The 72089-nt window shown below is 42.7% G+C and overlaps 2 protein-coding genes and 1 pseudogene across 3 annotated transcripts in view; all 3 read left to right on the top strand.

Moving 5' to 3' along the window:
- Window positions 1-3311, top strand: part of LOC307155279 — a 12732-nt pseudogene extending 9421 nt beyond the window's left edge. The window contains exon 3 of the transcript XR_013824048.1: window positions 3304-3311. The product of XR_013824048.1 is annotated as an uncharacterized misc_RNA (transcript). The remainder of the gene's footprint in view (window positions 1-3303) is intronic.
- A 33150-nt stretch (window positions 3312-36461) lies between these two features.
- LOC307155278 (polyunsaturated fatty acid 5-lipoxygenase-like) lies at window positions 36462-64971 on the top strand (the record flags this gene model as incomplete). Its single annotated transcript, XM_079865840.1, has 15 exons — window positions 36462-36530; window positions 39638-39836; window positions 40035-40113; window positions 41349-41416; window positions 42257-42407; window positions 44049-44359; window positions 48896-49068; window positions 49229-49363; window positions 49487-49690; window positions 56824-56910; window positions 57349-57518; window positions 57636-57748; window positions 62677-62777; window positions 62886-63056; window positions 64792-64971. 15 exons carry the CDS (start codon window positions 36462-36464, stop codon window positions 64969-64971), a joined length of 2211 nt encoding a protein of 736 aa, XP_079721966.1.
- A 6431-nt stretch (window positions 64972-71402) lies between these two features.
- The window catches only part of snai3 (snail family zinc finger 3), a 7605-nt gene continuing 6918 nt past the window's right edge, over window positions 71403-72089 (top strand). The window contains exon 1 of the mRNA XM_079867963.1: window positions 71403-71664. Within this exon, the coding sequence (XP_079724089.1) occupies window positions 71586-71664 (79 nt within the window). The 5' untranslated portion in view covers window positions 71403-71585. The remainder of the gene's footprint in view (window positions 71665-72089) is intronic.

Here is a 72089-nt window from a genome sequence, read left to right as displayed (position 1 = left end):
AACTCCCAGTACACTATTATATCTACAAGGAAAAGCTTAAAAACATTAATACTGAAACTGGTCAAGCAAGACAGTTGTTCTTTTCTAACATTATCAACCAAAACATAACGCTCGAGTTCTTTTCTCGACAGTGGAAAAACTGACAACCCCCACTCAAAAACTGCCACCTGAATTCATCTCGACCATAAAGTGTAATGAGTTTGCGTTTTTTGGGGGGGGGTTTTATCCAAAATTGATCAAATTAGATTGAACATAATACATCAAAAGCATATTATGCAACCAGAACAAATAACTACAGGAACATTAAACAGGATGGGTAACTTCAGTTTGATCGATACTGAAACACTTAATAAGACAGTACAAAGCCTCACCTCTTTCACTTGTACACTAGATACTCTACCCACCACCTTTTTAAAATCTGTTTTTCATATTCTAGCACCAGAATTGCTTAACATTATAAATTCATCTTTACAAATGGGCACATTTCCTAAATCCCTAAAGACTGCTGTTATAAAACCACTTCTCGAAAATAATAACTTAGACACATCCATATTAAGTAACTATAGGCCCATTTCAAACCTACCGTTCATTGGCAAAATTATTGAAAAAATTGTTTTCAATCAACCTACATCTTTTTTAACACTTAAAGGTCCCGTTCTGCGTGATCCCATGTTTCAAACTTTAGTTAGTGTGTAATGTTGCTGTTAGAGCATAAATAATATCTGTAAAATTATAAAGCTCAAAGTTCAATGCCAAACGAGATATTTTATTTAACAGAAGTTGACTACAAAAAACGGCTCGATTGGACTACATCCCTCTACTTCCTTCTTTAGTGATGTCACTAGAACCGTTTCTTGACTAACCTCCGCCCACAGGAATGCTCCCTCAACTCTACTGGCTACTTGTGCACTTCTTATAACTTAGGCTACTGTGTTTACTCAGCTCTTACGGTGATTTTCTGAAGTAAAACTGACGCTTCATCTTTTGTGTGATGTACAATAAACTTTATTAAACTCATCAGTACATGTTTGATCATCATTCACACAGCAGACTTGTAGGCTATTAATAAATAATGGATACATAGCCTACAAGCAGATGACAAATACGTTATAATAACCGTAATTAAACTACTAAACCATACCTGTTTCATCTCTATACAGCACTCTGACTCTGTAGGCATTATTGTCCGACTCGAAATGAACGCCGTTACTGAGAGTTTCTGATATTATCATCATTCCGTGAGGTGAAATTGTCCTGAGAGACTGAACGCGAGCTCATGAAGCTCCGCCCCCTGTGTCGTCCAGCAGCACCTCATTTGCATTTAAAGGGCACACACTGAAACAGCTCGTTTTTCTGAGCCCCAAAAAATGTCAATTTAAACATGCTGTAAAAAATGATCTGTTGGGTATTTTGAGCTCAAACTTCACATACACACTCTGGGGACATCAGAGACTTATTTTACATCTTGTGAAAAGGGGCATATAGCGGGACCTTTAACAACTGCCTAGACGATTTTCAGTCAGGTTTCCGGACTCACCATAGTACAGAAACAGCTCTTGCTAAAGTCACAAGTGACATCCGGCTAAATACAGATGCAGGCAAGGCATCCATCTTAGTATTATTGGATCTCAGTGCGGCTTTCGACACTGTTGACCATTACATATTGCTTCATCGACTGGAACATTGGGTTGGCTTCACCGGTGTTGTGATCAGCTGGCTAAAATCGTATCTTAGTGACAGGAGTTTTATTGTTAAAATTGGAAATTGTTCCTCAACACTAACATCTTTGACCTGTGGAGTTCCCCAGGGCTCAATTTTAGGTCCACTGTTATTCAATCTTTATATGCTACCACTTGGTAAACTCATAAAAAAAAAATGTAATCTCTTACCACAGTTATGCTGATGACACACAAATTTATTTACCTCTAATGCCTAATGACTATACCCCCATTGAAACTCTTTGTCAGTGCATTGAAGAAATAGATACTTGGATGTCACAGAACTTTCTCCAGCTCAATAAAAATAAAACTGAGGTTATCGTTTTTGGAAGAAATGATGTGAAATCTCTACCCTGCTTGAAACAAAGGGCTTAATAGCAAAGAAAGTGGTAAGAAACCTTGGTGTCCTAATAGATAATAATCTAAATTTTAATAGTCACATAAAAACAATCACAAAATCAGCATATTTTCATCTTAAAAATATGAATAAACTTAAAAGATTCATGTCTAAGGAGGATCTTGAAAAGATCATACATGCTTTTATTTCTAGTAGGATTGATTATTGTAATGTGCTTTTAACAGGTCTCCCCAAAAAGACTTTAAAACCGCTACAAATGGTACAGAATAGTGCAGCCAGGATCCTTACAAAAAAACAAAAGAATAGATCATATCACTCCAATTTTAAAGTCCTTACACTGGCTCCCAATTAGATACAGGATTCATTTTAAGGCACTCTTATTAGTTTTTAAGTCAATAAAGGGGATGGGACCTAAATACCTTCATGATATGTTTCTACAGTATACTCAACCAAGACCCCTTAGATCACAACATAAACAGCTTCTACTAAAACCTATTTTCAGAACAAAACAAGGGGAAGCTGTTTTTAACTACTTTGGCGTCCATCTCTGGAACCAGCTTCCAGAAAACATTTAAAACGCTCCAACAATCACAATTTTTAAAACTAGACTAAAGACCAAGCTTTTTTCAGATGCTTTCTGCAGTTAATGCATAATAAATAAATATATTTATTTTCATTTTGTACTATTATTTTTTTTTCTTTTGTTTTAACAGACTCTTTGTTGGTGTTTTAATATAGAATTTTAATTATTTTTACTATTGCCAAAATTGTATGTAGTTCCATATTTTTATTTTTATTTTTATTTGTATATTTTTGTGTGAAGCGCATTGCATTGCTGGTTCTAAGAAGTAATGGCTGTAAAACCCCGACTCGCTCTCGGCCAAGGGGACGGTTTCCACCACCCCTTTTCTCAGCAAATTCGCTATCTCGGTGCGAAGTAGGTGTGCTACTTCTTGATTCACCGAGGTTTCGACCCGGGCTGTGAAGCGCGGTGGTCTGCAAGCGAATTGTAACGAGTAACCCTGTTTCACTGTCTTTAGAACCCATTTTGAGACTCCCTTGCTTTCGCGTGAATGGCCAGGGGTAGAATGAACACCTCGTGCGGTGGCTCTGTAACTGGCACCCCGGTCGTAGAAACGGGGAGATGTTGTATTACAGACACAGCTGTGTGGGCTCGCGGCTCTAGGCACAGAGTGCTTTTCACAAAGTGTGTGCATTGTGCGGCAGACACGTGATCTGCACTTGAAACACTGCCAGCTTGAGCTGGGTTCATACGCTGAGGCGTTATGTGTGTGCGTAGCGCAGATACAGTCGTTTTCATAGGCAGGGGTGAGGACTGTACAGCGGGCACATTTCCTACACTTAAAACATGAACGGCATGAGCCGTTTTAGTGCAACTGTTGAACTGTTGAACTATCTCTCTCTCCAGTCCAAAAACCACTAATCAAAACAAAAATACTTTCATATGGCACTCCCCAAAACTTATTTTACCCAACCAATAATTTTACCTAAAGGATAAACCAAACTGTAATTCTAAAGAATTACCCAAATCACAATTCTAATTAAAAAATTATCCAAATTCTAATTCTAATTAAAGAATTATCCAAATCATAATTCTAATTAAAGAATTATCCAAATCATAATTCTAATTAAAGAATTTCCCAAATCATAATTCTAATTAAAGAATTACCCAAATCATACAAAAACCCTAAGCCAATTTAGTTCATCCCGGACGAGCCCCCATATGTTACGACCCCTTGGCTCAAGGAGTAGCAACATGAATGGAGAGTCCATACAACATAATCAAATTTGCACAAATTTGCACCGTCAATTTTCCACACCTGCGTAGAAGCATTTAACCTGAAGACACAAAAAGTGTTACCTAGAGACACCTGCTGGACAAAATAAAGTACCACAGCCCCTTGGATCGTCACAGTAAGAAAGCTGGCCACGAGCTCAGCATACATTTTTGTCTGCCGTCAAAGCTGGGATTCGAACACAGGTCTCTGGCGCGAAAGCCTTAGATTTCGCCACTGAGCCACAGGGGGAAATGACATAAGCTTTCAGTTAGCGTGAGCATATAAGAGAGCGTCATGTGAGTCACGCGGGGTAGCACCGGCGTGGGCTCATATGTTTAAAAAACGCTCATAATGCTCGAGCCCCGCCATATGAACGGGAGGGCGGGAGGGCGCGAGGGGCGGGTTCACTTTCTGTACATAAGAAAGCTGGCCGCGAGCTCACGATGCATGCGGGGTGCACTTGGAACGAGGCATTTGAATCAACGCCATGTTTTTGAGGTGGACTCGGTGGAAAACAAAGCCTGTCGAGCCCGCAGGGTCGAGAGAGGTAATGCTTCGCACTCACGGCAGCCGCCGTTGGAGAGCGCGTGGTCCGCATGGTCCTGGCCCAGGCAGGAAGCGCACAGCACGTGGCGGTCCCCGTTAGTGAGAACGTGTGTCGCAGCGGCGAACACACACGGAGCGGTAAAAGGATATGAGCGCCGGATAGCGCAGCAGGTATGGCGAGCGAAGGCGGCGAATATCCAGCCGGTGTCCTTGACTCGAGCTCGTCCCGCTGAGATGCTGTTCCACGGCGTTGCTTCTCTCTCTCGGAGATCCAGCGAAGTGAAGTCCTTCGCTGAAAGGAGACGAAATCATAGTCCAACCTGAGAAATGGATATTTATAAGCTAAGGCCACACCCATTTTGGCGGGCCATGATGTTGCGCGAGGCGAGCCTCTCATTGGCGCTGACGTCATGCCTGACGCACTGATAGGTTGCAGCAGTTGCCGCAGAGCAGCCAATAGGCGCGTGAGATGTCTCGCCTAGGTCTGCCTGCTGCAGCAAATGCGTTTTACATTCTAAAAATTAAGGATAATTTTTTGCTTCAGTATTCTCAAGAAAAGGATTTTTCCCGTAGCGTAAGCTAAACTTACGCAACACGAGAGTACTCTCGTAAGAGAACAATAAACACCATCATGGTAACACGCGAAATTTTAAAATTGCAATAAGCATTAATTTAACAACATTAAATGTAACATGAAATCCTACATAACTGATTAGAAAAAACTAAGAAAAACTATGAAGAAACATCAAATTCAAGCGTCACGCAGGGAATTGTGGGAATGTCAATTTACATTTTTACTTTCTGTTAACCAATTAACAGTTTTTTACTGTTAACATCACAATATGTATATGTATGATCATAAATGACAGAGTATTTTTAGTCTATTTTGCTACTATGTGAGAAAAATCCACCAAAATGTGCCGGTGTGTTTGTCGACCCCAGAGGGTTAAAATCACAATATTTTTATTTTATTTTAATATGCAAAAATATATTTATATAGGCCTCATTCGCAAACACCGGAAGTAGCTAACCGCGGCCATATTGTTGACATGACATCTGTCCTGCCCCTAGCCGCACGCAGATTTGAGTTGAGGGGAGCAGTAGCCTAATGGCTTCATCTCGTCGGTATCAAGAGAAGATAAGCTTGATTGGTGTGGACCCATATCAAATAGACCCAATAGCCTTAAGTAAAGATCCGTCCTTATCGCCAGCCGTAACTTATCCGGATATTTATAACTATCTCGTTCATACAGTATCTGCATACACTTCGCAGGAGCTGAAGGCCTTCAAGTCACTTGAGTCATATAACTACTTCATCTCTGGCAAAGTCATCAACCTTCTTACTTTTGTTCCACCAACGACATCGTCAAACATTGTTGTGATCGCAGAGGTATGTAAATGTTTTTTTGATGCGATGCTTAACGTTAACTTACTTGATGATGATTAGCTAACGTTAGCATACCAGTTCGGGGTTGCATCAGCTGTGTGTAAGTTATATCTTAAAGTCGACACTAGAGGCTTAGTAACTACTACTTAATTTGTAACTACATCAGCTACTAAAATTAGTTACACCATGATGACTTGGGGCATAACTTCAAGTCACAAATAAGGCAATCAATGGTCAAAGATAGAGGTCCATCATCATGGCGTTAGTGTTCTGGCTGGCATAAACCAATTGGCATCGTAGCACACCATAGTAAGCTAGATCGATATTGAAATACCATATCAATAAATGTGGTCTCTACTGGATTACTGACGTGCAAAACAACATGCAGTGATCAAAAAGATGCAGGAAAACGGCTGTTTTAGGATTAGTGAGTATAATTCTGACATTTTATGATTTACACAGACCCTAGTTGTTACTCAGAGTAATGTTGTAACTGATCTCCGTGGTGCAACATTTTATTTTAGTGAAGCATAAATCACAACTTAGTAATAATTGACCGGCACGTTGTAATTAAGCTACCTTTGAACCTACACACAGCTGGTGCAACAGGCTGCAGAATAACATCTGAAGCTATTGCGTTTGTTGTCATTATACTTTCTTTCTGTTTCTGCTTCAGATACTATACCACAATATCTGAAAACCTTTTGAAACTGTGTTTTGTGAAAATAATAACCAAGGCATGTGAATGTTTGAACTGCAATTTGCCATAAGATAAGAATAGAAGCTGCCATACACACAATTACAGAATTAATGTCATGCATGTATCTTGTTTGAAATCTTGAATGCAATTCTGTGTTTTTGTGTTTTCATAGGTTAAACACAGTCAGAAGTTAAGTGCCCCACCTCTGCGCCCATGGGTTACTTACTGCCCAGAAGGATGGCATTATCTTGGCTGCACACTGCACCTGCATGGCGGGATTAGGCGAGACATGTAGCCATGTTGGAGCGGTTCTTTTCGCCATCAAGGCAGCTGTTTTGCTCCGTGAGTCCCAAACTGTGACAGAAAAACCTGCATATTGGTTTCTTCCAAGTGGACAACCAAAGGAAAAGTACCTTGAAGTAGAAAACATTGACTTTCACTCAAAAGCTACAATCAGACACAGACTGGACACAACATTTTCAGAAGGGAAACCAATACAATACAAGGACAAACAAAAGCTACCTGATGTGTCAGAGCCAACAGATGCTGAGATCGCTACTTTTCTGGGAGAGCTGCATGCTACAGTTGATAAACCAGTCTTGCTGTCTGTCATGAAAGACTCTACAGAGTTCTATGCTCCAGTGAGCAACCACTTGGGGGTGTGATCCTGAACAACAGGCACTAACTTGTTATCGTCAGCAAATGCATTTACACACCAATTTCAGATGTAAGACCAGTGGTTTTGTAATAAATCCAGAACTGCCTCACATAGGTGCTACACCAGATGGGATAGTACATTGCGACTGCTGGGGTGATGGTGTAGTGGAGGTTAAATGTCCGTTTTGTGCACATGATAGCATAAGCCTCAAAGAATGTGTTGATGGCAGATTCTGTTTGGAGGAATCTAATGGCAAATTACAGCTCAAACATTCACATGCCTACTATTTTCAGGTCCAGACACAGATGCTTGTATGCAATGAGGAGTTTGCTGATTTTGTTGTATGGTCAGAAAATGATGTACACATAGAGAGGATAGAACCAGATAATGGACTCTGGGAAGTAATCAAGTCAAAATCTAGGAATCTTTTTTCCAAAGCCCTTCTCCCAGAGCTTGTGGGCAAACTTTTCTCAAGGCCATGTCCATCAGCAATGCCGACTGACACAGCTGATGTGACTTAAGTGGATCCCTCTGAAAGCAGAGACAAACCAATCCCATCAGACATCATCTGCATGTGCAAGCAACCATACAAAGTTCGTGACCGTGTGGTGCGTTGTCACAGTGAGGACTGCCTTCATATATGGTTCCATCTCTCATGTATGAACATGAAACGTATGCCTAATAAGGGGAGCAAATGGTACTGTTTGGTGTGTAGAGCTGAAGTGTGATGGTACAGTATGACACATGAAATGAGGATTCTGATGTAACAGGTTTTTATTATAATTTTTTATGTGTATTTGTATTTACACAGTTCATTGTATTTTGTCATTCTATACAAAAAAATATGAAATTCAGTTCCATTTCTAATGACTGCCTTAAATGCTAAAATGTAAGATGACTATTAAAATAACTTTGTCTTATTCCATACTGAACCTGACTTTTGTGATTAAGATGTTAAGGTAAAACTATACATGTATTAACAACCAGTTTTACAACCACACACATCTAATCAAAAGGTACAACTGAGGAGCACATGTTGGTAAGGCAACAACATATTGTAGTTATCTTATCGATAACCGCTATCTCAGATCCTGATGTCACCAGGTAGGAGATGGGTATCTTCTCTGACAGTATCCCATATTTATTGCGCGCCAATCCTATCACTCTTTGTACATGTATGCGGACATGTGCGATTTTGCGGATGGCCTCAACTTCAAGAGCAGACAGCTGTAGCTTTCCTCGAGTATAACTGGGTGTTACAACTTTTGCACATTTTAACCCTACACTCTCTTGTATATTAAAACCTTTGTCTGCCTAGATGAAATCACCGGGGGTAAGTAGCTCGAGTAAGCCTGAGTTTTCTGTGACATGTTTATCGGTAGTACGCCCTCCCCATGCCTTAGAGAGGAAAGAAATGGATCCCTGAGGTGTGATGCCTATAAGGTATTTGATAGTGTTATGGTGTTTATATGAAGACCAAGTGAGACTGCGTGCTGTCAAACTTGAAGGCCTCTCTATAAAAAATTCAAAACAATCAATTATTACTGTCACTCTTGACCCAAAATATTGTTGAAAGGTTACTGGCATAGACTTCCAAAGCTCATCTCTCCTCAGCCAAAAGATAAACTTCTTAAGTTTCACATACAAAACATGTATGACACAAACAAATGTTTTGGACACGGTAGACTGTGAAATGCCAAATCTGTAGGCAAGGTCCTGTTCTGGGAAGTTGTGGCGGAGTCTCATCAGTACCAACACAAGTTTTTGAAACTTGGTTAGTGAAGTTTTAATGCTGTCAGTAAGGGAGCCTTCAACGAAATTATAGAGCACCATTAATGTAGCAAAAATGACTTTTTTCTCATCATCCCTGAGTGTGTCCATGCTTATCTTTTCTGTGGCTAACCGACATTTCAGAGTAATATTGTCAGTAAGCAGTCTCTGGTGATCAGCTTGTATTTTGGAGCACACTTCAGATGTGCACATATCTTCCTCAACAGTCTCAAAATCCATAACCTCATTGTAAGCCTCTGTAGTGTTCATCCCTGGGCTGTCTTGCTCCTGTGCCACACTCCCTGAACTTGATGCCTGTGTTCTTCGCTGCTGCACCGTGTTGTACCTGGCCATTACACATCCTTTTCTTAATGTAAAGTCTGTTGCTCTCTTAGCCTTTCCTGTCTGACCTGTCTCTCCTGCCAGCTTCAATGAGGGGGCCCAATCAGGATGAGTGCTATCATGTAGATATGATGGCTTACCTAAAAGAAATCCACACAAAAGGGACTGTTCACCCTCAACCTAATACAAGTCAGGGCTCCAGACTAACTTTTACTAGGAGTGCTGTAACAAAATAACACAGTATCATACAAGCACTAATTCCCTACCTAGTATCAATGCCAGACCTATATGTTCATAGGTAAGCTACGGTAACTACTAACTGCAAATTAATGCATGATACTGATGTCTGATCATGCCTGAAAACTCTCAGTGTAGCTATAAACTGTGTTTTGGGGATCTGGCTAACTTAAGCCCACAAAGGACAATATCGTATTAATACTAATTTAATAATTGTCTCAATTTATGACACCTTTCCTCAATTTGAAAGAGCAGTTTCAGCCACTGCTTACAGCTAACCATATGTGATAAAATTATGGGGACAGACTTTGCTGTGAGGTAACGTTAAGTTAATGCCTAAATCTAAAAACTGTAACGTTAGCCTACATGTGATAAAATGATAGGAACAGACCTTGCTGTGAGGCATATATCCCTAACGTTACCTGTGGTAAAATGATGGGAACAGACTTTGCTGTGGGGAGTTGGCTGAAAGTTTAGCCTATTTATCCTAGCTAGCCACAAGTCTCTCCTGCGCTGGCTCAACTCCTCTGTCTCCTTCCCTTCACGTTTTCTGACAGTCGGTATCGCATAAAAACTAACTCCGTGGTTCTTATTGCTGTTGTTAGAACAGCCGTGTATTACACAACACACCATTGCGCTGTTTTTAAAAAAAATACAGCGATAATACCATGGATAATACCGACGCTGCCTCGCTTGTCAATTGACAGACTGACAGTTGCCGTGGTAACAACTATATGCATGGAAAAACAAAAAGCTGATAGGAAAAAGCTTAGTATCCGTTATTAATATTTCATGGGTTCTGTCTTAGTTTTGCATGTGTTCATAATTTCTTTGTGTGACAGCCTGGACCAAAGTTATGTTGGACAATTTGGCAGGTGGCATTGCGTTATTATCAAAAATAAAACGAATTTGTTTTTACAAGCTTTTTTTTTTTTAAATGATACATGAAGTCTGTAAAATTATACATCAGTGGAGGAAAATACTGTTCAGAAAGGAATATGTCACTCATATGTCAACAATAAAGGTTCCGAAAGGGATTTTTGAAAAGATTTTGCAACATTTTTATAATCTAAAGCAGGGGTTTTCAAAGTGTGGGGCACGCCTCCCCAGGGGGGTGCCAGAGCATGCCAGGGGCGGCGCGGAGAGTGGTAAAAATGATAGCCTAATAATTAGTTTAAATTAATACATTTAAAAAGTTAAATTGTTATTATTCTGAAAATACACTGCAGTTCTTGATGCCCAATTCTGATTTGTTACCTTTATCCGTTTTTTTTTTTTACCGTCCATTTACACGTTCTTTTAACTGTGACCCATTTCCGATTCATGTGTTTACACTTGCCATACTATCTGAAACATTGCGCATGCTTAAAGGGTTAAATTCAAATGCACAGATGGACGAACGCGAAATATGCTTGATGCTAGCTCTGCGATATATGCAAAGTTCGCCAAACATCACCATGATTTTGTGGCGGAGGAGGAGTAAAAGTGCCATCATTGCAGCCTGCGCATATGCTTCAGTTATTGTGTGTGAGAGAGATCTCAGGACTGGTGGGAGCATACTGTGTTTAAATATTGGCTTTAACGAGGAGCAGTGGGTCCGAAATTTTAGGATGAGCAAGCCAACCTTTGATATGTTGTCAACGTGTGTCCACATTCCTCTCCGACGACGACACAACGTTTCGTCGGGTCATCCGTCCCTTTGCAGATGCGCGATTCACGCGTTTAATGGGGTTTCTCTCGTCATTAAACCGTAGAGACGTCGCCTAATGCCTCAGAAAATCCGATCTGCCTGTTTACATGACAGTCACATTGGAACATATCTGATTTATATCTGATTTATTTCCACATATGAATGAGTCCTGAAACCGATCTCGAAACATCCGAATACACACGTTTTTTTCCTGTTTACACTGTCATAGAACACATCCGATTTGTGTCACATATGAGCGAAGAATCGGAATTGGGTCACATTTCACTGAGAGTGTAAATGAGGCCTAACTGCACTTTTCAGCACTTTTCATGTTAAAACAAACAATGATAAAAGTGAGGCGTTAAGAGTTTGACATTGCTATGTGTGTTTTTTGTTTTTTTTTGTTGCTTTTTTTTTTTGGGAGGGGGCGCCATTGGGTAAATTGTGTCAAAAGGGAGTCTCACTGTCTTCTGGCTCGTTTTCACTGAGCGGTACGGTACGGTACGCATTTATTTCCGTTTCCACTGTCAAAAGTTGGGAATGGTACCAAAATGCCGAACCATACCGTACCACTTTTTGGGTACGTTGGGGTACGGTACTAAAGGGTGGAGCTAGACTCACTAAAGGACGTTGATTGGTTGACAGAGAATCATCACTCACACGTGCTACAAGGGGAATGACAACATAAGAAGCGCCATTTTTTAATATACAGTTTAAATATAATACTACTGTTACTGTGTCACGAAATATAATTTTAAGAGTTTTTCAGGCGAGAATGTAATTGTTTAAAGCTCAAATCTGTGGTTTAGTTATTAAGATTTATGAAAATTTGATCCAGGTTGTGAGATCCAGACGATCACCGGGCGCTCGGTGCTCATGTACCCCGCCTGGAACAGCCTTTCCTCGGCTGGTCCTTCTGACGTTTGCCGCTGACTCTGACGTCTCTGTAGTGGTTAAACATGAGATATAATTCGTCTTGTGTAAACCTAACGGGCGATCTTTGGTCTTGTGAATCTATAATTTGTTCCCTGGCCAAACTGAGGGCTAAGTGAAATTTCATAACTTTATATTTAGGCTATTTAACTTTACCGTTGTAACGTTAGACTAGAGCGCTGACTTAGTTTGTATGTTTGACTGAATTGTTTGCTTTATTTCTTATTGTATAGCTTCTTGTACTTTTTACTTATACTTTTATAATGGCTATTATTGATAAAACTGAAATTGAACAAAAAGAGATAGGGTTTAGTTTTGTATTTTTTTATTTTATTACAGATAGTGAAGATGATCAGAGTACAAATGCACATATTGCCTGAACCATATTAATAAGTTTAATATTTTTAAAATTTAAACGAAAATATATATTTTTTTTTTATAAATAGGCTAACGTTACATGCAGTGAATATAATCAATACGCGTTGCCTGAACCACATTTGTGTGGCTATAATGTTTAAGATTTCTTTAAATGAAAACGTATAGAGGCAGTGTGGTGTTTTGTAACATATTTCGTTTTATTGTTGCCTAAAATGTATACAGAGATAACCGGAGTAGCAGAGCGAGCTGAGTGACGCTTTGAAGAATGCGCTGTTCCATTTGTCTTTCTCCTGAGCTGGACTTGGCAAGTCCGAACTTTGCGTACTTGCTATTGAGAAACGCCTAATGTCGGCGCTTGGCTTCTTGTGACAAACATGCCGAGAAGCAAGAACAAGATCTGCTGTATGTCATCCATTGTTGTTTATGTCGCTTTCTTCTTCACATGAAAATGACGTCGATCGCTTCTTTCCAGCATAGGCTACACCATGCCTATCAAGTAAGGGTACTGTTGGCAGTGGAAACGCTAGCCGATTCATGGTTTACCGACCCGAACCGTACCGTACCGTACTGTACCATACCGTACCGCACCGCTCAGTGGAAACGAGCCATTACACTTTGAAAACCCCTGATCTAAAGAACATTTCCCCCCTATAAACAACCTTTTGTCCAATGGAAAGGTTTCATGGATGTTAAAGGTTATTCATGGAGCCGTCGATGCCAATAAAGAACTTTATTGGTGGCACTTTATTTTAAGGTGATGTAATTACACATTACTACATGTACTTACTATAGTAATAACAGTAAATTATGCGTAATTACAAGTAACTAACCCTAAACCGTAACTATAGTAAGTACATGCAGTTAATTAATATTACTCAGTACTTATTTGAATAAGTACAATGTAACTACATAGTAACCCCTTTATTTTTAAGAGTGTTCTTTTCATATTTTCTGCTTGTGTGAAAAACAAAATGAGAATAGCTGTGTTTCCATCCGAATTTAAATTATGCGTAAAATTGGAATATCGCATAAAACATTTGTGAATAAAGCAGCGTTTCCATCACATGTGTTCAAGAGAACAAAATCATCTCCTCCTGGAAAACTGGCGCAAAATTATCAGTAATAAAACTGTAATTTGCTGTAATCTTTCTCTTTTTTCCTCTATCATAAATGAGTTTGTCTCAGAGTGTCAGATGAAACACAATAAATGCTGTCATGTTTTCTTGCGTTCGGATGCTGGTGTTCGGGAACACAATTGTGTGAGACGCTTCTGGAGGGAATTAAACCAAATCATTCTGATCACAGACTTTGATGACTCTGTTCCCTTTCCGCAACACAATCAGAGTTGAAAAGTCGATTGCTCTGGTCTGCATCGCTTTATTGCTGCCGTGTGGCTTTAACGCGATCCGGCCGCTCACCCGCACAAAACAGTGCCTGGTGGCTCGAGAACGCAAACCATGAAATAGGTTCCAAGGTACAAGCCTTGAAAAATTTATAATACAGAATTTTGGATCGCTTCTGTGTAGCCATGTGAACTGGAATTATCCTGACAACGTTTTATCTGTTAAGAAGTAAAGTGAAGGGAAGGAGGCCTTCACAGGGGAGAGACTAGTTGACACTTCAGGACTGAGTTCTCGTCGTGTCCAGGCGCAGGTCCTTCCTCAGATCTGGATACGGCCTGGAACCGGCGGACTGTGGAAAACCTTGGGATAAACAGAGAGACTAATATTAGCGTAGACGCCATCCTTCTTATGATGTAATAAGTACATCAGGATTTATGGGAAGTGTTCCCGGTTCTGACTGACCTAATCTATGCAGCCTAGCATTGAATTATAAAAGTTTATAATGTGTTATGTGTATGCTAGGTCAAAGAGATGTGTGTTTAGTCTAGATTTGAACTGACAGAGTGTGTCTGCTTCCCAGACAATGTTAGGAAGACTGTTCCAAAGTTTTGGTGCTAAATAGGAAAAGGATCTACTGCCAGCAGTCGATTTTGATATTCTAGGTATTATCAACTGGCCGGAATTTTGAGATTGCAATAGATGTGACGGACTATAATGCGTTATAATGCGACTATAATTTATAATGCGGAAAATAAGCAATTTAAATGCCAATTCCAATCCATCTTTTTCGTTATCTACATGTACTGTATATTAAAATCACCAACAATTAGGACTTTATCTGCAGTCAGTACTAACTCTGATAGAAAATCAGCAAATTCTTTGATAAAGTATGTATGTGTAAAGTTCGAACAGAGGCGGTCAGATCCATGTGCAGCACTTTATTTCAACTTAAACACAAGCAGACATAAACTCTGGCATACAGTTAAACAAGGGGCAATCCAGTAACTCGTGGTGATAACAGGCTTAGGTCGAGGCAGGCAGCACAGGTTCATAAACAGTCCAGAAAGCAGGCAAGGGTCAAGAGTCCAGGGAAACACAGAATACTAAAACAGGGAATAATGCTCAGAGATGTACGCTTAAAGTGTAACAAGACTTCGCAAAGGACACAGGGATCACTCAGGCTTAAATAAGGAACTCAATAACCGGTAATCAAACACAACTGAAACATAATTAAACATAATGGCCCTCATTTATCAAAAGTGCGTACACCAAATTTCCAGCGTACACCTGGCGTACACCCAAAACCACGGTGACTTTGAGATTTATCAAGATGGACGTTGGCGTACGGCACGCTCAAATCCTACGCCAGCTCAGGAGGTGTACGCACATGTACGCACGTTTTGAGTGCGGGAATGCGCAGAAAAACAATTCCTAACACCACAAAACGCACTGACAAACTAAAAGATATGATATATTATGACCCACTGTAAAAAAACAACAACATAGTAATTATAAACTTCAGTGTTTATTTTTGTGCAACATGGACTTCAATGTTTAATTTGTGTGATTTTACCAAAGCATTTGATTTGTAGGCATATGTATTCCTTCAGTTGCGAGCCTGTGCGCTTTACCTGACGTTTCAAGCCTTGAAATACTTTCGCCTGGCTCCGCAGCGCGAGTCTCCACAGACTGCGCGCGCACCTCCCCAAACGGACGAGGCGTTTATACTCGACGCGCTCGCCGTTGTAGCCTACTATTCTTTGAAACGATGGTTAGGCCCAGCAGATGTGCACGGACTGGGTTTAGTAATGAAAGGCTTTCAATGACCAAAAAAATAATTCAGACTGACAAAATAATAAAAATGACATTCTTCTTTTAAATAATAATAATAATGATAATAATAATAATAATACAAATAATAATAATAATAACAACGACATTCTTCTTCTAAATAACAATAAGCGTCATTAATAATAAAAATCTAGAAATCAATTTTGTTTCTTTCCACTTCCCTGGTTTCTCTTTCTCTTTCTCAAAGAAGTTTCTCTTCTTTGCCGTCTTCCGTGTGTCCATGGCGTAAAATGAGGGCGTGGGGGGAGCGGAGACTTGAATATATAGGGGCGTGTTATTCTAATGACGCTCGTTTTCAGCCGCGGCATTTATCAAGGGCAGGTATTGCGTACACCTGGATTTCAAAGGTACGCACAGCTTCATAAATCAGGCGATGAGAGGAGTGTAAGCATAATCTTACGCCAGTATATACGCCCGTTTCTACGCAAGCATGATAAATGAGGGCCAATGAGTCCATGGTGAAACATAATACAGGGAGAGAGTGCCCTCCAGTGGCTCATGCGGGCACTCCACATGACAGTATGATGCCCTGGTGGCCTGTATACAGTAACCAGCACAAATCTCAAATGTGATTTATCATTTACACCAGATAGTGTTACATTAAGCACCAACACTTCAAAAGAGTCATATTTAAAACTAGACTTCTCAGTAATTCTGAAGATATTACTATAAATTACAGAAACACCTCCCCCTTTGCCTCATGCTCATGTTTATAACAGTAATATTGGGGGATGGACTCACCATACATACCTTCTCTTTTCAACAGGTCAGGTCTACCCCAAAAACGTTTCCAATTGTCTATGAGTTCTATATTATTTTGCGGACACCACTTAGACAGCCAGCCATTGAGTGCGGACAGTCCACTAAGTATCTCTTAGAATGGTGGTACATTGGATAATGTGACTTTCTTTGATAGTGTAGAAAGTGGAAGCACAACAACTATCCCTGCTTCAACTAAAAATTGGATTTACTGCACCTTGTCCTGATCTAATTTTTCCTTTCGAGGGAACTCGAGCTGCGTCGATATGACACTTTGGGGAATGCCCCCAGCGTAGTGTGTCTGAAGCATGAATGAGACTATTCCAATCCTGATTGACATTGCGTCATGACGTAACATGTGGTGGCATACACGGAAGCTACAAAGGGACGACCGGCACACAACAGAATTAGCTTTTTGCTCTTCTTTTTAAACGAGCCAATGCACATTGGTGTGCAATCATTTGCAACAGCTGCTCTGCCACGCAGTGCGGGTATGTAATGAGCATCAGATGCGATTGCACTTCAGCTTTTTGCTTCGGAGCCGAGCGTTTCAATGCTGTTTAATCTACTGAAAGGTAATCCAACAACGAGCAAGCTCTTGAGGAGGATATCTCGTGTCTGGTGTCCGCTGCGACCGTTCCCCTGCGTGCTTCAGCACCAAGGAGAGCAGTTCCCTGAAAGATGTTACACGGGTGGAGCATGTCTTTTAAAAGATGTCACTCTACCTATGTGTTTCTGGTTGCGGCCGTTATCTGGGATCGCGGGATGGTCACGAGCGCTGCATTGTGTGTCTGGGCATTGAACACGCTGAGACAGCATTCGTGGATGAGTCATGTACCCATTGTGGGAGGATGACCATCTCGGAGCTACGGTCGAGACTGCAAAGGGGCGGAGTCCCTGCGCCTGTGCCGCGATCTAACCCCCCTCCAAGGGTTACTTCAGGCAGTGGTATGGGTGACCTGAGGATCATGGTGAGCGCGCTTCCTTCGGGGGAACCTACCCCCTAAGAACCCTCATCCCTCCCATGCTCTGCAGCCAGCGGATGGCAATGCTTTCCCGGGCTGCCAACAGGATCGGGCTCGTGTGGAACCCTCCACCGTGTCCCGAGCCCTTGAGGCTGGATGATTGGTTTCTTGGGGTGGTGCGCGCTGGTTCTCAGCAACCCACCACGGTTCCTTTCTTCCCGGAGGTGCATGAGAAGCTCACTGGTTCGTGGACGGCACCTTTCACTGCCAGAAACCGTCCCGGTGGCTCCTCCTCCCTCACCACCTTTGATGGCGGGGGGGGCTAAGGGTTACACGCTCAACCCTCCAGTGGAGCAGGCCGTTGCGATGCTGCTGTGCCCTAACTCCACTTGTCGCGGAGAGCCATGCCTTCCTTCCTGGGCCTGTAAATACTCGTCGGACTTAACCGGCAAGGCTTACAAGGCCTGTAAGGAAGCCGCCTCTGCCATACACACTATAGCGTTGTTGCAGGTCCATCAGGCCAAGGCACTGAAGGACCTGCACGAGGGTGGTCATGATCCCCAAGTTCTTCAGAAACTTCGTGCCATGACGGACCTCGCGCTTCGTGTGACGATTCCTATTGGTCCAGGAACGGCATCTCTGGCTGTGTATGGCTGACATGAGGGAGACCTTAACTCCCCTGTGTCCCAGACCGGCCTCTTTGGCGACGCGGTCGAGAATTTCGCCCAGCAGTTCTCGGCTGTACAAAAGCAGACTGAGGCGATCAAGCATACACTGCCATGGCGGTCAGCTGCTGCCTCCACCCCATCGCCTGCGGCCCCTAAGTTTGACCGAGGGAACACTCAGGACAGACGCACTGGCACACAGCTGGCCCCGGGGCCTCTGCAAATATGCGTTCCCTAGGCGTAGTTTGGGACTCAATGTCAATGCAGGCATACCTCTCACCTGCACGCATAGAGTACATCCTGTCGGCACTGAAAAGAATAAAGCTTGGCCAGTCACTCACTGTGAAACAGTTTCAGAGACTGTGGGGTCTGATGGCAGCAGCGTCCAACGTGATACCTTTTGGCCTGTTGTACATGAGATCCTTGCACTGGTGGCTCAAGACCAAAGGGTTTTCCCCTAGGTTATGGAAGTGTGAGTTTGGCCTCTGAGGGGGCCCAACTCATAGACTCATGTCTCTCAACTGAGGTTGTTGAAGCCACGATCACTCTAGAGCTCCCTGCACAGGAAACAAACCGGTTTCCTCCGTGGTGCGTTGGAGCAAGAGGAGTATGGCGGCTTTGTAGCCTTGTATTAGAGTTATCCTTACAAGAGGTGTGTGATGTGGCGGGCTGTTCCTTTCCGCACATACTCGTCAGGTTTACAACCAAGTTTTGGGCTTCACTCCTGGGTCCCAGGTGGTTCTGTCTTTCTTGTGTTCGCTTGATTTCACACAAGACAGGCACTGGTCACTATGGTGGTGTTGGTAGAGATGTTCCCACAGCATCATCTCGATGCAACGCGAGTTCCCTTGAAAGGGAATGCCTCGTTACGACTGTAACCTCGGTTCCGTGAAACTACATCGACGACTAAACTACATTGGCTCAGTCTCTAGAACTGGCAGTTTAGATGTTGTCCTTAGCCACATTCAAGCTTGGGGTTGAGACTCAAGAATAGAATAGAATAGAATAGAATGAGGCATTTATATAGCGCTTTCATATGTACTACTGTACACCCAAAGCGCTTTACAATCATATCAGGGGTCTCTTCTCAACCACCACCAGTGTGTAGCATCCACTTGGATGATGCGACGGCAGCCACAGTACAACGGCGCCAGTGCGCTCACCACACACCAGCTATAGGTGGAGAGAGGAGAGAGAGTGATAGAGCCAATTCAATGTAAGGGGATTATTAGGAGGCCATGATTGGTAAGGGCCAATGTGTGGAATGTGGCCAGGACACCGGGGTTACACCCCTACTCTTTACGAGAAATGCCATGGGATTTTTAATGACCACAGAGAGTCAGGACCTCGGTTTTACGTCTCATCCGAAGGTTAGATGTTGTCCTTAGCCACATTCAAGCTTGGGGTTGAGACTCAACATGAAAAAGAGCATGTTGACACCCGCCCAGTGGACTACGTTCCTGGGGGTGGGGTGGGACTCCTGGTCATTGTGACCGGGATAAAGCTAGGCTGTGCCATCACTGTAAAACAGTTTCAGAGACTGTTGGGGCTCGTGGCAGCTGCGTCCAATGTGATAGCTTTTGGCCTGCTACACATGAGGGCCCTACAGTGGTGGTTGAAAACCAAGGGGTGGTTGAAAACCAAATCCGTTCCATTTGATCAGGTTTGCACGCAGATGCCTTGGTTCCCTGCCCATATGGAAGAAACCTTGGTTCCTGTCCCAAGCCCCAGCGCTATGCTGCTGGAAAACCATTTCGACATATGCATCCCTCACTGGCTGGGGTGCGGTCATGGATGGCCACTTTTCGAGAGGTCTGTGACATCAGACAGCTCAGGCGGCCAGGGAGGACCAGACAGTTCAGGTGGCCAGGGAGGATTCCATCGTTCCGGGAGCCAGGGCAGAGACGACCCTTCGGGCGACCATGGCGGAGATGACCCTTCGGGCGACCATGGCGGAGACGACAGTTCAGGGAACCATTTAGCCGCGGCTTCCATGGCCCTATCAAGGGACCCACTGCCCCACCCCAAAATTTTCTTGGGGGCAGCTATGGGGTTCGGCTCAGGAACAGACACCGGCTCAGGAACAGACACCGGCTCAGGAACAGATGTGGCGGCGACCATCTTGTCCTGAGACACTGGCTCGGCGGTGGCCATCTTGTCCGGAGACACTGGCTCGGCAGACGTGACATCAACAGTCTCTGGCAGACGTGACGTGAACAGTCTCTGGCTCGGCAGACGTGACGTGAAGAAACTCAGGCTCAGCAGGGCTGACGTGAAGAAACTCAGGCTCGGCAGGGCTGGCGTGAAGAAGCTCAGGCTGAGGGGATGCTGTGAGCTTGTGAAACCCCTCATCCACAAAGCCCACAGTAAAGGACGAGCCACTTATCCGAAGAGTGAGGTCAATATATTGGATTAAAGTCCATTGAGGGGTGTTATCCAGCATGAGGTAATCAAGAATGTCCGTAAGTCCATAGCGGAACATGTCCCTTAAGACACCCTCATTAAAGTCCACCCCATGGCAGAGCTCACAAAATTCCTCCACATACTTCTCAATAGGGCGGTCACCTTGGCTGAGACGGAAGAGACGGATTGCTGGGTCCATATTTTGGTTGAGTATTCTGTTACGAAAGATTCACTGGAGGCAAGCTGGTTGAGAACCCAAACGCAACTTTAATAGTGATGTGACGTTCGGCACCGAGGCTTCGAAGCTTGTATCAAAAAACAAAACATCACACATTGAAGCAGTGTATTGGAGCTTGATTGATTTAGCCATAACCACGTGATTTGTGACGTCCGAAGCTTCGTTTCCACACACAGTCACGTGACTGCTTCGTATTCAGATTTAAAAATTCCTTGAGCAGGTTTCGAGTGTCATGCCCTTCGGTAGTAGTAAATAAAAAAAGAAATAGACTTAGCCCTCACACTGTTGAACAAGTCCTGTTCCTTAATAAAAAACTTTAATTTATTAAATTACCCACAAAATAAAATGTTAGCTCCCCAGTTCACAAGCACTTCACCATTCCACACAATTTTCTTTTGTTTTGATTATATATGCCTACATGAGCCTTGCCTATGAACTCGTAGGATTAGTACTGAGGCTAAAGTTTATGTGAATAAGGCTGCATTTGTAGATCAAAGCAGATTCATAAGAATTGTTTCTGTACAAGTGAATTAGTCCCATTTATTATTATTTTTTTCATAAATTAATTCATACAGTTGTTTGTTCATACATTGCATAAGAACTACATCAACACTAACACATGAATTATGAGGATTAATTGTATTGCTTTGTGGTTTAAAGAGCACAAAGTGATTTATTAAATGAAAAAAAAAATGAAAAAATGAAAAAAAAAAACTGTCTTCTGGGACAGAAAGTTTCCACCTTTTGACCACAAGATGTCGTTAGTGTGCAATGTGTTGAAAAGCTTTGAGTAATGAACCATTTTATCATACAGTCGAGGGGGAAAGCCCCAGTGCTTCACAAAGCTTCATTTCACCATCACTAAACTTTAATAACAAAACAATTCAAAAACAAGATCAAACATAAAACAAAAGCATGGTGTGGCGTGGCATTAAACTAGAAAACAAGAAACTGGATCTGGGACATAAAACAAACAATACTCGACAAGGACACAGGGCAAGCATGAGGGCTTAAATACATAGACAAGACAAGGAACACCTGTGAACAATGATCAGACGATTAACCAATGACAAGACACATGGCAGGATCACATGACAAACAGGGAATCATATGACAAGACACAGAAACATGACAATAGGCTTGTTCGACTTCATGCAGCTCTGCGCAGACCGATCGGCGGCTGACATGAAGCAGTCCATGCCGGTTAGAAATTTTGTCCGACTTGATACAGCGCCGACGCCACGTGACTGTGACGTGTGCCATAAAAGTACCGCGAGAGCGATTGGAGAGTAGCCAGAGAACTCAGCCAGCGCAGCTTCTCAAGAGCGGCTGCACGAGGGCTGATGACGACACAGCTGTTCCACCATTGGCTGATGACGACACAGCTGTTCCACGATTGGCTGGATTCACCGCATGACAACGATCACGTGTGTTTCGTGTTTATTCAAACACCTTTAGTTCCTCTAAAGCTCACAAATCAGTTTTGTTTAACAGTAAACACTCTTTCATGTAGTTGCGATGGTATATTGTGTCATGTTTATCAAATTAAAACTGATTAAAAAATGTAGACTCCACTTCATTGATAGTAGCTTATGTTGTTCAACTTTATTCTTGTTCAAACAGACGCTGTATGAAGCAGTACATAAAGTACTGAATGAAAATGTCTCTGAAACATGACATCTGTGTATTATTTGGCAAATATTGCATTTATTTCACTTCAGCTGTGGTAAAGTATGCAAACACCACGTGAGCGGTCACTACGGGAACCAGAAAGTGTCCGACTTCACGTCTCCGTTTGCAGCTCCTCCCCGCCTGCACGCGGCTACTCTCGCCGATCGGTTACATCCAGCCGCAGCCAATGTCGAACTCACCTAATGACAAGAAAACCCAAACCGTGACACCATACATGAAGCGCCAGCAGAAAGGAGTTGTATCCAATTTAAAAAACCTTCCCTAAAACCAAAAACTTTAAGTAAGTTGAATAAATAACTGTGATCTACCCGATCAAAAGCTTTTTCCTGATCTAGGGCAACATTTTGACAAAATCTTATATTCTGTGTTCAATAAGGCAATAGGTGTCCAGTTCTTTAACAAAGACAAATCTCCATTTTTAAGTAGCAAAGAAAGAACAGCACGGCGACATGTAACGGATTAAAAATTAATCTTTGTAACATTCACAGAATACCTCATAGAGATCAACACCAAGAAGGTTCCAAAAGTGTTTGTCAAACTCTGATGTCAAACCATCAACACCAGGGGAACGCCCCAAGCTGAGCTGTGTAGCAGCAGATGAGAGTTCCTCAAAAGATAAAAAAGAGTCCACGGTAGTCTTTGAGTCAGAGTCCAATTTAGGAAGACCTTGAAATAACTGTTCGGCACAGTCCGAGTAACAGTGTTCTGCAGTATATAAACAGGAATAAAAAGCCACTGCATGATGACGCATTTCTGCAATGTTAGTGGTAACCCTTCCATCAGGCAGACGGAGGCAGTCCATTTGTTTGTGCTGTGCTACTGAACGTTCCAAGCTAAAAATAATAATAATAATAATAATAATACGCACTTGGGGCATCCATCTCATTTACTTAAATAAACCGAGACCTCACCAAGGCTCCTTTCACCCTTTCATTTAAAACTTTTTTTTTTTTTTTGTAAACAGTGAGACAAACCAGGATCATGTCTATCCAACAAATCTTTCTCTATTGAATCTATAGATCTTTCAAGAGTTTGAATAGCTTTTTTGTCATATTTGTGGAATTGACTGTGTATTGCTGACAAAACATTTGTATTTGTGTTTTTCCAATTTCCTACCATTGTCTAAAATTTTCAAAAGTATGTTTTTTTTTTCCAACATTCCCAGAAAACCACTAAATGTTTACAGAAATTAACATCTTGTAATAACTTAGCATTAAAGTGCCAATATGAAGATTTCCTTGAAGACTGTGACAAACATAATGACATAAAAACCATATGATGATCTGAAAACCCCACTGGTAAAATTGAGCACTCAATGACCAGATTGCTAAAACATTTAGATATATAAATTATATCCAACCGGGCAGCACTCACTCTATTATCAGATACTTTTACCCAAGTACATTGTCTGGCAGTATTATGTTTGATCCTCCACATATTTAAAAGTTAAGTTTCTTTTACTAATTTAGACAGGTAAATAGAAGATTGCGTATGAGGTTCCTCAGAAGTTCGATCAATGGTAACATTTTCTGTGCAATTCCAGTCTCCCCCAATTGTCACATTGTCATTATTGTGACACTCTTTCAATATTCCACTTAAAATCCTAAAAAACGTGATTCTCTCATGACCCACATTCAGTAAATAAACATTTATGAAACAAAAAAGAAAACCTTCAATTTCAGCCTTCACTAAAACAAGACGACCTTGTATAACTTATTCGGAGCTTAAAATATTAACTCTAGTTTCCGGAGAAAAAATAATTGCCACACCTGCACTAAAATGTGTCCCATGACTAAGTATCTGTTGTAGAGTTCTCAACGGGTCGGGTCGGCCCGACAAACCCGACGGGACCCGCGGGTTCGGGCCGAAAATATAAGCAAATGACTCGGGTCGGGTCCCATAGGTCGGGACCCATAGGTCGGACCTCGGGCTTAATCTTTTCCGCTCAGTAAAAAAAACAAAAAACATTTATCATCTCTGCTGTTCACCTTAAAGAAAGTCTGGCTGTTGCATGCAACGTGCATCATGGAGAGGGGCGGGGGCAGACCTGACGCCGCTGCGTGCAGCCGTGCTCGCCTTTAGCCTGGAGAAGAAGATGGAGTTGGTGAAAAGTAAACTTGCCGCAGGTGAATTCACCGTCGCTACTACAGGAGTGGGAAAATCAGAGGTCTGGAAAGTTGTTTGTATTGTTAAAAAGCATGAACATTAAAGGTTGATTTGAATTCCCGTCTGCTGGTCATGATAATACGTGTATGAGAGGGAAAAAAAATTATCGTCGGGCCGCGGGCCGAGTTCGGGCAGATAATTCATGATGGTGTGTCGGGTTACATCGGGTCCGGGCTTTAAAAGCCACGGGCCGGGTCGGGTCGGGTTGTAATTTTCAGGCCCGTTGAGAACTCTAATCTGTTGCCCCTTCCAGCAAATTTTTCAATCGGCTTCATTATCTACATCACCAGGGCTCTCAAGTTTTGAGCTGAGTTCAGAGTGAGATTTTGGCGGCAGGGGTTCAGTGGGGACGGGTGTCTGATCTCATAAATGACACATATTCTTACAAATAAAATAATATTTACTTAATTCAGCATTTATTTGTGTGAGAGAGAGGGAGAGGTCAGTGTTGGTAGCTTGTTTTGAGGCCTTCAGCACAGGGGTTGCTGGCTCCCATTTTAAGCACTGTGGTTCCAGGCCAGCCATTTTTACTGTCATGATGGATGACAGGGTTCCATCAAGTGCTAAGCTGTTCCTGGTTTTGGGCTTGTTTAATCCCACCATGGAGAAAACCCTCTCAGCGTCGGCATTTGAATGAGGGAGCACTAATACCAATGCAACTATCAGACCAAAACATATCTTAGACTGTAGTGTATTTTCAATAATGAAAATATTGGAAAAAATTATATTTTTTTTCATATAGTAAAAATCGGGGTCATAATTGATACTTTGCAGTCACGTGACTACCATGGATACCTGGCGGGTAACAAACGGGTATTTTCAACGTTGAGTCCTGTAGTTCCAGGACTTTCTAGTAGCTATCAAGTCTGTTAGCGAGCTAGCTGTATAACTATGGACTAGGATTAACTCCAAGGTAGCTAAATTGTGTAAAGCAGACAAGTTTTTTTAAGATAATCGAGCAGTAATAATTCCTCCATAAATAATCTAGCTCTACTGTTGGGTCATCTCTGGTTCTCATTGAAAATCATAGATATCGCAAACCTCAAAACAACCTATCACACACTTCTGTTATTGTTAGCAAAAGACGACAGCTGTTACTGTGCGTTCACACCGCCACCGGCGAGAGCGTCAAAGTGCCCGGAAATCATTCATTTTCAATGAATTTTGCCACTCTCGTCGGCGGCGGTGTGAACGTACAGTTAGTCTAGCTTAGACTCATAACACAAACAGCTGACTCGCCGATCCAGCTGGTGAATACTGGTGGTGTTGATTGACAAAACTACAGTAACTTAAAGACACGATTAATTACATTATCATACACCCATTGTATTCAAACAAATGTTGAAATTACCTTTGATGGTAATTTGCACAGACGTTATACTGTGAAGGTTGCTTCTCATCTGCGGTTAGTGCATCCAATTGCACAACAACTATCTGGCATGTCGTTTACACCTCAAAACACCAACTTTTGTATAGTAAAACTGGCGATCCTTGATTAGTTTACTGGGTTTCGTTGTTGGAGAACGACGTTCTTGCCCGCCAGCCAGTACTTGTGACGTCACGTGCAAAGTATCAATAGCCAATCAGACCAAAACATATCTTGGACTGTATTTTCAATAATGAAAATATTGAAAAAAAAAAAAAAAAATCATATAGTGAAAATCACAGTGCCTACAGCAGGTCTATATATCCCGAGAATGTCATAAAATGAAAGTGTCACTCATCGAGGAGCGAGGTGAATGCAAGCAAGTTCGTGCACGAGCTGTCAAGCAAACCTGAGCTTTTATCTTAAGTTGGTAATGTCCTTCCTAGAAGTTGGTCTCAATTACTTAAGATAAAGCTAGCAGGGATTCAAAAGGCTAGATAGGCTAATTCACGTGATAGTCTGGTCAAACTGTTAGCTAACATACCAGCTGTCTGGTCCTGGACACATATATTCCCCAGCAATGGTGAGAATGATTTACTGTATTCATAGGATGTTGTTCTTCCACGTTGATCAGTCTGTAGAAATTAGTTAGGCGAAATGTAAATCATTTAAAATGTGACAGCCGCTGTCCTCTTCTGTAACCGTTACGTTACCTGGCGAGCATCTGAATCTGTGTCGCGCGCGCATGTGGAAAACTTACCCAGATACAGCAATGCTATTTTCTGATTGGCTGTTCGGTAGCTATATTTTTTTATTTGATTAGCTGGTGCGTGTCAGGGCCTTCAAAGCTCTATGGGAAACTCGCTTGATTCCTCTACCTGTTTCACTGTTTAAAAAATAGCGCCGCAACTTGGTGGGCGTTATCCTCATAATGTCTCTGCGTGAGAAATACAAGGTGTGGCGTGTGAGCGTGTGAACGGGTTGAAATGCGTGTGTCTCACGCCCAATGCGTGAGACTTGAGAGCCCTGCATCACTATGAGTTTCCTGAAGCAATACAACATTTAGTATTTTTAGCTGTATGCTTTCCAATAAAAAATCACATTAATGGAGCCCACCCTTAAAATATCCATACATGTATTTAAGAGGAAGAAAGACAGACATACTGTAACAGAAAAAGACAAAAAGAGAGAAAAACCATATGATTCATTTCTGATCAGTTATTCAAGAACTTTTTTTCCCCTTCCTACATTTTCTTATCACTGTAAGATGCTTCTGAAGCTGAAAACGCTTCTTTTCACTCAAAAGATCAAAACCAACTGCTTTTTGAAAAACTGCAATAGACTTAAACTTCTCAATGTCTGGGAAATAATCTTTAACAATCACCTGTTTGCCAAAGGTATCATCCAAAAAATTATTTATTTCCTCAAGGGGATATAAGGAAATTTCCTTATGAAAATCTCCCTGTGAGCTATCAATGTCAATAGAATCTGTATCATCAGACATGGCATCAATAATGTCATTGTTTGTACAAGTTAATGAACTACTCGGATTCATTTAATCAAATTCCTCAACATTATAGTCACTTTGCTCAATGTTGCTATTACCTGGTACAATAACACTAGTTATTGCTGTGGCGTTCACTAACACTGCACTCAGCTGACTGTATCGGCACTTCAGGCACTGGCTCAGAGATGTTACTCGTTAATGTGCCAGTATCTGATTGAAAACCAGAAGGATGTGCGATTTCATTGTCAACAACATTTTCTGAGGTGATCATAGCATCAACCTCCCCCTCTGAAACAATATTTCTACCAGAAAGACGTAACAAAGCATTAATTTATTAACAGCCCAGCAAGTAAGTATTGTGTTATAAAGTTCTTTGGCGTATTCCCCGCAAAGCTCGAAATCAGGGGTGCAGCCGACCCCCTGGGAGGTATGGGCAGGGACCATCCTGGTGGTGGTGGGGACGATGGAGATGAATGTTGGCGTCAGCATCTGCAAACTCAGACATGTGTAAGTACCGATCTTTTATACTACAAGTATTAAAACACAATTGGTTAAATGTGAAGGTAATAAGTGACGTAACAATTGAGTCTTCCTGGCAGAACTTATGCTAAAGCTTTCATTTCACGAGTTCACACTTACAAATAAGTCAGATAGAATAAATGGTATGCATATTTGGCATGCTGTCTGAAGAGAGGGTTCTGGGCTGAATGTTTGAAATTTCGATTTTGTTTGAAGGTGCATAAAGCGGAGTAACCTGCACAAGATTATCATGTATGACAATACCATTGTAACAGGATTCGTGTTGGATTCTGTTATGATGCATTAATTCTGGATGTACTGGCGCTCGTTGTATATGTATGTGTGCAATGTATTTTTCCCCTCGGGGCTTGCCGTATATAGGCATGGGTCATGCGCACTTTTGGTACTGGAGTGTCGTGGGGTTTTTGGAGTTAGTGGTCTCCTGTGTTGCATATAATAAAGTGGAGAAGGGTTCAAACGGCTACCGTTTATTGTTTTCTTATTTCTGAGTGTTAGGCGAAGCCTGTACGAACGCTCGATCACACCATTTTCAATCAAACTGCTAGCAGTATTTTTCTCTTTTACAAATACAACAACCGCTTTGTTCATTCGAGAGGCAAAAATAATACTTTTCAAACCCTATCTCATCTCCTACTGCCACTAGAAAGTCCTTCACCATAACACCGTCATCAGGTACACACCGCACACTATGCTGTAAAGATATAGATGGCGCCTCTATCGCGCAACTTAGTTGCGCTCAATAATGAAATGCTAACTAACCAAAAAAAAGCTGTCAGAACATGCAAAAGAGAAAAGTGAAAAACGTGAAAGAAAAAGAAAAGAGAAGTAAAAAGAAGAGAAAAAGTTTTTCAGCTCAGTTCTCACTCTACACCACTATCTCACCCCAAAACTCCCAGCATGCAGAGAGAGAGAGAGAGAGAGAGAGAGGTTTAGAAACACTTAATTTTTTTCAAATTTTTTACATTCCTAATTCAAACCAAAAATGTTGAAAGGCAATTAAAATAAAATTAAAATAAAATACATATTCTTTTAAAAACCTAAGACCAATTGATCATCATGTACAACACATAGAACCTCATTTATACACCAAATTTCACAAAAAGCAGGTACATTATTTGTGAGACTGTAATATGCAAATTCTGTTCTCAATCTTGCTGCCACCAGACTCATATACATTACTTTAGGATTCGTTGCTGCCAACTCTAGGCCCTTATTCTTTCTTGTTTTCCATATTCCATATTTCCAATTTTCCTGTCCCTATTAGATAATTCAATAAACATACTCTCCTTCTTAATAAAAATTGATATTTCAAACCTATAAATATTTTGTCTGAAAATTCTTCTGTAAACCCCTGAAACCAAGTTGTAAGTAATTCAAACAGATTCTCTAAATCTTCTCCCTCACCACAAAACCCCACTGCTCGGTTCAGGTGTGCCACGTCCCTGTCCGTAGCTATCGCCCCGTGAATGATCCTCCACTGCAGATCTACAGGGAGTTTGTACAGGGTCCTCCACCTGTCTCTTACAAGGATATTTGGTCCCAACAAACCTAGCCATCTTTAAGCTTTTTGTCTCTTCAGTGACTTCTGATGCATCACCTTGACTGCTGTGTGGTAAAGTGGAATCTTTTGCGGCTTGTAATCTGAACGCGTAGATACGACTCTTTACATACACCAAGCCATGTCCTCCCTCGCAAACTGGCAAAGAAATCACTGATGCTCGGATCCAGTGCTCGCAACTCCAGAAAAAAATTACTAATTTTCTCTGAATTTCACATATAATGTCCTCAGGTGGATCCATGACTACACACCTGTGCCACAAACTGTGGTAAAAGACGCTTTTTCATAAAGCTTAAAGCTGCAGTCCGTAACTTTTTTGGGTTAAAAATGATCCAAAATAATTTTTTGAGCAAGTACATAACCAGCCAGTGTTCAAAACTCTGCTTGCCTTAGCTCGATTCAAAACGGTAAGCTTGTAATAATGTATTTAACTCCAGTGGTACTGGTGGATTTCTGCTGGAAATTCGAGCATGTCTTTGTGTCATTACGTCACATCTGTCCACATAAAGAAGAGTCCCGGCTAGTCGGCTATGAGTGTGAGGATGTTGGAGGTGGAGATTTATAGCCTTTTCTCACAGCACTTGATATAATTAAACATATCAAATTGATGGCGGATCTAGAAAGGTTCAAACGACAATCACCAGTGACAACTGGAGATTCACCCGTTGTAAAACGCGAAAGACTTCGGAGAAAAAAAGAGACTGCAACCGGCACATGCGAAAACAAGGATAAATATCGGAAGGGCATTAAATGTAGTCACGCAATGCTGATGTTGTTAACATTAATAATTTGAGAACAAAGTATAATTTGCACGGTTTGGCATGATCTGATAAGCGATCGTTAGATTTAATCAGCGCGATTTACTGCAATGCTTTTTTTCCCTTAGTTGGTCAGAACAAAAGTGTTACTTATTTGTTTAGATGACATTTTCAGGTGAAAATTCTTATGTTGGTCATACTTCCAAAAAGTGGAATCTGTGATTGCGAATGCCAGGATCCACACCGGCGCGGTGACTAACAGCCACACATTCTCCTCAAAACATTGGATTCATCCGCGCTGTGCCATGCCGAGGCACAATCCACGTAAAGTTGATAATTCTGCAAATAACTGCAATTGCAGATTTCGAACAGAGATGGCGACAAAGAGGAAAAACTACGGACTGCAGCTTTAATGTTCTTATTTAAACATCTAATATCCTCTTGCCTTGTGATAAACATCGTAATATCATCTGCATAAGCGGACAAATCCAATTTTGCACTTTCACTTCCATTTTGAAATAACACCCCTTTTAAATCTTTTTTAAGTCTATGTAAGAGAGGTTCAATCATTAGGCTATATAACTGCCCAGACAATGACTGATACCTCTACCAAGATGTAATGGAGCTCTAAGACCCCCACCAGCCTTTATACCATGATAAATACATTTGAGTACAACAATTTTACATTTGATAAAAAAGTTTCACCAAAACCAAAGTGTTTTAAAACATTGAAAAGATATCCATGATCCACCCTGTCAAATATCTTTTCCTGGTCTAATGGTAAAATTCCAAGATTACTATTATTAAGGTGGCTAAAATCAACTATATTCTGTAACACAAAAATATTATCCATAATTGACCTATCTGGGACACAATACGTTTGATCTTTCTCAATAAAAAACTGTAAACAATACTTGATTCTATTAGCCAGACATTTTGACAGTATCTTATAATCCAGACATAACCAGGACTCTGGTCTCCAGTTTTGCAATAATTTTATTTTTATTTTTTTTTTGGTAACAATGAGAGGACTGCATGTTGACAACTGAAAAGGAGTGACTTTTCTTTAAAACAATTTAAAAATGCTTCATAAAAATCCACTCCAATTACATTCCAAAATTGAATTATAAAATTCAACTGGCAATCCGTCTATTCATGGAGACAGTTGCTGCATTGCCTCTGTGAGTTCCTTAATGAGTTCCATGATTCTTTACCATATAATGTTGCATAAAAATATACTGCCATTTTTCGTATTTCCACCGGATCAGAAGTTATAGTTCCAATTGCACGGCGTATATGATACATCTGTTTCTGTTGAACATTTCTCTTTTCCAAGTTAAAAAAAAAGATCTAGGAGCATCCATATCTTTAATTGCTCTTATTAGTGCTCCCTTAGTCCGTTCCTGTAAAAAAGATCCAAGTTCCATTCTCTTCTTTTTCAAAAAGCCTTTCTGCACAGTTCCTGGATTATCCATAAGTTCTTTTTCTAACTGCACAATGTCTATTTCCAGTCTTTGTACTGTTACTTTAATTTGAGATGAAGAATGCAAGGTATAATTCTGACAAAAAAAAACTCTTATTTGTGCTTTACCAACTTCCCACCACTGGCTAAGTTTCTCAAAAGATCTCTTTTTCATTTTCCACTCATTCCAAAACATTGTAAATCTTTCACAGAACAAAACATCTGGTAAAAGTTTAACATTAAAATGCCAATAATATGTATGTTTCGACAATTCTTTCATGTTAAGATCTAAACCAACCATATGATGATCTGAAAAGGCATTTGGTGAATATAAAACATTCATAACTCTGTTGTTCCATATTTTCCAAGATAAAACCGACCCAGTCTAGCCCCACAGATAATACTGTCAGTCAATATGACCCATGTGTACTGTCTTTCCCGTTCATTCCTTACTCTCCATACATCTACCAAACCATTTTCCCCATTATTTTGGACAGTACTAAACTTGTTTGATTATGAGGTTTTTTGCCATTTATATCAACAGTAAAATCAGTTGTACAGTTCCAGTCTCCCCCTACATTAATACACACACCATCATACCATCAAGGAAAAAACAATAGATTAAGAAGATACATAATATGTGGTATGTAGACCTTCTTAGTGAACTTTTAGTGACTTGAATCAGGGAAAGGGGGATGCAGAGATAAGGAAGGCGAAGAGTTTGGACAAGACAATGTCCTGTGCTCTTTCTTTGAGGTCTTCTCTCCAGGGTGCGTTTTATTGCTTTATTGCAGGGTGTGTTTTATCTCAATGTTTGTCTTTTGGCAGGAAGATCAAGTCTTACATTAACCTTTAAAATAATTGGCTTCTCGTTAATGTTTCACTCATAGGTAATACTTCATACTTGCTGAGCTTCTGATTAAATGTTTCCATATAAAGAGTGCTAATGACTTTACTTTTGATAAGTCCCATCTGGATTTATTTATAAATAAATTAAAAATTGAAAAGTTCATTCTTTGTAATTTACTGTACATTAGGGGAGGGCATGTATTATATCCAAATTAAATTACATTTATATACACTCTTATATTATTCTTCACTTTTATATCACATAAAATATTAGTGTATATTAATGATATCATTACATTAATGATAATATTAAGGAGGCACATTTTAAATAGCAATTGTAATTGGAAAAGCTTATCAGAGAAGGGGGATTGACTGTACCACAGGAATACCTCTACACACCTGTCTCTTCTGTAAGTTCAGAAACTTGAGCACATATGCAGGTATGCACATGACATTTTTGATTGATAGACCAAACCCACATGATAATGTCACAGGAGGTGGAGAGTAGCGCCGGAAGTGAACTTCATATAAATGTGCTTAAGAATAAACTGAGGATCCAGAGTTTGTACATCTTTCATTCAGGCAAAATGTCGACCTACAAGGTGACTGTATCTACTGGTGTAGAGGTGATTGCAGAGACACTGAACAGCATTTACCTGACGCTGATAAACTCAAAGAATCAGAGCAGTGAAAGAGTCCTGGTGAACAAATACTTTTCTGCTGGTTTTGAAAGGGTAAGAACGTTAAAGACTTAATTATTTTTATTTAAAGTATTTTTTTAATTTATATTATGATAGATATATATATATATATATATATATATATATATATATATATATATATATATATATATATATATATATATATACACAGTGTATATATATATATACACAGTTGATATACTGTATATATATATATATATATATATATATATATATATATATATATGACCCTGGACCACAACATTTTTTGAAATTGAGATTTATACATCATCTGAAAACTGAATAATCTTGAATAATCTTTCCATTGATGTATGGTTTGTTAGGATAGGACAATTTTTGGCCGAGATACAACTATTTGAAAATCTGGAATCTGAGGGTGCAAAAAATGCGAAACACTGAGAAAATCTCCTTTAAAGTTGTCCTTTTATGTTTACGATTGTGCTGCATTCACTCACAAAAATACATGTTTTATATATTTACGGTAGGAAATTTACAAAATATCTTCATGGAACATGATCTTTACTTAATAGCCTAATGATTTTTGGGATAAAAGAAAAAATCTATAATTTTGACCCATACAATTGGCTATTGCCACAAATATACCTGTGCGACTTGTGACTGGTTTTGTGATCCAGGGTCACATATACAGTATATATGTGTGTGTATATATATATATATATATATATATATACAGTATATATATATACTGTATACAGTGGTGTAGTGGTAAAAAAAGAGGTGGGTAAACTATAAATTCTGGTGGACCACGATGTGGTCACCCGGTAAGGTGGGCCACTGCCTACCGGTGTATGTGTATCCTGATGACATCGCTATAGGCTATCATTTGATGGTACTACCAAGGGTATCACTGGTTGTTCCCTCATCATAGGTCACACAATCACTATTCTATTCATACATTAATCTAAGTTCTTGTTAAAGAGTCTCAGGAAGGAATAAATCTATAAAGTTTACTAAATGACAAAACAGAGAGAACAAAAATATTTAAGAGAGATAGAGAGGGAGGCTTATATCCAGGGCTTCCAATGCAATGTTCTTGTGCACAATGATTAGGGATTTGGGATTATTTTCATAGTCGATTAATCTGTTGAATATTTCCTAGATTAATTGATTAGTTGTTTGGTCTATCAGAAAAATGTGGCTCAGTGTTTCCCTATAGCCTAGAGGGAAAAGTCTTTAACCTGACGCAGGCTTGATTCCCTCTGAATCTCTTGTACAGTTGGGTTTCGACATGCTCCCTACATTAAACCAGCTGCCTGTAATGAATAAAAAAAAAAAATCACCTTTCTTGCCTCGTTTTAATGATTTCCTGTTGCGGCTGCGATCAAGTTTCATTCTCGCGCAGCTTGTTTAGTAACTTAACAAGCGTGTGTTTTCTGTTCCGTGTGTGTGTGTGTGTGTGTGTAGTGTCGCCGCGCTGCGCTCTCTGCTCCATATTCCGCTCCGTGTTTGCGCTGCGCGTTCTGCTCTCGTTAACGGCCCAAATGCTCGAATCATGTATGCTACCGATCGGCGATCACGCACTGGAAAAGCAAAGTCTGCTCAAATAACGTGAAATTTAGAGGTGGATAAACGCAATTTAGAGGTGGATAAACGCAGTTTGGAGGTGGGTAAACGCTATTTCCGAATTTTGGGAGGTGCGTAAACGGCGTTTACGTGCGTTTAGCCTCCACTACATCCCTGACTGTATATATATATATATATACTGTATATATATATTACGCTGTCTCAGGCACAGAGGACGAGAGCACTCGTGCTCCGGGTGTAGAGGGGAGGTCCAGACTATAAAATCTCATGAATGTGCGCAGAGTGGCCCAGACAGCTGCATCATATACCTCATGAATAGGTGCCCCTGAAAGGAGGGCTCCAGAGGACGCCATGCCTCTGGTTGAGTGAGCCCTCATGGCCAAACTTCCTGTTCCAACACCCGACCCTGCTGTGGGTCTACTGCAGTCCAGACCACCCCGTTGAACTTCAAAACTGTCAGAGGTCTCACATAAGTTAGGACCTCTTTCCCAATGCCTTCCTGGCCTGAAGGACGATCCTCAGATCCGTCTTCTCAGGAGGCTGTGGGTGAGAGCGCCGCCTAGACCCAAGCTCTCTGAGGGGGACCTCTAGAAGTGATACTTTCCTTCTGACCCTGCCGGTATGAGGAGCTCAATGACGGCTGAGGCTGCCCCCTGGCGGCAGCCTTTTTGGACCTTGAACGGCAAGGGAGATATTGCCTGAACACTGCAGATTGTTTTTTGGTCTTCTGGAACCTGTCGACGACCACATTAATGGCGTCGCCGAACAGGCCAGTAGGCGAGACGGGGGCATCAAGGAGGAAGGCCCTGTCCTTGTCGATGACCCCAGATTAAGCCACAGGTACCTCTCTGTGGTTACCAGTGCTGCCATGAAGTGGCCAATGGCACGGGCCGTCTCCTTGGTAACATGGAGAGACAGATCTGTGGCTTTGCACAGCTCAGCAATATCCTCCTCTGTAGGACCCTCGCCTTCATCAAGGTCCTTTAACAGGGTGGCCTGGTAAGCCTGCAAGATTGCCATAGTATGTAGGCTCGCACCAGCCCGACCCACAGCCATATAAGCTCTGCCCACCAAAGCAGATGTCGTTCAGCAGGGTTTGGTGCGCAGTGTCAGGGCCTTAAGGTATGACGCAACGTTGGGGGAGAGGTAGCTGTCCAAAGCCTCCTCCACACACGGCATCATCCCATAACCGTTCTCCTTAACCCCCACGATGTTGCTGTAATCCAACACTGGGAGATTAGACAGGCGAGATGAAAATGGCCTGTTCCATGACTTGCACAACTCATTGTGTAAGTGTAAGTTACTACTCATTGTGTAAGTCTGGAAAGAACGGTAGACCTCGGTGTGAAGGCTCTGAACGGTGCTGCAGAAAACGCTCATCAAGCTTACTTCTAGCCTGCGCTTCCTGCCTCTCTTGTGGCCAACTAATATTTAACTTGGCACGGATGCAGTCTGAAATGGCATGCTTGACTCATCCAGATGCCCCGCCGCGATGCACGTCTATATCTGAGTCAGACAGCTGCAGCACCAGGCTCTCAACCCGAGCAGAAGACGCCATGGGGTGGGCTTCCACACGGGGAGTGAAGGAATCGGAGCTGTCAGATGAAGACAGAGAAAGTGCCGAAGTAGTCTCGACCCCCTATGCTAGCTCTCTTTGCGAGCACCACAATCTGAGCCGCCAACCGCGGGGAGCATGAGCCTGGCTGGCTTCATCAAAAATAGCCAGGCGGGAGCGCACACACTTTCTAAACTGCTCGCTTGCCATTTCAATACAATATATATTTCACAGACAACACCAAATAGACAGAACACAACAGAGAGCGCTTGCTGAAGAGCGAAAGCTAACGCTGTGGTGTGCCGGCGTCCCTTTGTAGCTTCCGTGTATGAAAGTGAAAGTGAAAGTGAAAGTGACACGTGACGGCCAAGTATGGTAACCCATACTTGGAATTTGACCTCTGCATTTAACCCATCCAAGTTAATGCACACACATTAAGAGCAGAGTAGTGAGTAGTTAACACACACACACTGCAAACGTGGATACACACCCAGAGCAGCGGGCAGCCTTTGTGTGGCGCCCGGGGAGCGATTAGGGGTTAGGTGCCTTGCTCAAGGGCACCTCAGTCATTTCCCACCAGTTCTGGAATCGAACCAGCAACCTTTGGGTTACCAGTCCAACTCCCTAACCACTAGGCCATGACTGCCGTCACACATTACGTCATCACCCAACGGCAATTGGGATTGGATTAGTTTCATTCATGCTTCAGACATGTTATGCTAAGAGGCATTCCTCATAGTGTCATCATCGACGCAGTGTGAGTTCCCTCGAAAGGGAACTATTTAAAATTGCGTCTTAATAATAAAAAAATTAGAAGCTAAATACTATGGCTTCATTTTAGGTTTGAAACCTTCCATAAACAAATTTTATAAACATCAGTAGTTTTAAACCTGTTGAGATCATTGAAAACCTTTTGTCCAGCAATCTGTATATTCTCAAATGTCTGGGTAGCACAACTGCAAACTATTTTATTAAGTATGTGTGTGTATATATATATATATATATATATATTAGGGGTGTCGCAATATACCGGTGTTGACGATAATCGTGATATTCAACGCATGAAATATCGACATCGTGTTAATTTAGAGTGTGACAATATACCGGTATTGGCGATAACCACAATGTTTAAAATGAATAGGACTCTTATGATAACATGACACGTAAATGCTACAGCGCCAGTACCTTGTTGACCTCTCAAGTGGCAGTATCGCATCCGCGGACACCTGTCTACCCCTAATTTCCACCAACTGCGGAACTTTCCATTAAAGTCAATGTGTGTATTTTCACTGACTGCGTAACGGCTGCGTTCCGACTCTGACGATCCGCAGCCCTCCGGAGCAGATACGCAGAGCTTCTATTTTTGCCGGATGCCGGAGAGCTCCACATCAATTCAGCACTTATATCGCGTGATCATACGTGAATTTGTGAGATCTCGTGGGTCCTCGTGACTTCAGCTGTCAGTCATGGCCGCAGCCGTTCCGCAACAAATCCGGACCTGGTGGGTATTGAAGGACAGCGGAGCACGGAGCCGATCCGCAGCCGTTCCGCAGTTGGTGGAAATCCGGGGTTAGAAGACGCAGCGCTCGTCCGCACCCGAATAAAGTAAGCTCGCCAGTAATAAGAACAGAGTTATTCGACTTCAAAGAAAACAGCACCTTAATTAAAGGTGGTCGCACACCGGACGAGAAGCGCAGCGCCACGTCTTTAAAATTCGAACACATTCTGTATGAGTGTACACACACCGGCGGCCGCGGCGCCCAGCAACGGCTCAGGGCCGTGTTCAAAATTGATAGATTCCTTGGGACATGCTGAAAACAACGATACCAATTACACCATGATCCACTGAAACCATGATCATTTAAAACATCAAAGAAAATGTTCTGAATCTGAACTGAATCTGATGCTGTATCTCTACAACATTTTGGCATATTGACACCAGACTTTATGTGCGTCATAGTCACCACACACTGACCACACCAAATCAATGTGGTCACTTTGACCCACTGGTCAAAAGTAATAAGCAATTACGTCACATTACAAATTGTGTTTATGATTTTTCAACCATTTGGCCTAAATCGTCTCCTAATGTCTTCAGTTACTCATATTTGCAATTGGTCTGTTCCCTGCCATACTTCTCATTTTGCCTCTGTTGTGCTTGTGCCATTAATCGATGCTTGCAGCTATTTAAGTGCTTGGGCCCTATTGTTTTCCTTAGGATTATTATTAGGGCACCACCAACTGGCAGCAGGAAGTGTGTTACTTGCAAAAGACTTTGAAATAGTCCTCTTATACTCACCCAAATCACTTAAAACTTGGTCAGAATAATGCCAAGACATGGCTGATGTAAAATTATGAAAAGATTCTTCATATCTTAAATTGTGTCACCATGGCGATGCTCTTTTCTTTGTATGTTCATGTGTTCTAATGAAATTAGGGTATATTGTGCCAACTTTTGACTACATGTATTGTTCTCATCAGGCTGTACAACTTTCAAATTTACAGTTATTAGCTCCACCCAACAGGAAGTCAGCCGTTTTCTTCGTCTTGTTTAATTTAATGTGGAATTTTGGATAATTGCAGGCTCTGAACTTTTAAATACTCCTCCAAGGGGATTCCTGCAGTTCTCACCATTATTCCAAGACATTAAAGATGCTAAATTGCCAAAGTTTTTTTGATGTATGGAACGGTGTTGCCATGTTAAAGGAATAAATGTGTTGAAAAAATGGGAAACCGGAAATCGAAAACCTGAAGTCGTGTATCTTTTATATGCATCTGATTTAGATCAAATGGGTGTTGTATGTTTGGATCATATGGATGTGGCTATTTTGAGTCATGGCCATGGCACCACCAGCTGGCAGCAAGAAGTGTGTCATTAACAATATGTAATGAAATAGTTACACATGTGTACATACATGTGCCCATCGTGCTTTGTCCTGTATTTGCTGCTTGCAGCTATATTTCGTTTTGTTTTCTTATTAACCATTGTCTGATAAAAGTTAGGATACACAAATGTAGAGAAATAAAAACTGCATCTGGTGAGATAAAATGATCAAACCTGGGCATCCTGATAGTGCACATAATCAGGATTAATCCCTCTTCACCAAAACCTGTGGATAGATGTTTCTTGTTTGTTTGTTTCCCATATTACGTGTCTAATAAAAGTTGTCATTAAAGGAGATCTCCTTCGACATCCATGTGAAGAAGGACTTTGGAGACATTGTCCTGGTGAAACTAGAAAAGGAGAAACACTTGGTCAATATTAAGTGGTTTTGTGGGCATATAAAGGTGAAAACACCCTATGGAAAATGCTTTGAGTTCCCCTGTCAGTGCTGGATAGAAGACGGAAAGCCAGTGTTTATCCGAGAAGGCACTGGTACGTGCATTATCGCTTTGTTGATTATCCAGTTTTAAATGAAGCATTATTATTATTATTATTATTATTATTATTATTATTATTGTTATTAGAATTTTTTTTAATTCAGTTGTTCAGTTTTGATTTGAATCATGTCTTAAATGCTGCCCTTTCTATGTGTAAAATGTGTGCTATGTATATATTTGTGTGTTCATTTAGCTGGATTGCCTCAGGATGACCCTGAATTTCTTAAAGAGAAAAGACAAGAGGAACTGGAATCTAAACGGAACAGATTCAGGTTTGAAGAAACAATTACGTTCTTGAACAATTTTCATTTGTTGCAGTTTTTTTTTCTTTATTACTCCCGGTACAGTTCAAGGTGCTTGACACACTAATATTGTAAATATATTGCACATATACATTATATTGTCATATACACAGGTCCGTAGCAATGAATGTAAAAGTGTGTGTGGGGGGGGGGAGGTATTATATTACAACAATGGTTATAATTTCACATTATTTTTTTTATTTTTTTTTTTTTTTTTTTCTATTATAGAGATTGTGCCATTTTTGTAGTTAACATTTTTAACATTCAAAAAAAAAAAAGTTCAAAGCAAAACCCAAGGCTGGACATTGGATTCTTCCACACTACATTAAAAGAGATTATTACAATAATCTCCACTGCATAATTTTAATCAGATTCTACAGTAAGTAACTAGTAAGTAAAGTAATTTTTTTTAACTTTTACTCAAGTAATTATTTGGGTTATTTACGGTGACCCAGTACTGCACAACACAACGAAACGTAAAAAGCAAACATGAATTAGCACAATGGAATCAAAATAATCTAAATACCCGGTAGCTCAGGTTGAGTTAGGCTGGTCATTCAACACACAGGGAGCAGTCCAGGTTAAAGGTCTGTGAAAGTGATTTTGTGCCTCTTTGGGATGATGGCACCCTAAGACACCGTTCACTTGCAGAACACAAGCTTCTGGAGGGCATATGGGTCTGAAGTAGTGAGTTTAGGTATAGAGGTGCAGAGCCAGTGGTTGTTCTGTAGGTAAACATCAGTTCCTTGAATTTTTTGTGAGTGGCAATTCGCAACCAAGTTTATGAAGAGAGGTGTGACATGCGCTCTCTTCGGCTTGATAAAGACCACTCTTGCTGCAGCATTCTGGATCAGTTAAAGAGGTTTGACAGTACATGCTGGAAGGCCTGCCAAGAGAGCATTACAATAATTCAGTCTGGGTAGAACAAGAGCTTGGACCAGGAGTTGTGTAGCTCCGATAGGAAGGGCCTGATCCTCCTAATGTCGTAAAAGGCAAAACTGCAGGACTGTGCTGTTTTAGCAATGTGATCTGTGAAGTTTTACTGATCATCAATCACAACTCCAAGTTTCCTGGCTGTCCTGAAAGGAGTTATGGTTAATGAACCTAGATGAATGGAGAAGTTGTGATGAAGTGTTGGGTTGTCTGAGACAACAAGCAGTTCTGTCTTCGCAGGGTTGAGGTGAAGGTGATTGTCCTTCTTCCAGAAACAAATGTCTGTCAGGCAGGCTGAGATGTGAGCAGCTACCTTCAGAACATCTGGCTGGAATAAGAGGTAGAGTTGTGTGTCATCAGTGTAGCAGTGTTAGGAAAAAAACATGTTTCTGAAAGATCCTAGTAATGACATGTAGATGGAGAATAGAAGTGGTCCCAGCAGTGAGCCCTGAGGCACTCCAGTAGCTAGATGCTGCAACCTCACCCCTCATTTTCAACTTAAATTGTGAAAGATCTTCTTTTAAAGAAGATACTTGGCAGATTATTGCTGAAATGAAAAAAAAAAAAAAAAGTGGGGGAAAAAAAAGAGAATAAAAAAAAAAACGTTATAGAATTTTAAGTTCCCTTTCGAGGGAACTCGCACTGCGTCGTGAAACGACTCTTTGGGGAACGCTCCCTTAGCGTGCGCCTCTGAAGTATGAATGAAACTAATCCAATCCTGATTGGTGTTGCGTCATGACGTAACATGTGACGGCATAACCGGATGCATAAAAGTGACGCTGGCACACACACACATTAGCTTTCGCTCTTCAGCAAGCGCTCTCTGTGAAACTGTCTGTCTTATTTGATGTTGTTTGTCAGTGAAATCCTCTATATTATGGCGAGTGAAGTTACACTAGGTGTGTGCACCCCTGCCCTATATTTCTCACGGGTGGAGACACGCATCAGTTGTGTGTACACTGTTAGGAGCGCAGCACGCACAGCCAGTTCTCGAGGGGGCTGCCTGTGAACACTAAGTGAAAGTACTATAGAGTGCTGTGCTCCCACTTGGCTCGCGATCCCCGCGGTTCGAGTCCCGCGTCCGTTGAGGCGGCGCGGTGGCTTGGATCGTGGGGATCGCAGAAGGATCTTACGGATGAGAACGAGACTGCCGAGGCACTTTCTTGTTCATCATCCGCAGATTCTATAACGCTCGCTCACGACGCAGAAGCCCGCGATGTGGCTTCTTCTGCCCGTGACGAGTGCCCGATGCTCGAGCTATCTGCTTCTGAGGAAGTGGATGTGCTCAGCATCGGGAACGAGGAACATGAGTCACACTCGCCAGTGTTGTTGTAACCAAAAAAAAAAAAAAAAAAAAAGTTGTCCCACTACATTGCAATACAGAATCTATAGCTCGGATCTCGCGTTTGTCGAGGCAGCGCGTAGATGACGGCTACTCTGCAATAAAGATTCTGTGTGGGTGCGAGGCATGCACTGTCAGCTCCTGAGGGTGCTGGCTGTGGTTTTTAAGAAATATCTCGACGCACACAGCCGTGCTTTTCGGGTGTTTCAGCCTCGAGCCCGTTGACTTTCTTTTCGAAGAGATGAAAGCCAAATGTATTGTGAACGACTCGAATCTCGCGTTTGTTGAGGCAGCGCTTAGATTACGAGTCTGCAATAAAAGGGACACACGCGATCTGTGAAATAATACTGTTTGGGTGCGAGGCATTCACAATCAGCTCCTGAGGGTGCTGGTTCATTGAGAAATATATCGGCGCGAGTGCAATAAAAATAAGCCGTGCGCTGTCGGATGTTTCAAACCTCGCACCTGATAACTTTCTTCTCGAGGGATGAAAGCCAAATATATTGTAACGGCTCGAATCTCGCGTTTGCCGAGGCAGCGTGTAGATTACGAGACCGTATAAATAAATATTAAAACAGTATTGTCTGGTGATTATGGCTGCATTCAATTCTATGAATTAATATGATGGAATTGAAATGATGGAATATATTATCTGACCTTAAGTAGCCTAGTTAGATATTTAATTCAACCTACCATCCAGACCGTGTTTCACTTATCGAGTGTTTTTGGCTGCATTTAATTCTGAAGAATTAAAATGATGAGCAGCGAACGTCAAAAATCGTTTAAGATTTTTCCCTGCCGGTTCTCCGCTTCAGGGCATCGAAAACGAGACGAAGATGGCTGTCCACCCCCCCCCCCCCCCCCTGTGGAGGTATGAGCGAGAATCGCTCCTCCGCGGAGCCCTCAGGAAATCGATGTTTATAACCGCTTCAGGGTGTCGAGAACGAAAACCCAAAGAGCCTCCCCTCTGGGGGAGTCCTCAGGAAATCGATATCTGTATCCCGCCGTAAAGTGCGCTTCGGGCCACAATGATTTCCAGTGAACGCACACCGTGGCGTTCACCCCAAAAGCTTGCAACAGGGCACCGACTATGGTTACCAAGTCTTTCTCGACTTTTTCCTGCCGGTCCTCCGCTTCAGGAGGTTGAGAATAGTGCTCGAAAAACACCCGAGGTCAGTCTCGAGGGGCTGGTTCCCTTAGATTTTGTAGAAGAATGGCAAAATGCCTTCCGAATATATCTATATGGGTCCTGAATATTATAAAATATGGGTACAGACTGCAGTTCGGTTACCGACCTCCCAAGTTTGCTGGGGTGGTACCGACTGCACAGGTTTCAGAACAGGCTCGGGTTATGGAACAAGAGGTACAGACTCTACTGGTCAAAGGGGCCATAGAAATTGTTCCCCTACCAGAGAAAGAGTCCGGGTTTTACAGCCGGTATAGTTCCAAAGGAGGATGGCGGGCTGAGGCCGATTTTAGATTTGAGGCAGTTGAATCGTTCTCTGAGGAGATTCAGGTTCAAGATGCTCACTATTCCCATCATCGTGAATCAAATCCGATCCGAGGATTGGTTTGTCACGATAGATCTAAAAGATGCCTATTTTCATGTCTCCATCCTTCCATGTCACAGGAGGTTCCTGAGGTTTGCTTTAGGGGGCGAAGCATACCAATATCGGGTTCTTCCGTTCGGCCTAGCACTCTCTCCCCGCATGTTCACTAAGTGTATGGATGCAGCTCTGGCTCCACTGAGGCTTCAGGGCATCCGTATTCTGAATTATATCGATGACTGGCTCATATTGGCCCAGTCTCGAGGAATGGCAGTTCGGCATCGAGATGTCGTTCTTGGCCACATTCAGAAATTGGGGTTGAGATTCTACACTAAGAAAAGTGTGTTAGAACCAGCTCAGGAAACTACTTTTCCGGGCGTGGTATGGAATTCGGGTACGATGCAGGCACGTATGTCTCCCGCACGTATCGAAATCCATCCTGACCATGGTGTCAGGGATAAAGCTAGGCCAGGCCATCACTGTAAAGCAATTTTAAAGACTGCTGGGCCTCATGGCAGCGGCATCCAACATAATTCCTTTGGGCCTTCTTCACATGAGGCCCCTTCAGTGGTGGCTCAAGGCCAAGGGGTTTTTCCCCCAAGGGGAATCCGTTCCGTATAATAAAGGTTACGCGCAGATGCCTTCGTTCCCTTTTTAATATGGAGGAATTCTTGGTTCTTGTCCCAAGGGCCAGTATTAGGGAGGTCATGTCGCCGGGAAACCGTTTCGACAGGCGCTTCCCTCACTGGCTGGGGCGCGGTTATCGGCCGCTTTGCCAGGGGTCTGTGGCAGGACCATTATCATTCTTGGCATATGAATTGCCAAGAAATATTGGCTGTGTTCAGGGCTCTGAGGAGCTTCCTCCCAGACATCAAAGGTTACCACGTCTTGATACGTTCAGACAATACATCAGTGGTAGCGTATCTGAACCGACAAGGGGGGACTCAGATCGCGCCCTCTATCCAGATTGGCGCATCAGATTACATTATGGTCCCAAAGGGAAAATATTATCTATAAGAGCAATATATGTCCCGGGGGTTCAGAATCAGGGAGCAGACATCCTGTCGAGGCAGGGGCTGAGGCCCGGGGAATGGAGACTCCATCCAGAGGTGGTGGAGCTGATATGGCAGAGGTTTGGACCAATGGAAGTTGATCTTTTGCGTCTCGAGGGACGTCCCACTGTCCAGTTTGGTTCTCCCTCACTCATCCAGCCCCGCTGGGGTTGGATGCCATGGTACAGGCCTGGTCGAGGCTTCGCCTGTACGTTTTTCCCCCGATCGCTCTGCTCCTGGGAGTCCTGGAGAGGGTCCGTCAGGAGGGCATCAGTCTTCTTCTGGTTGCCCCGTTTTGGCCGGCCCGAGTATGGTTTTCGGACTTAATTTCACTCCTGATAGCTCCGCCATGGCAGATTCCTTTGAGGAGGGATCTGTTATCTCAGGCGGAGGGCACTATATTCCATCCTCGCTCAGAGCTGTGGAAATTGTGGGTCTGGCCTTTGAGGGGGCTCAGTACCTAAATGCTGTCTATCATCTGGGGTGGTCTAAACCATTCTTATCTCCAGGGCTGCGTCGACTAGGAGATTATATGGCCTTAAGTGGAATGTTTTTCCACTTGGTGTAGAGAACGTGTGTTAGGTCCAGCTAACTGCCCAGTGGCTTCAGTTCTGGATTTTTTCTCAAGATCGTTCTCTGCGAATCTCTCCCCGTCCACTTGGATGGTGCACATGGATGCCATTGCGGCGTTCCATGCACCACTGAATATTGGGCCTTTGGGGAGGCACCATCTGGTCATACTATTTCTCCTTGGTACATAGAGGATGAGACTGACAGTCAGGTCCAGGGTTCCTTCCTGGTACCTGGCGGTGGTTCTCGAAGGGCTATCCCTGGCTCCCTTCGAATCCCTTCAGTCAGCTTTGCCTAGGACCTCACGTTCTAGATAGCCTTTCTCTTAGCTACTTCTTATAAAGAGACTGGGAGATCTCCAAGCCCTGGCATTAACGCCAGCTTGCTTGGGGTTTGCCCCGGCGGAGTTAAGGCCATCCTGCATCCGAGACCCAGCTATGTGCCTTAAGTGCAATTTAACATGGCTAGGTCCATGGTCCTGCAAGCATTTCATCCTCCACCACATGTGTCGGCAGAAGAGAAGAGGTTCCTTGCTCTGCCAGTCAGAGTTCCGAGTATTACCTTGAGAGGTCCTCTTCTTGGAGGAGGTCGGACTTACTGTAGTGTGTTTCGGGTCACCTAATGAGGGGCTCCCGGCTAAACAAACCATAAGTAGGCCTACAAGGTGCGCAATTTGCCTTCACCTTTGGCCGTAAGGGCTCATTCTACTAGAGGCATGGTGTCCTCTAGAGCCCTCCTCTTGGGAGTGCCCCTTCAGGAGGTCTGTGAGGCAAGCCGGTTAGGGCTACCCCACACACTTTTATCAGGTTTTATAGTCTGCACCTCCCTAGTACGCCGGGTGCACGTGTGCTCTCGTCCTAGTTGGGTGCCTGAGTTCAGTTTCACTCCAGGACAGGCATTTATCGGTGCGTGGCCTAGTGGGCATTCGTTCCCCAAAGAGTCGTTTCACGACGCAGTGCGAGTTCCCTCGAAAGGGAACGTCTCGGGTTATGACTATAACCCTTGTTCCCTGAGAAGGGAACGAGACACTGCGTCGTCCTGCCACGCCCCTCAATGCCTGAGAGCGGCTTGCTTCATCGCAAGGCTAATGTGTGTGTGTGCCAGCGTCACTTTTATGCATCCGGTTATGCCGTCACATGTTACGTCATGACGCAACACCAATCAGGATTGGATTAGTTTCATTCATACTTCAGAGGCGCACGCTAAGGGAGCGTTCCCCAAAGAGTCGTTTCACGACGCAGTGTCTCGTTCCCTTCTCAGGGAACAAGGGTTATAGTCATAACCCGAGACGTTTCTTGTTATGAAAAAAAATTGCACACAAATACTTTTATATAAAATATATACTGTATTTTCCAAAACATGTTTTACTCTAAGACTGTGAGAAAGTCAAAGCCATATATCTAAACAAGTTGTCCAAATTTGAGGATGATATCTCATAAACTGAGCTTTCTTACTGAGCTTCCTTACTTTGGACACAGTACCAAACATTTCCACTAGATGAATTTCGTTTCCAGTTCATTTCCAATTTGCTCATTTTTGACCATGAGAGGTACAAGTGTGACTATTTTGTTCAGGATCATTTAACCTTTTTGAATCATGTCCATGATTTAATTCTTATTTCATGATTTAATTCATAATTCTTTTTGGTCATGGTCAGCGAAGAGCAGCAGAGGGTTAACACTATGCAACTACGCAAACATGGATTGAACAGCAGCAGGCTGTGCAGGACATCCAGTCGATAATGTACAATGATTCTTCTCAAGTGTTAAGATACAGATTACGAGTGAATTAATTGGAGCTCAACAATAAGAGTTGTGCAGAAATGACTGAGCTTTCCTGTCAAGAAGGCCCTTCCTGGCAAGTTTGGAGGAAGGAACTCCAGGAAATACCAACATTTCCCTCAAAATCTTCCACCTTGTAAATGAGTATAGTTGTATTGTGTTCTCTGTGACGTTTGGCAAGCCTTTGCATTTTGGCCCATGATTCAGTTAATGCCAAACGGAATTTGCCATTGTTCAGATATTCTACTCCCTGCTAAATGGCTCATTAGTTCCCAAGCTCCAAACACAGACCATTGGTTGAGGTAGATAGTGATATGTTGATCTTAGACAAGGAGGATTTCCATTCTTCTCAATGGAAGTACAGTACTTGACCTGGATATTGCTTGGTTCTGGAAACTTTTTCCCCCTTTTTAACCAGTTACCTGAGCTGTAAATACCATGTGAGTAATCACTCTGGAAAAGCAAGAAAATTGTTTTCTGGCAATGCTGACACTTTTTAGAGCCCTCCCAAAAACAGGTCACTGGTAAAACATAAAATATTTTATTGATTGATTTCAATTTGTTGCAGTTTTATGAAAAAAAAAAGTCTTACTTATAATTGTCTCTACACATTAAATATGGCTGTAAGAAAAAAAAAAATTCACCTCTGAATATAAATCTTGGTGTCTGTCATGAAAGCTGAAGAAATGCTAAAAAGCATCAAAATGACAAAATGTTTATTAAATACCTCAATGTAACATAAACAAACAGTGTGATGTGCACAAACAATTCCAGACAATGAGGAACTGAAAACAGAGAGCATATATAAACAAGTTAATGAACTAAAAGAATAACAGGTGTGATGATAGAATCAGTGTCCATAGAAACAAAGGAAACGATAAACAAACTAAAAGTCCATGAAAGTGAAACTAACTAAACATCACAGTGTATATGACAGTGTAACTACAAGTTAATGTTGTCATTTTTGTTCATTATATTTGTTCAAGGTGGACTGAGTGGCGCCAAGGCTTCCCTAAGAGCATAGATGGCAAAAAACTTCCTCCGGAAGTTCAGTTTGATCTGGGGAAAAAAATAGACTTTGAGTTGAATTTGGGGAAAGCGTAAGTTTTGGGGGAATGTGTCGTGGCCACAGTCCTTGTTGATTTGATACAGATTTTTTCCTCAGTTCTCCAGAATGAAATTCATGCAAATAGTGTTCATGTCTATAATTATACAGTATGCACTCTTTTTCAGGACTGTGGATTCACTTCTTGACATAGTTAAAGGTTTCATTCATTCCTGGAAAGATATGGCATTTTTTGAAAAGATATTGGAAGAGTTTAATATCAAGAACACTCTACTAGGTTTGGATTATTTCTTCCTTTGTCAATAATGTTTGTTTGTTTTTTGTTTGTTTCTTCATTTAAACAAAATCTATATATCCAAAAACATAATTGTTGTGAGAATCCAACAATGCAGAGGCACATTTTTTCATGCCTGTAAAGCCTTTGACAGTTGACTAAATTTTCCCCTTTGAAATCTGGACAGAGAAAGTGATGCAAGACTGGAGTAAGGATTACATGTTTGGCTATCAGTTTTTGAATGGCTCCAATCCTGTCATGATCAGGAAGTGCATGGAAATTCCAGATAATTTTCCAGTCACACATGAGATGGTGGAGAGCTTTCTGGAGAAAGGTGTCACACTACAAGAGGAATTAAAGGTCAGAAACATTAAGAGATTACAGTTGGTTAATAATCAAATCCAAGGCTTGTATCGTGACATCCTTCTAATAATTTAATTTACATAAATTACTCAAATCAATGTTATTTTAACCCACGAATGATTTGTTCTAAACTTTGCACCTGTAAACACGTTTACAGGCAGGAAACATCTACATAGTGGATTATGAAATACTGAAGGCAGTGACAACACCCAGAACCCAGCACTATTTGACTGCACCCATCTGTCTGCTGTACAAGAACAGATTGGACCAGATTGTGCCAATTGCCATTCAGGTATCTGTCCCATATAGAATCAGTATCAAATGAAAATGTAAATTAAAAATAAAAGTGCTTTTGCTGGGAATTTACTCACCAAAGTAAAAACATCCTTGCTTGGCTCTATTATATCTGAATCAGCTCAGTCAAAACCCAGGGGAAAAGAGCCCAATCTTTCTCCCAAGTGATAATGAACATGATTGGATGTTTGCCAAGATGTGGGTGAAATCTGCCGACTTCCTTGTACACCAGTTGGTCACGCACCTTCTCAAGACACATCTGATATCAGAGGTTTTTGAAATGGCCGTGTACAGACAGCTCTCTGCAGTCCATCCTGTATACAAGGTACCTGTCATTCAATATCCAGTCATGATATTTAGATTCAGGGCTAAACTGAAGATTGTGGTTCTCTTACGAGAGTCCTCCAGTACTGCGTTTTTGTAAAAACGCTACGGGAAAAACTCTTTTTTCACGAAATACTGAAGCAAAAAATTATCCTTAATTTTCCATATATGTAATGCTCGTTGCAGCAGTACACAGCTATGGCGAGACAGCTTGCTCGCTCATTGGCTGTTCTGCGGCAACTGCATAAGCCTATCGAGCGAGGCCTGAAGTGACGTCAGGCCAATGAGGGCGCTTTGCGCCCTCCTTGCCACTTCCCGCCGAGACGGGTGTGGCTAACCTCTATAAAAGGAGCTCGAAAAGGCTGATTCACTTGATTTTCATCTCTTCAGCGAAGCTCACGCATCGCTGGATCACGAGGAAGCACGCGTCGTCTGATGCAAGCACTTCAGCGGGACGAGCCCTCGAAGCCGCTGGCCAACGCCGCCTTCTACCGCCGTACCTGCTGCGCTTTCCGACGCCATATCCTTTCCATTCTATTGTTACTTGTGTGTGTGTGTGTGTGTTCGCTTTGCAACACTCACCCCTAAAAGAGCTGCGTCTTTTTCAAGATGCTTTCTCATACAGCACTCGCGCTCGCTGACGGCGAAACGCCTTCACTCCGAGCCAATTGCCTACGGTGACTCTGAGGACTCGCCGGGCATCCTTTCCGAGGCTGCCCTTCCTGGAAGCGGATGGCGGGATTAGTTTTTCTTTACGTTACAAGAAAAGCTACCCTGCCTCTGCACACGTCATTCACCGGCGAAGGAGAAAAGACTGTTCTTAGTCCCGCCGTTGGTCGGTCTGACCTCTTTTCTCTCACATTTCTCAGTTCCCTGTTCGGCGACTGGAAATATTATTGCAGCAAGTGAGTCTGTTATAACAGCAAACGCCGAAGAATACGTGTTGACGCCACTTTCAAAAGCCTGTACCCCCCTGTGGCTCAGTGGTGGAATTATAGGTTTTCCGCATGGGAGACCAGAGTTCGAATCCCGGTCTAGCGGCATATATATTTATGCCGCCAATGCTTCGCTCTGTCAGTCCCCTGAAGGCGACTGCAGAGATGCATTTTGCAGCCAGCGAGCGCGTAGTACCCGCTTGCCTGCAACCGAACACCGTTTCTACGGTTCCCGTGCGTCACTGGCGAAAGGAGAATGGAGTGTTTTCAGCCCCGCTGAAACTGGGCGATATCCACTCTTCTCACATTCTGGCATTTTTCAGGCGTCTGAAAATGTTAGTATTGCATGTTGTGCTTACTCGCATGCCTGCAAGCAAACGCCAGTGTGGATAATACTCGCGCTGACTTTATGTCTATGTATCTTCACTGTGGTCCAGTGGTAGATTCTTAGGCCGGCTACACACTGGCTGCATGGCGTGAGCGTGGTGTTTCTGAAGCGTGTCAGATGCGTGGCGGCTGCGTCGCGTTTTCTGTGTCTTTGCACACCAGAAGCGTGTCTGACGCGGCGCTGCTGCTGCTAGGTGACATATTGGTGACATGGGGAGAGAGTTGTGGAAGGCCTATACTTCATGTTAAACATAAATATATAGCAGCAAAGACAACGTCGGCAGTGTTGACGGCAATATAGAGAATATTTCGTTCTGTATTGACAGGTGCAGTATTTGAAAATCAATAATATTTTTTTTAATTGCATTTATATTTGCATTTATGTCAAACCCTAGACACTTTCAAACATCAAAATGACATTTATTAATATGTATTCGTGTCAAAATGTCATATAAACATCTTTTCCTATTCAATTTTGCCTGGAAACGCTTCCAAGACGCTTGCGTGTCGCGTGAAAAATAGGCGTCGGTTCTATTTCTAGCAGGCACGCGTTTTCCGCGCGGCTCGAGCCGCGCCTGAGACGCGCGTGTCACGCAGGCAGTGTGCAAGCTCTAACCTGTTAACATGGGAGCCGAAATAAAAACGGACACGCCACGCAGCTGAGACGCTTACGCCACGCAGCCAGTGTGTAGCCGGCCTTAGGCTTTCGCGCGGGGGATCCGAGTTCGAATCCCGGGTCTGCCGGCAGAAAATATTTATGCTGCCGAATGCAAATCACTCTGTTTGTTCCCCGAGAGGCAACTGCAGACGTGGTTTTTGCAGCCCACGAGCACGTGGCCGATGATGCTATATGTGTAGAGAAGATGCCCACTGCCTAGTGCCCATCCCTACACATTAGCAAAGCCCTTCACACAGGGCCCGCGCTCATATATTCGACTCGGGTCGATCACGCACACAACATAGTGAACGTGCCCACTGCCTAGTGCCCACAAACACTATGTTCTGCATGCCTTGTGGTTTCTGTAAAGACGAAACCTGTGTGCATTCACTCTGCTCAGGCAGACAGTGCACTCATTGCAGTAACTGTGCCCGCTCTCCCGCGCCCACACTTACTCACGGCCATTATATGTCCTACGGGACTCGCCCAGCCCACCTTTGCTCGGTTAAACACCGCAGCGGGGTCGAGCGCAGGCATTCTGTCCGCTGTGATCAGCGCGCTTCCCCCTCGGTAGAACGCGCTTCATAAAAGAATTTAAAAATCCCGGCCGCGGCCGATGGTGCTTCAGATGTAGAGCAGATGCCCACTGCCCAGTGCCCATCCCTACACACAAGCACAGCCCTACACTTAGGGCTCGCGCACATAAAATCGACTCAGGTCGATTGTGCTTCCAACATAGTAAAAGTTCCCACTTCCCAGTGCCCACGAACACTATGTCACACAGATCACAGGTTTTCTGTTGTCCCGGCCACGGCCGATGGTGCTATAAATGTAGCGTTGATGCCCACTGCCCAGTGCCCATCCCTACACACAAGCACAGCCCTACACTCAGGGCTCGCGCACATAAAATCGACTCAGGTCGATTGCGCTTCCAACATAGTAAAAGTGCCCACTTCCCAGTGCCCACGAACACTGTCTCACAGATCACAGGCTCTCTGTAAAAACGGGACCTGTGCGCGCTCGCTCTGCTCAGGCAGGCAGCGCGTCCAAAGCAGTGAATGTGCCCGTTTCCCGCCCACATTTACTCGCAGACAGCATGAGTCCCACGAGACTTTCTCAGCCCTCCCTCACTCAGTTAAGCACTGTAGTAGGGTCGAGGATGAGCGTTCTGCTCGCTGTAATAAGCGCGCTCCCCGCCTCGAATGTCACAGGCGTAACGCCTATGTTATTGCGCCCCGAAGCACCTCTGTTGCACGAACGAACAGAGCGCGCTTCGCATCCGAGGCATGGGCAGCGCTTCCAGGGGTTTCAGACTGGGTGCTAGACATTATAAACAGAGGCTTCTCGCTACAGTTTTGTCGACGCCCTCCCCGCTTCACAGAGCGCGTCGAAACTACGGTGACTTAGAAGTAGCACACCTACTTCGTGCCGAAATATCAAAACTGATGAGCAAAGGGGCGATAGAGCATGTATCCCAAGCTCAAAGCGAAGGGGGGCTATACAGCAGATACTTTCTGGTCCCCAAAAAGGACGGTGGTATCAGACCCATACTGGATCTAAGACGGCTGAACAGAGCATTAGTGAAACGCAGTTTCAAAATGCTCACGACCAGGAAAATCCTCGCGCATATTCGCCGAGGAGACTGGTTTATGTCGATAGATCTGAAGGACGCGTATTTTCAAATACAGATAGCGTCACATCACAGGCGATACTTGAGATTCGCCTTCGAGGGTCAGACATACCAGTATACAGTCCTGCCGTTCGGCTTGTCCCTGGCACCTCGTACATTTACGAAGTGCATGGACGCAGCGCTCGCCCCTCTCAGACTCAGAGGCATGCGAGTGCTGAACTATTTGGACGACTGGCTGATCCTAGCTCAATCATGATCAAAGCTCGTGGAGCACAGAACCATTTTACTCGATCACCTCGAGAATCTTGGTATCACGGTCAATTGGACAAAGAGTTCGCTGAACCCCAGTCAAGCGATTTCGTTTCTGGGTACCATTCTGGACTCACAGTCTATGACAGCGCGGCTGTCGCCACAGCGCGTGCTGCACATTCAGCGCGCGGCGAGATCCTTCTGCTGCGGTGCGACTACCCCGCTCAGGAAGTTTCAAAGGATGCTGGGTCTCATGGCCTCAGCATCGCCAGTTCTTCAGCTGGGCTTGCTCCGCATGCGCCCTCTGCAGTTCTGGTTGAGAGCGCGAGTGTCCGGCCGGTTACGTCTCAAGGTCAATCAGAGCTGTGTGGCAGCCCTGATACCTTGGATGGCGGACGACTGGTACCGATCAGGTGTAAGCCTGGGGACTTCCTCGGGAGTGAGAATGGTGTCGACAGACGCATCCACCTCGGGATGGGGAGCGCTGCTCGAGGGCAGACCGTTCTTCGGCCTGTGGTCAGAACGAGAAAAGCTCCAACATATCAACTGCCTGGAAATGCTGGCAGTGCACAACGCGCTGACGCGTTTTTGTCCCCAAATCAAGGACCAACACGTCGTAGACCGTTCGGACAACACGGCCGTGGTGTCCTACATAAATCGCCAGGGCGGTCTCAGATCCAGATCCCTGTACAGGCTGGCGAAACGCCTCCTAACATGGGCTCAGCACAATTTGCGCTCGCTGAGAGCAGTGCATGTGCCTGGGCTCCAGAATTTGAGCCCAGACAGACTGTCCAGGAACAACATTCCCCTGGGCGAATGGTCTCTACACCCACAAACAGTCCGGCTGTTGTGGGAGAGATTCGGCAGAGCGGAGGTGGACCTATTCGCGTCCCGCGAAAACGCTCATTGCCCCGTGTTCTTTTCCAAGACCGACAGCGCGCTGTCCCGGATGTGGCCGCGCTGCCCGCTATACGCTTTTCCTCCCGTCTCCCTCCTGCCTCAGGTGTTAGAGCGGGTCAGGGAAACAAAATGCTCAGTACTGCTTGTAGCACCGTTCTGGAAGAACCAAGCATGGTTTCCAGTCCTGATGCAGTCAGCAGACATCGCTCCATGGCCAGTGCCATTGAGGAGAGATCTCCTCTCGCAGGCCGGGGGCTCGATTTGGCACCCACACCCGGAGTTGTGGTCCCTTCATGTGTGGGCGTTCAACGGATATCCGTTGATCTCGCAGAGGGAGTGATGAATACCATCACTCAGGCTAGAGCACCGTCGACTAGGCGGCTTTATGCCTCGAAGTGGTCGGTTTTCTCCGGCTGGTGTACAGCTCGGGGCCTATCACCCCTCGATTGTGAGGTGACGGAGGTTCTCTCCTTCCTACAGGAGCTGTTGGATAAGGGCAGATCCCCTTCCACGCTCAAAGTTTATGTGGCGGCTATTGCAGCGTTCTCTGGAACAACGCTAGGTCAGTCACTAGGAAGGAACGATTTAGTCATCTGCTTCCTCAGGCGAGCTAGGAGGCTGAATCCTCCCAGACCTCCTTCAGTCCCTATGTGGGACCTTTCTACGGTTTTGGCGGCCATGAAAGGTGCCCCTTTTGAGCCTATCCAATCTATTAGCCTCAAACATTTGTCTTTAAAACAGTGTTTTTGATGGCTCTCGCTTCGGTGAAGCGCATAGGCGACCTGCACGCGCTCTCCGTGAGCCCAGCGTGCTTAGAGTTTGGACCTAATGACTCTAAAGTCATACTCAAACCTAGGCATGGTTATGTGCCAAAATCCCTCAACACGCCGTTTCGGGCTCAGGTTATCTCCCTGTCTGCCCTGCCGGGATCAAGTGAGGAAGGGGACTCAAGTTTTCTTTGCCCCATTAGGGCTTTAAGAGCTTACGTGTCCCGCTCTGCTGTCTTCAGACAGACTGAGCAGCTCTTTGTCTCGTTCAGTGGACGTTCCAAGGGAATGGCTGTTTCGAAACAGAGCTTATCCAGATGGATAGTTGACGCCATAGCGCTGGCTTACACTGTCAAGGGCCTCCAGTGCCCGTTGGGCGTTAGAGCGCACTCCACGAGAGGCGTCGCCTCTTCGTGGGCTTGGTCTAGCGGGATTTCCTTACAGGACATATGTATGGCGGCAGGCTGGGCCTCGCCGTCTACATTTATTAGGTTTTACAACCTAGAGGTTCCCGCCTTGCAGGCTAAGCTACTATCGGTGTAGTCGAATCAGCTGTCTAACTAGAACACTGAAATCGCATGCGCAGCGCGCTACCGACTGTTTTATGGGCAGAATTGTGTAAGACCCACATTTCCCACATTAGTTCAGGTTCCCCACCCTGTCTATGTGATGCCATATTAGCGTCTGCGGACGCGGCCATATAAGGACGGAGGGATTCCCCTTTTGTCTCTAGACTCTCTCTATGAGGTCACGCTACAATATAGGGAATTAAGGTCCCCCCCCCCCCCCCCCCCCCCCTTTATTCCCAGACTCTCTGTGAGTCTATCTGGTGATTATGCACTGTATACCTGGGTTAGCTTCCAGTGATCGGTGTTTTATCCCAGCACGCACGGCGTTTTACAAGGGGTTCCCGTAGCGTTTTTACAAAAACGCAGTACGAGAGGACTCTCGTAAGAGAACGTACTCGGTTACTAACGTAACCTCGGTTCTCTCTAGAAGAGGGAACGAGTACTGCGTTCTCTGCCGTGCGTACGGTTCACTCTGGTTCGCTTCGGCGATGAAAATCAAGTGAATCAGCCTTTTCGAGCTCCTTTTATAGAGGTTAGCCACACCCGTCTCGGCGGGAAGTGGCAAGGAGGGCGCGAAGCGCCCTCATTGGCCTGACGTCACTTCAGGCCTCGCTCGATAGGCTTATGCAGTTGCCGCAGAACAGCCAATGAGCGAGCAAGCTGTCTCGCCATAGCTGTGTACTGCTGCAACGAGCTTTACATATATGGAAAATTAAGGATAATTTTTTGCTTCAGTATTTCGTGAAAAAAGAGTTTTTCCCGTAGCGTTTTTACAAAAACGCAGTACTCGTTCCCTCTTCTAGAGAGAACCGAGGTTACGTTAGTAACCGAGTACGTTTCACATTTGTCAGTTTATTGATGAAGGGTTGCTGGTTCTGATATCCTTGCCTTTTCTTTATTTTTTTAACAATGGTTTAATGTGAACCAAAAACCTCCAGGGCAGGACACTGAAAGCACAGTTCCTCTTTCAGGTTATGCTTTTTGAATACATTTTTATTATTTAATGCACATGTTTAAATGCATCATTTGCTTCTTACAGTTGCTGAAACCTCATATTCGTTTCACAATTGCAATCAATGCAGCGGCCCGTGAAAACCTCATCAGTGAAGACGGGATCTTCAGCAAGGTAGCTTTACACCTAATTTTAATATATCCCCACATAAACAGCATATTGCTAGGATCCAAAGCAATTCTATTCAATTTGATTATTTTGTTTTTGTCTGGTGAGCCATAATTTCTGTCTTTGATATAGGTTTTAAGATGCACACAGTGTTAACAAATCTTCATCTTGACAGGCCTGAGCATTTACTTTTTGGCTTGTGATATTCTGTCTTTTTGCTGAATGCTCTTACTTCTATTTCATAGGCTAAATTGTATTTAGTTAGCTGGTGTTTGCTTAAACCGACAGACCTAAGTAGTTCCTAAATTTTATTCCTAATTTAATGCAAAAAAACCCCACCAGAATAAAACTTCACCCATAATCCCCTAGATCGTCACTTGAGTATGCTAAATAAGTGCTGAAAATATTTAGGCAAAAGATTAACTGAATTCTTGGCATCCAAAGATTAGTAGCATCAATGGAGATGGGATAGCTAAAGTGATTCAAAGTGCCATGGAGACTTTAACCTACGAGTCCCTGTGCTTCCCTGAGGACATAGAAGATCGAGGAATGAAAGATGTGCCCAAGTACTATTATAGAGATGATGGCATGAAGATCTGGGAGTCAATACACGGGTAAGTGTAGCAACAGTTCATATTCTGTACTAGTAGTGCAAAAGTACAAACTATTCCACATACACTTTACCAGCATTATTTATTATTAAATTTATCATCTTGTTGATCTTCCTGTAGTTTTGTTTCTGCTGTGGTCAAGATCTACTATGTCAGCGATGAGACCGTTCAAAGTGATGTGGAAATTCAGGACTTTGTTAAGGATGTTTCCCATGGCATGAATAATTCTAACAGTGAGTACAGGTTTAATTTATCAAACGCCTTGTTTACACCTGGTATTAAGATGCTTAGGTCGATCAGAACACAAGTGGACGACGCTAAATACAGGTGTAAACATGCACTGGCTATTTGTAGCCAGTACACAGGAGGACACAGGCTCTACACTAAGGCTGTAAAACCTAACGAATGTGTTAAGTGTCGCCCAGCCGCAGATCTTCAAATGTCTGTTAGCGAGGCGTCGTGCACCAACCCCCAGGAGGAGGCAACACCTCTCCGAGTAGAGTGACCTCTCACCCCAAGAGGGCACGGCGTGATACGCCAAGACAATGGTATCTATTATCCAGTGGGCCAACTGGGGGTAGATTGTCGGTGACCCAGAGACCACACGTGGAGATTCCTGTGGTCTGGAGGCAGTTCCATTAAGTGCCCCCTCTCCAGAGATGGCAAAAGTACTCACTTCCCGTACTCAAGTAGAAGTACAGATACTTGTGTTAAAAAATACTCTGGTAAAAGTAGAAGTACTGATTTAACTTCTTTACTCAAGTAAAAGTAACAAAGTACAGGCTTGGAAATTTACTTAAAGTATAAAAGTAAAAGTAGCCTAATTATTTCTTAACATTTCAATACACTGTAAATGCAGCCTCTACCTCTGAATGGGTAAAGCACTGGTATAGCAACTGTATGACAGCTATTACTGTTTTTTCTTTTGTGTGAAATTGCGAATTCTTTATGGCTAGTAAAGTCGAACTTTGGATTGCCGTCATCCTTGATTCTAGGGACTGACTGACTGTGATCTGGGGAGTGCAAGCAAGGGCCGTTAAGAAAAGATAAAAAATGTAACATTTAGCTTGTGCTCCCCACATTCCTTAACCAGCTCACACACAGTTTGAAAGAAAACACATAAAGTGGTCTTGATAATAATAATAATAATAATAATAATAAAACTTGAGATAAAAGAGTCCTCTAATTTACGTCTGAGAGGTTTGAGACATTAACATTAGCCCAAAATAAAGTCGATACGATTTGAGACAAGACCATTAACGTTAACGTAAGTGGTCTCGAAAACAAGAACGGGCTTGAGTAACGTTACTACAGCACTGTTACACTAAATCAAGTTACTGAATTAATTTTTAACATAAATCTATACATGCAGATATTGTATCAGCTAGTATTAGATTATTTTCAAATAAACTGAACGCTCGCTAACCTTAACGTTACTTGGGTTACTTAACTAAATGCTAGTGAACCAAGACATCGTCATTGCTAGCAGGAGAACAAATGTAACTGACCATTAACGTAAAACGTTACTGAAACAAACAACAAATAGCTTTTGATAACAACAAAAAGATGGATTACCTCTGTGTTTTTTCAAATTCGATGGTGAATTCTTTAGTTTGTGGTGTTTCGGTTGGCACAATTTGCAGCACATTCGCCAGGAGTCATTCTTGATACCTACTATCTCAAACATCTCTCTCAGATAAGGCAAAGGATGATTGGGAATGTCTTGTTGCTTGTCTGCCGAATCTCCGAGAGTGTGTGCTGTCGTAAGAGCTCGAGGGCTACACGATTGAGCTCGCCCGGGATGTGAATGGTGCTAAGCGATGGTTCTGATTCCAGAGCAGGAAATAGCAGACTAATGTCAACATGCAACGGGAGCGTAGACCACCCTGACGGTTGATGTACGCATTGCAAAGGCATTCGTTTTCAACACAAACAGGTCGCCCCCCACTGCGCAATATCTACAAATTATTGTGGGTTGGTGGCTGTTCATTTCATACTCTGTGTAAAATGGTATCTTATTTATTGTATAAATTAGGAGGTCAATCAAAAAAAATGCTAATGTCGTACTTTGTTGTATTGGTATCGTTTACTTAACGTAATAATCTGTTTGTTGTAAAAACCATTACCTGTATGAAATGAAATCCAGCTATACCTGTGGAATCGTTCACAGATGGCATAGGCAGATGTTCAACTAGGCCTAATCAATATGTTCATCGCTTTCAAACAATAGGATGCATTTGCAGATTTGCGTTCAATTGCAGTTCCACGGGCAATTCATTCAACGTTTTTAATTTTCTTAAATGTCCTGTTACGGCTCCGAGTGAGAAACCATTTCAGACACCTCAGAGAAACCACTTCAGACAGTGCGTATGGGAAACTGAACAAATAATTCAAACTGATTTGTGAACCAAGTTAGTTCTGCCAACATTTTTGATTGTGGCTGCATCCACAATCACATACGTCCCTACTATATTGGACAAAAGAAGTGTGTCCGAACTCACAGTATTCATAAAAGAGTAAGCAGAAAGTACCCGGATGACCTACTACTTCCGGTGAGATTCTGAAGTGCGCATCCCATGAGGCAACGGAAGAGGATCTGTGATCTGTGGCAGTGAACTGACGCTGGTAGGTCATGACTATGACAACATGGGGAATGTAGTACGTCCAGATTACACTCATACTACACACATTCATATGATATAGAACATACTTTTTTAGCTGTCATGAAGTAATTACTTATTCAGAATAATTATGTACCTACTCAAAAAAAGTATGCGATTTCGGAACCAAACAAAGTCTTTGAACAGAATTGATTTAAAAGAGTGATTCATTGCTCATGCCCCAGAAAAACAGGAGAAAGAGCACTTAGAATAAACTACGCTTTTCTTAACATATGTTGAATTAAAATAAAGGATTTCACTGTAATTATACATTTATCTACTGAGTAATAACAACATGTAGTATATGTTGTTCCTTAATATTACTCAGTACATAAATGTATAATTGGGTTAGGATTAGGGTTTGGTTTGGTATGGTTTAGGGTTATCATTATCATCATCATCTTCTTCTACTTCCGCTTATCCGGGGCCGGTCGTGGGGGCAGCAGTCTAAGCAGAGATGCCCAGACTTCCCTCTCCCTAGACACTTCCTCCAGCTCTTCTGGGGGGACACCGAGACGTTCCCAGGCCAGCCAGGAGACATAATCACCTCCCTGGGAAGGCGTCCAGAAGGCATCTGGAACAGATGCCCGAGCCACCTCAGTTGGCTCCTCTCGATGTGGAGGAGCAGCGGCTCTACTCTGAGTTCCTCCCGAGTGACCGAGCTCCTCACCCTATCTCTAAGGGATCGCCCAGGCACCCTGCGGAGAAAGCTCATTTCGACAGCCTGTACCCAGGATCTTGTCCTTTCGGTCATCACCCACAGCTCATGACCATAGGTGAGAGTAGGAACGTAGATTGACCGGTAAATCAAGAGCTTACTTCTGGTGTCCACCACCGGGTTCGGGGATTGCCGCCTCAACAGGCACTGGAGACCTTACGGGCACAGCTCCGAGCATCCGCGTCGACAATGGAGGTGGAGAACATGGTCCACTCGGACTCAATATCTCCAGACTCCCTCAGGATCCGGTCGAAGCTCCGCCAGAGGTGGAAGTTGAAGATCTCTCTGACAGGGGACTCGGCTGAATATTCCCAACAGACCCTCACAGTACGTTTGGGTCTGCCGAGTCTGTCCAGCTTCCTCCCCCGCCATCAGATCCAACTCACCACCAGGTGTTGATCAGTTGATGGTTCCACCCCTCTCTTCACTCGAGTGTCCAAGACATACGGCCGGAGGTCGGATGAAATGATCACACAGTCGATCATCGTCCTCCGGCCTAGGGTGTCCTGCAGCTGATGGATACCCTTATGCTTGAATAGAAGTCCAATAACAGAACACCGCTCGGGTTCAGATCAGGGGGGGCGTTCCTCCCAATCACGCCCCTTCAGGTGTCACTGTCGCTGCCCAGTCGGAGCACTTTCCAACACCCCTCCTAGAGACTGCAAGAGGGCTGGGTACTCTGCACTGCCGTTCGGCCCGTAGGTACACACGACAGTGAAAGAACTATCCCCGACCCGAAGGCGCAGGGAAGGGACCCTCTCGTTCACCGGGGTGAACTCCAACACATGGCGGCTGAGCTGGGGGGCTATAAGCAAACCCACACCAGCCCCCCGCCTCTCACCATGGGCAACTCCAGAGTGGTAAAGAGTCCATCCTCTCTCAAGGAGTGTGGTTCCAGAGCCCAAGCCGTGCGTGGAGGTGATCACAACTATCTCTAGTCGGTACCTCTCAACCTCACACACAATCTCAGGCTCCTTCCCCGCCAGCGAGGTGACGTTCCACGTCCCTAAAGCTAGTTTCCATGTCCAGGGATCGGGGCCTTCGACTGCCGCCCGATCCACTATGCACCGTCCCTTTACGGTCCCTCCTGCAGGTGGTGAGCCCACGGGAGGGTGGCCCCACGTCGCTCCTTCGGGTTGAGGCCTGGCTCTAGGGGGATGTCACGGTCCTTGTTTTAGCTTGTAACATAAAGGGTTTATGAAGGCTAGGACCTGTTTGCCTTGGGAGACCCTACCAAGGGCATATAGCCCCGGACAACATAGCTCCTAGGATCGTTCGGGTACTCAAACCCCTCCACCACGATAAGGTGGCAGTTCAAGGAGGGAGGTTTAGGGTTAATTGCATGTAAATATGCATAATATATGGTTATTACTATAGTAAGTACATGTAACATATGTAACAGTGACACTGTAAAACTCGCTGCTCTTCGTGTGTTTTTCTGTCGTCTCCGGTCGCGTAAATTGCGCGAGATTGAAAGATCTGAAAAAACTTTACCCGCCCATAGACCCTCCCCTTGAAGAAATCAGGACAGAAGTGGTTGAAAGTGAACAAAAGAGATTAAAATACCAGGTGTAAATGGGAATGTGTCTCCCTCTTCGACTTTTGATCCAATCGACCAAAACGCATCTTAATACCAGGTGTAAACAGGGCCAAATGATTAGTGTTGGTATGTGCAAGCATGCATGATTGTTTGTATTCTTGTATATTCTATATGCACCTTTGTGTGTTTCAAGTCACCCTTAAATGTGTGCACAAGTTAAATGCGTACTGACACTGTTTTCAGAGTTTCCAGAGTCTCTGAAAACTCGAGAGGAGTTAGTCAAGTACCTGACCATTGTGATATTCACAGCTTCAGCACAACATGCTGCTGTCAACTTTGGACAGGTGAGATTACACACTACATTACATACAACAAGAGCATCAAACATTGCTAGGCAAAATTCTGGATAATATCTATAAGCTAATATCTGTGAGTAAACTTTTTTGTTTCAGTTTGACTGGTATGGCTGGATCCCCAACAGTCCTTCCACCATGCGCAAGCCGCCTCCCGAACAGAAGGGCCAAGTGGATATGGACTATATCATGGAGAGTCTGCCTGATCATAAATACTCCTGCATGGTTCTGGGAACAGTTTGGGCCCTCAGCCGGTTCCAGAAGAATGAGGTTTGATGTTTTATTCGAATATACTTTCCACTTGAAATTGTAGAGAACATGGCAGCAGTCTAGTCTAAATCAATGTGAAAAAGAATTAACCTGTTACTAGCTGAGGGTACAGAGCATCAAGGTATGAGTAAAAAAAAAAAAAAAAAATTGGCCAAAGATGTTTTTATTTATTTATTTATTTTATGTAGGCTCAATTACATTTTAAATTCTTCTTTTTGTTGTAGATTGTTTGCTTGCTACAGTGTATGTGTTCTGCAGCACTGCCAACGCAATATTTTCAGTCAGGTAGTGCAATTAATTTAACTGACCCTTCGCTAAGTCCCACATTAAAAACATCATCATGTTTGGGGAGTAACAGAAAATGTATCTATTCATTTAATTGTGTCATGTATTTAAAATATTAAATATTAGGAGCTCTGATCTGTTCATCGTAATAATAACTTCGCTGTTCATTGTACACCACAATTTTAGTCTGCATGCAAAGAAGAGGGCAGCAAAAAACTGAGAATGAAACGTCTACTACACTATATATTATTTGCCACATTCACGCTTTTAAAATAAAAAAACAGTGTTTAATAAGTAATCCAAGGTATTTAAATGATGTTACTTTCCTTGAGTAATCTAACAGAATATGTTACAAATTACATTTTACCTAATGTAATTAGGTAAAGTTCTGTTCACTCACACTAATGTAATCAGCTCTCAACTTCAAACCACTGTTGGAAACTTTTATTCCTTCATCAAAGCAAGACCAGGAGACTTGAGATGGATCTTATAAGCAGAAGAGATTTATTCTTCCGAGTCTGTAGTTCATCAAGTCTAACTCAAACATTATACATTGTAGGTTATATACCTTCCAAGGGGGAGGGACTTTTGGAGGTGGAGACAAAATTCAAACAAAGCATGCAAATGTAGGGATGAATCTTTCAGTGATTTGATTCTATCAAGTGAAAACCGGTTAGGCAGGTTATCTGGCTGCTCAACAATTCGGCCCAATCAAGAGAAACAGGCCCAATCAGAATAACACTATCATTCAAAGACAATAAAGAGAAAACAGGAATTGCAACTTTGCTGAGCAGAATCATTAACCTTAAAAGCTAAATACAATATTATTCACCGTGATGTTATGTAAGGAAGCATATCTGAAATAGATTCTTAAAATGTGTTATTCTTCACCACCTTCAACTTAAAAACTTAGTAAAGTCATAAATCAATTTGTCTGTAAAAATCAAATCAACTCATTATTTAAATCTTGACTTAAAATTTTACTTGAATCTTGTACAACTAATAAAATTAAGCTGAAATTGGTTAAATTATTTTGATAAGTTAAAGTAATGGAAAAATATGACTTATTGATCATATAATTTTTTACAGTGCTGTAATCGCATGTTCAGCTGAATGTAAAAAGCATTTGCACTGATTCTGATCTCTGCTGATCTGCAGTTCTTAATCATGTTACCGCATTAGTTTATATTACACATGTATATATCCACATTTACATTATTTTATATTATATACTTTAAGTTCTTTAAAGAAACAGTGCAAATTAAAATGCTTTGCAATGTTAGACTTCATTCAGAGAAGTTGAAAATCCCCAATTCTTTGTTTGTTTTATAAACTTGTCTGAATGATTGACAGTAACCAAGGGGGCGGAGCTTAGAGAAGGGTCAGTTTACCTTGTAAAAGGAAAGAAAGATGTTGTTCTGCTTTCTGAAGAACTTACTTTTCCCCCCAGCTGTACTTGGGCACGTATCCAGAAATGTGCTTCACAGAGGAACCAGTGAAGGAGGCCATAAAGACTTTCCGCAAGAAACTAGATGAGGTGACCAAAGAAATCAAGAGCCGGAATAAGGGATTAACATTTGATTATTGTTATTTGTCCCCAGACAAAATCCCCAACAGTGTTGCAGTTTGAGAAAATATTTTGCCTTATGGCCAATGTGTGCTTGACATAGAAAAAGAGAAGAACAGCTCTACTTAAAATATTAAGCATTGTAAAACACAGAGCATTCTGCCTTTTGATTTTGATTATTGATTTTGACAAGCGTTTGATTAACACTTCTTGTATTTGAATCTGTTTCTGGGAAGTTAGGGATATTACTCTGTAATGCCATCTGTGCACGTATGTATCTTATCTGAGGGGTGATTGTTAATCCATTTATTATTGTCTTTCTTTTTTTTTAATTATTTTCTTTATTCATATACACTTGCATATTCCATATATCCATACAATGGTATTAATTTACTCATCTTTTGATTCATTTATTCATATTCTTTATTATTCAGATGATCTATTGTTTGTAGTCTATTTTAGATAATCATTTGACTTATTTTTTTACCTTACAGTTATATTGAGATCTTACATCTATATTAATTTTGTGTTGATTATCTTGTATACACATGCAAGATGTTTCATGAATGCTGTAAAGGAAATGTTTTGAGATTGTGAACATCTCTGACAGCACTTTAAATGGTTGTTACATTTGCTTTGCTTTTTTTTTCACTGGGAGCTCTCATAATAAAAGAAAGCTTTAATAAAATAAAGAGAAATAATGTTTTCTATTACATCTTATATCGAGTGATTGCTTTCTTTGTGAGATCATGACAAAATTATTTTTCCCCTGATCTTTGCCATTTTATAAATGTTACTGGACGTGTTTACTGTAGCTTTAGCAATGAATTATGCCAGGCTATATATTCATTCATTTTGTTTGTTTAGCTAAAGTTCAAATATGCCTGCCATGTTTATAAAAATACTATAATTGAATTCACTGCTGGATGAGTGGGAGGGAACTTTGATGTATTTCATTTTGTTACTTGTTACTTGAATAAAATACAAATATTTTAAACCATTTAAAAAAGTACACTTAAAGGTGACATATTATGCCCCCTTTTCTCAAGATGTAAAATAAATCTATGGTGTCCCCAGAATGTGTCTGTCAAATCTCAGCTCAAAATACCCCCAGATCATTTATTATAGCTTGTCAAATTTGCCCCTTTTTTGGGTGTGAGCAAAATGCAAGTCCCTTTAAATACAAATGAGCTGCTGCTCCGCCTCCGTTCAGAAGACGGCCGATCCTTTACACAAGCTTCAGATACTCCGGTATTAACAAAACGTTATGACTATGGATCTATGAGACCGAATGATGACCATCACCGCGGTCTGACCTTGAATTATGCCATTCTGCTAGCTCTCCTCGAGACCTAGTTAACAATGTCAGATGACTGACCCCAAGTGGTTGGTTCCCTATAAAACATCCGGATGAACCGAACACTTCCTGTTGCCTGGAACGTCGTGTGACAAGAAATGTTGACGTCATCATTCGGTCTCATAGATCCATATTTATAGTCATAACTTACGATCTATTTGGACCTAACTCAGACCTTCACCACAGTCTTACCTTGGATGACTGGTGCCATCAAGGTCACGAGGGATGGACACCTCTCCTTTTTTACATCCCTGCTTAGCGGCCAAGACAAGTATTGTGGACCCAAGCGTAACTGGGTCTGCCACATTGACCCTGTAATACCTGGCAAAGGTACAAGGTGAGCTCCATGATGCCGCTGTGCATATGTCCGTCAGTGCCACCCCCTTCAGTGCTGCCCAGGATGTGGCCAAACTCCTGGTTGAATGAGCTTCCAGGTTCCCTGGGACTGGTATGCTCTGACTGGAGTATGCTTGTGCAATAGTGTCGACTATCATAGGCGCCTATTTATGTTTCTGCCGGTGGGTGCCCAGTGCCCACAATCCATATATCCTCTGAAAACACACGTCCAGTTTTGTGCGAGTGAAGTAAATCCAGGGGTGTGAAGTAACGAATTACAAATACTCACGTTACTGTAATTAAGTAGTTTTTTTCAGAAATTGTACTTTTTTGAGTAGTTTAAAAATTGTGTAATTTTACTTTTACTTGAGTACATTTTAAGTGATGTATCGGTACTTTTACTCCGCTATTTTCCTTCTGTTTGTGGTCGTTACTCGTTACATGCTTGTTTTAATTTTATTTGTATCCATCAACGTCATTGGATCGAGTAATCGGTCTTGTGACTGTCATCAAATCAAATTAAGCATAGAAAACTATATAGCCTACCTCCTGTTACTCGTGACTGCTGTGGAAGTGCATTCTTCAAGCATCAATTCAATCCAGATATCAGCGTCTTCCTCTAATATGCTAAGGTACATTTACATTTCTGCTTAATATAATATTTATATAGGCTGGCCTGTCTACAGGGCCTAACATTTGGTGTGAGGTTGGGGGTATTGTGTCTACAGGGCCTAACATTTGGTGTGAGGTTGGGGGACAACTATGCCCGCATCAGTTCAATACCCTGAGATCTATAATAGGATGTAACCCCCCATCCTTCTTGGGAACTATGAAGTTCCGGCTGTAGAACCCGGCCTCTCTCTCTTGAGGAGGAACCTGCTCTATGGCTTCCTTTGTTAAGAGGGACTGAACTTCTTGTTCCATGACCTGACCCTGGTGGACGATACTCAAACTGAATTCTGAACCCCTTTTCCACTGTGCGCAGGACCCACTAAGATATATTTCAAAGACCTTTCCAGGTGTCTAGATAATCTACTAGAGTCTCTCTCTCGAGACTGACATCTGGTGTTATATTTGGGATTTCGGTGACCTGAAGTGGTTGACTGGCAGGAACTAACCGATTTAATTTTTCTACAGGCCTCGTGAGAGGAAGCGAACTTGACAGGGCCGCAATATTTTCAGGCGGACACTACGATTTGCGTTCGCTGGAAACCGATGCGTCCCAAAGTGCACTTAGCGGCGGGAGGCAAACATCGATTTCCTGAGGGCTCCGTGAAGGAGCGAGCTGTTGGTGCTCGAACGCGGGGGGGACCACCCTCAGAGGCCTGCACATCGCGTCACGACCTCTTTGCCGAAGCCTTCCTCGCTTGGATGACAGTCCTCAGATCTGCCTTTGGCTTGGAAGACTTTCGCTGAGGGTGTTGACTTCGGCTCCAGGCCTTTTGTGGGGGAGCACGAGAGGCAACACTCTCCTTCTCCTTCTGCTGCTGCAGGTATGAGGAGCTGGCGGCTGCCTCGTGGGACTGCCCCCTGGCAGCAGAAGGCGAAATCGGGGCGTCGAGGAGGAAGGCCCTGTCCTTGTCCCCGATGCCCGACAGATTCAGCCACAGATGTCTCTCCGTAGCTACCAAAGCTGCCATGGAGCGACCAATGGCGTGGGCCGTCTCCTTGGTAGCCCGGAGAGACAAGTCGACCGCTCAACGCATTTCCTTTATGTCGCTGAGGGTGACCTCCCCACTGTCATCCACCTCTTTGAAGAGGTCGGCCTGGTATGCCTGCAGAAGCCCCATCGTGTGCAGGCATGCACCAGCCCGACCTGACGCCATATATGCCTTCCCAACCAAAGCCGATGTTGTACGGCAGGGCTTGGAGGGAAGCGCCGGTGCTCTCAGGGACAATGCCACGGGTTGAAGAGGTGTTTGCATCCTATCTCTTGCCCGATGCTGCATCGTCCCTTCAACCCGTGGCATCGTCCCATAGCCCTTCTCTTTCGAACCCATGATCGAAGCATAGATGTGAATATTGTCGAAAGTCGTGAAGAGAAGGGCTTGTTCCACAATCTTGACACCTCGGTGTGGAGATTGGTGAAAAATGGGAGGCTCCGGCGCGAAGGCTGTGACCGGGCTTGCAGGAAACGTTCATCGAGTTCGCTTTTTTTAGTCGCTTCCTGCTTTTCTGGCGGCCAAACGATGTTTAACTTAGCCACTGCCCTGGTCACAACCTCCAGCAGCTCCTCAAAGGCAGGAGGACCAATGGAGCTGGCCGCTGAATGTTGAGAAAGGGCCGAAGCCGTCTTAACATCATCAGAAAGATTTTGAACAACTCACTGCGTTTCCGTCCACCGGCATTTTGTCAGTCAAAAATAGTCGATCTCGTAACAGGGAGGAGAGTAAAGATGGAAAGTTCCTAAAGCTTAGTTCAATATAAATTCACGGAAAATGTGTTGTTTTGTCGTTAGTGAAAATCAATATTGACCTTGTATTTGAAAAAGGATCCTCATATAAGAAACAATACTAAAATTCAGAGTCAGTTCATTTGCATTTTTGACTGTCAAAATGCCGGCGGACACAGCTACAGTGAGTGAGTTGTTCAAAATCTTTCTTTTTAGTAAACTCTGTGTACACAAACAATGTTCTCAATGCTGGAGTTCATGTGTAGAGCCCCTGGTGATACTTTGAGCAAAGTTTCATGTTGAATCGAGCCTCCTTAAAAATAGTGATTTTTGATGCTATCATAAAAGTGCCCCATTCACTCCCATTCACAAGGCATTTAAACATAAAACGAAAATACGGTCAAACTTAAAAGTGGCGTTTCCATTCTAATAATGCTTTTAATCGAAAGTTTGCCTCGGGTAGATTAACAAAAAGAGCCTAGGTTGCATTTTGGCGAGAGTTACTTTTTAACTTGCTCTACTTTATAAATTAATGATGTGTTATTCTGGCCGGTGTGGAACAATTATGTTTTGAGACCAACTTGATCAAAACTGTAAACATAAAATTACAATGTTATATTTTAATGCCTTTTAGTTTGTTCTTGTTAGCAAAGGTTTGGCGGACACACGTCAAGTGTTTTGCTCATACAATCTCTTTCTTTCAGGGAGCAACAAAAGGTGAATGTTAGTGACTTTTTCTTCATCACATCTTTTCTTTCCATTTAATGAAAGTAAATGAAATGCTGTGATTCTTGCCTGACATCTCCATGCATGGAATAAAATCATATAAGTTTAAAAACAACGTGAGGATGAGTGTATCTTAACATTTGGATGAATTATCCTTTTAACAAACTGTTAAAATAAATAAAAAATAGATGCACATGTGAGTACACTAATGGTACACTAGATGGCGACATCGAATACAGATGTAGACTCAACCTTCCTATCTCAAATGCACAATTTAATTTATCAAAGCATTTCTCCGAGAAAAAAAAAAAAAAAAAAAAAAAAAAAGATGATATGTTTTTTACATGGTCCACATTCTGTTTTGTTAAACCCTCATTACCCACTGGTTGCATAATGACCAGAATCTCACACACACACACTTACAAACACACACTCACTCACACACTATCACACACACACGCACACGCAAACTCTCTCTCTCTCTCTCTCTCTCTCTCTCTCTCTCTCTCTCTCTCTCTCTCTCTCTCTCTCTCTCTCTCACACACACACACACACTGTCTGTAATGTTTTTTAGGGCTGTTTTATGAATTTCTATATTTATTTCCAATTTTATTGGCAATTGAATTTGTGTTTAATTAAATAGAGATCAATTTAAACACAGTGCACTTTCAGTAGGCCTACGGCTATAAAAGTCACGCAAAAATGATATTCAGTCACAATAGACGCTTTTATTAGGCTATTATAAATAATCATACAAACAGTATAGTATTATCATTGTGATACTTTAAAGTTGTTCAAGCCGCGACGAAAAAAAAATAGAAACGTCGTCGCGAAAAAGAGTCTTCGCGTGTCGCGTCGGGTCACGAAAGTGATTGAGGAGCGTATAATTATTTTGAACAAAAAAAATTAAAATTAATAAATTGTTTAGGCTACCACAGTAAATTCATGCACAAACCCATTCAGCGGTGCGACAGGTTAAGATCAGTAGCCTACTTTGTTTAGGGATGTTGCGTTATTAATTTGTAACAGACAAATATGGGAAGATTAGATTTAGGCTAGGCTATATCAAGTTTGAGAGTTTTGTGTGACAGAGTTACTGAAGTCCTTAATATGTTGCATGTTACAACATCATCTGGTCTCCCTTGTGGAAAAAAAAAACATATAATGAGGTGCAAGTTAAATAAATTATAGCCTAAACTAAATTGTTATCATGGTCTCTATTTTCCGATAAAGCAAAATGCATTAAGCAAACATAAGCTGTCAGATTTAACTAATTAACTATTCTTTTTTTAACCTTTACATTTCAAGCAGATTTTAGACGTTTCAGTGGGACATTTCTGTTGTTGGGATAGAACAATACAATAAAGCAAAATATTATCATTTATTTTATTCTAGGCCTACCTATTCATAGGCTACATTAAATGATTCGCCACATTTTAAGCATTGAACATCATGTAACGTTATGTCTAAAGTATAAGTCTGAACTAAGCTATTGCTTTCGATCTTTTCCTCAACGAGTTGTCTAAAAGAGAGTGAGGGGGAAAAAAACAAAAGAACATGTGATGATGTTTCATCAAAACAAAGTTGTGTTGTTTTGATCGCGCGCGTGCACCTGTTTGCTGCGGAATGTCGCGACACACTTGGCCCCGCCCACTTACACTTGTCCTTCCATTCTGATTGGTTGATCCAGTTGTCCGTCTAGCTCTATCTGCACCTGACTCTGTCTTCTCTTCTTTACTCGAGAATGTGGCGCTAAAAACAGCCTTTAAACATCAGCTATTTATTCAACACTCAACATCTCCCGCTTAAAGCTCGTGCTCGTGGCAAGAAGGCAAACCTGGTTTCCTTTTAAAGACCCGAAATACGATGCCAAGATCTTTCCTGGTGAAGAAACATCTCACGAACAAGAAGCCTGACTATGGAGTGCTGGACTCAAAGAAACACGGTAACTTATTTTCAGACTCGGACTAAAATACTACATTTGTCAGGCTTGTTAAAGATGTTTGTTCTGTACCTAACAGAACTGTTTGTTTGTTTCATAGTTGAATAGCTGGGTTATTATTATTTATATGATATCATTTTCGAGTTTGCATACATTACGGTTTTTAACAAAAATATTTTTTCGCAGAAACAACATTGGATAATATAATTCACTTTTTTGGTTAATTTTAAAAATGAAATAGTAGGCTAGTTTTGAATTATTATGATTTAATACAATTCTGAATGTACAAATTAGTACAAATCTTACAGTTTTGCGTGGACAATATCACAGATGTTCTAATCTTCATTGTGACTAGTGCAAAAATATCTATAAATGAATATTTACTTATAGTAGTCTTTCAGTTAATATGATGTAATTGAAAATGCATG

Source organism: Squalius cephalus, assembly GCF_949319135.1.
Source record: "Squalius cephalus genome assembly, chromosome: 3".
Taxonomy (NCBI): domain Eukaryota; kingdom Metazoa; phylum Chordata; class Actinopteri; order Cypriniformes; family Leuciscidae; genus Squalius; species Squalius cephalus.
This window is presented reverse-complemented; position numbering and strand designations above follow the sequence as displayed.